Here is a 60,948-nt window from a genome sequence, read left to right on the forward strand (position 1 = left end):
TAGAACTACAGCAGTGTTTCTGACGGCCCATTCAAAGATTCCTCAGCAACATCAAGCTCATTCCAAACTGCCGAGAGCTTATTGAAGTAAATGGTAGCAGTTGAGTTTTGTTATTTAATATCTGCAAGTTGTTGCCAGAGGGTAAAGAGCCTGGCAACATCTAATTTCCCATACATTTCTTTTATATTTGACTACATCTCGGCGACATTTTTTGTAAGTGGGAGACCGGCAACCACATCGGGTGATAAACAGTTGCTAATCCAAGTGCGAACTAGCATGTTGCAACGGTTCCAATGGCGGATGAGATGTGGTTCAATGGGTGTGGGAACATTGCCGTCGAGAAACCCTTCTTTGTCTTTTGCTATCGTTGCTCGCTAGAAATCTAGTGCCAATGTGGCATAGTTTTCTGAGTCGGTGAGCGTTTGTTTGACGATAACGCGTTCTAGGCAATCGGAAGCCAGCGTGTATAACACATCATCAGGTTTCGGTCGATGATGGGTGGCTGGGATGAATTGGAAGGTGTATGAGTAAGATTGACCCGGATTCTGACCCGGGAAAACAAATGGGTAAGGATTTGGACCCGTTTGTTGATTTGGATAGGTTTGACCCGGATTGTAACCCGGGAAATGAAATGGGTATGTGTTTGGATTTGGGCCAGTTTGTTTGTTGGGGCTTCGTGTTGTTGAGGGCTGGGTTAGGCCTGATGAGGCTGAGGCTTGGGCTGGATTTTCTGTGGGCTGATCTTGGTCTTCTGGTTGTGTGTTGGTCAAGCCTGGTTCAAATTCTGGAGTGGTCATGTGTGGTAGTGTTTGGTTATTCTAATGTGATTTTTTGTGATTGCAGAAAAGGAGAAAGAAGCGGAAGCTGACTTAGAAGAGATGCTCTGATACCATGTCAGAGTTTGAGCTAGCAAGAGAGGCAGAGAGGATCAGAGAGAGAGAGATAATTGAGATTGTCGGAGTATGCTAGGAGAAGAAGAGAAATTCTGTGTATATTGTATTGTCATTCTGTAAGGAAATACAATATTGTGTCATAATGTTGTGATCACAGTAAATTAGGAAATAATGAAAGGGAACATTTGATATAATGATCAAATATTAGCATTCCATATTTCATCATTTTCTTCTCACTGATATTTCCTAGTATTAATTTGACATTGTTGAATATCAGTTCACATTATCAATGGAAAAAATTGAAGTTCATTAAACTATGTAAAATCTGGTATAAAACAATGGTATATTCCTTAAGGGTCTGCTTGGGAGTTTTTTTTTCACTGGTTTTGGAGGGTTTTTAATTAGACTGGTTTTGAGGTGTTTAAAAACCATTACTTGCCAGATTTTTTATGGACTGGTTTTGACTGATTTAAAAACCCCCCAAAACCAGTGTAGTGTATTTTTGAGGGGTTTATAAAACACCCCAAATCGGTGTGTTTTGGCTGGTTTAAAAATTTTATCCCAAAAAAACTCCTTTCCACTATTATTCATAAATAATAATCCCTTTGCTGGTTTTAAAATTTCTTCAAACCCCATTCAATCTTCAACTTTTAGATGACTGTTACAATGCTTTTGAATCTTGACGAAATCATCTTTTTGGCTTTTCCTTTCCTAAAGTAGGGCTAATCTTCTGCATTTCCCTTTAATTAATAAATATTTCTTTTCTTGCTGGCAAGTTGGGGCTTACCCAAATATACAGAACCTGTTCGGAGAACTTGGTATCAATGATCGATTGCAGTGGAAGGAGCACTTAATGATATTTGCAATACCGAACAAGCCAGGAGAATTCAGCTGATTTGATTTTCCTGAAGTTCTGCCAGCTCCTGTAAATGGTTAGATACTTGTACCCACCACTAAAGAAAAAAGGAAACCCCTAGACCATTTTTAATTGAAGTTATATTCTGCTTCTTAAAAAAAAAACAGTATGTGCTCTTTACATAGATCTGGAAATGCATGTTGAAGAACCAAGGTTGGAAACAAAAAGTAAATTGGCTTGTTGGTTTATGTAGTTATTACTTGATAAATATTTGAACACAAGTTCAATTCTTCCTACCATGTCTATGACATAGTGGCCCCGTAATCAATACATGTATTATAAGAAACAAAACATGTTACTAATTCATTAAAATGTTTTTAGTAAAGGTGGACTAGAAGTTTAACTTATGAACAAAGATTTTAAAGTTAAACCTTCTCATTAAACAGGGAAAAGAAGAATAATCTACGCAATAAAGCTGACCAAATCTCATGAATAAGAGAAAGAAGAATGCTGAATTGAAGGGTTCATCACTTATCTTTGTAGATGTAAAACTTCAATGCTAACTATTGGTTGTTAATATCATTTATAATTTTTTAGAAATTATTTAATTGCATTTCTTTACCGGTAGTTTTATAAAATTATGTGGTTTTTCCTCTATTTGATTCTTTCTATTTGCGTTTAGGTGATTGATTGAATCCTTGTCTGTTTGTTAAATAAAGATCGTTTTTGATGGCTTTGCTTCACTGATTGAAGAAAAGAACAAAAAACTGTTTTTTAGAAATGTTGTTGCGGCTGTTGTATTGATAATTTGCGAAGTCCAACATTGTGGCAGCATATTTATTCTCTTAAAATGACAGATTTCGAATGATTGTGTGATGAATTAAATAATATACAATGAGAAAACTTACAAATAAATTAAACTTGGAAGGAACTTTGATACTAAGTATTGGTAATTGAAACAAAAAAACTCTCAAATATTGGTTGAAGTTGGGGTATTTTTATGGGTATATATGTAAATTTATCATTTTAAAAAACTGTCAGAACCGCTGGAAAATAAACTCCCAAGCATAGGTTGGGTGTTTTAAAAACCGCTACTAAAAACCCCTCAAAACTGCTACGGTGGTTTACCCTCAAAACCGCTACGATGGTTTACCCTCATAACCGCTACCATAAAACTCCCAAGCAGACCCTAAAGACTTTGATTCTGCTGTATGCGTCAAAAACATGTTTTTACTTGTGTAGGCAGGTGTACGTAAATTGTCAAACATCAACCTTTGTGAGTAAAGTTATTGTTGTCCGTCTCACCAACTTAAGTGTGCATGCAGGTGGTTAATTTTATTAATCAAAATAACTACCATTTCCTCTTATATTATGCTGTACTAGATTATGCCGCACTAGCCTTGCACATGCTAGTACTTTCATTATACCAATTTAGGAATTCATAATATCCTTTTCATTCGTTTATTAGAAGTCTTAAGAGAACTAAAGATCTAATTGCTCATTGATTAATATTTTATGTAAGAATATAACATGAATGTTTCTCTCTTTTCCTCGTCTTAATTAAATTATAAAGTGCTCAAATTGACCGTCGTATGTTTCTCTTTCTCTCTGGATTATGTTTTAGATATTGATTTACCTTTTATATGTTAAAAAAAGCTTTGTATTTCAATTGTGGTCCTTATAACATCGGAACGAATATTCTAATATTTAAAATATAAATATATTTAACTCTATTTATAATATTGCCTATTGAGAATATTAATGTTATTTATTTTTGAATAGTTTATAGTCCTAGATTAGAGCAGCATTATCAATAGATTACCTAGTTTAATGTTGGTGGGTATCGCGGTAGGGTTAGATATTTGCATTAATTGTATTTGTATACATGTAACTGATCAATTATTGCAGTTTATACTATGATTGATGTTGATAAACTACAAATGTACCTTTTTAATATTGTTTTGCCGGCTTAGTAATGTCAATGATCTAACATTATATATACATAATAAAAGTATCCCTATACCAAGCATGTTTCACTAATTTGTTCTCATTTAAACACATAAATATGTATCCTAGTATTTGACAACTAGCTCCAACATTATTATCATTAAATGGTACAAATTTAAACTCTCATCTATCAATACTCTTCCATAAATCTAATCAAATTAAAATACAACATAATATTGATGGGTGAGTTTAGTTTATTATTTTGGATAAGATTTTGGAAATAATATTGGGTAGCTAGATAGGGGATTATTACGAGGTAAAATTTAAAAATTTATGAAAAAGCCCCTAGGTTTGCTAATTTAATTAAACACCGTAATGTATAAAATGACAAAAACACCCCCACCACCTGCAGTGCCAGATTCCGACCATCACTGTCGGAATCTCGTCAGAAAATCCCGTTACGACACAGACCAGTCAGATCTGTGTCGTAACGCTTTGTTATGGTCTTTTCCAGCCAGATCCACGACCTGCCGTGGCCGCGACGGCCGGAAAAGGCCAAAACGAAAGCCATCTTTGGCGGTCGATGGCCATATCTTTGGCCGTCGTTACGGCCAAATCTGGCCTTTTGCGGCCAGATCCATGGTGGATCTGGCCGGAAATGGCCATATCGGTGAACTTCCGGCCATTTCTGGTCAGCATGTAAGCCATTGTACAGATTCCAGCTACCACCGACGGTAGTTGCCGAAATCTGGCAAGTATGGGTCACGGGGGTGTTTTTGCTAATTTTTAAACTTTTTTTTAGGGGGTATTTAATGAAATTAATAACCTTATGGGGTCTAAAAATAATTAAAAAAATAGGGTAATATTTCTGGAATAATGTGCCAAACATTATTTGGAGAATAGGATTGGAAATATGTGTAACAACTGCTGAAAACTAGCACAATGCATGCATAATAACAATAGAAAATTTGGCCCAAAGTTTTCTTTTTCATTACAATTCATATGTCTTTTATACACAAAGAGTACTGTTTACAAAAATTCATTTTAAAAGACAAAACAGGGGAAACAGTGTAGCTATTGCTCCTCGCTTGCCGACGCCCCTCCGACTGCATCAACACCTAGATCCTGCATCCATAAAGGAAAATAACGGGGTGAGCACAAAATAATGCTCAGTAAGTAAAACCCTCTATCTGTCTATCCCCGTATGAATCACACGTAATTCTTTCCTTATACTATTTCTGTTTCTATATCGGTTTCTACTAAACATCATGGCCTCATCTTACCGGAGGTACGGCCGGATGGCGTTCACACAGCACCATCTCACTCTTCATGACTATCGGGTGGAATTCACACAGTACCAACCAGTTCTCAATGACTATCGAGTGGGGATCACAAAGCACCTACTCGGTTTTCCTAACTATCGGGTGGAGACCACTTAGCACCTACCCGTTTCTCATGACCTTTGGGTAACGATCACCAAGCATTCACCCGTCTCTAGTCGCTGTCGGGTGATGATCACAAAGCATCAACCCACTTCTACTAAATGTTGGATGATGATCACAAAGCATCAACCCACTTATCTAACAACTAACCGGGTAGTGGTCACAAAGCATCTACCCATTTCTACTACTCATCGGGTGACGATCACAAAGCATCGACCCATCTCTAAGGGCTATTCGGGTGGTGATCACAAAGCATCAACCCGATTCCCATAACTGTCGGGTGATGATCACAAAGCATCAACCCATCTCTACTACTCTTCTAATTCACTCTATTCTAGCATTTTTCATTCTCTCTACCCTTAGAGTAGTTGCATCCACCAAGTTCTCTACTCATAGAGTAATTGCATACACAAAGTTTCCTACTCTTTCTTAGGTCACTTCTCAATGCACAATTAGTGCCTATGGATGGTTCATCTCCACTAATGCACTTATGAAATGCCAACATGCAATGTTGCAAGAATTAAGGTTCACTACTCATACTCAAACCTCTATTAGGCATTTCATCAAACAACTCAAGTGCATAATAAAACTCTACTATAACAATAATTCTAAATCTTTCTCTAACCATCCAAAATGGGGAGAAACCCCCTCACATAGCCACATATCCTGCCAAAGAAAGACACTTCCAAAAGGATTCCTCAATACCCTTCAATTCCATCTCAAACTACCTTTCCAACCCACATCTCACTTCTTATATTTGCAATGTATAAACAATCACAAAGCACTAGAAATCTCTATTTAAGCCTCAATAACATGGCATATAACATGTATATAACATACATACATAAGTGCTATCAAAACCCTAATCAAGAAAATTCCCAAATCTCAACTTGGGTTGGGGTTTACTTACCTTGTTATGGAGAGATTTCACTAACTCTTCCTTTCACTTGGTTTGCTTGACTTTTTCTCTACTCTTAAACAAAAGAACAAAAACCCTCAATATTCAATATATACTAAAACTCACAAAGCTTCACAACCAAAGCAAGAATCCTTACCTTAGGATGCCTTAGGTTGATTTTCTACCCCAAATCACTCCAAAAGCCCTTTAAAACTCCTTGATCAAAAGAAAGAGAAATTGAGAGGAAGCAAGAGAGGAGAGTGGCGTTGGAGAAGAAGAATGAAGGGTTTGCAATGTCTTAATTCCTTTTAATGAAATTTATACACAACCATTCCCATTTTGCCCTTACTCTTCTTTGGGAATTCCATCTATATCCTTTGATTCATTACAAACTCACCCCCATATCAACATATTCTCCATGAAAAATCCTTACAATTAACTCCCCACTTTTCCTGCTAATTAGGGGTAGAATGGTCAAATTGCCCTTAGGGAAGAAAATATCTAAAACTTAACAAACATTTTAACCGGCCTGTCGCCGCGGTGAAACTGTCCAGAGAGTTTCCCCGTGGTTTCAACACATCTTCGCCGCGCGAAGATTCTCCTTCGCCCCGGCGAAGTTTGGCACACTAAACTTCTTCTATTTTCAACCAATTTCAGGGTAAGCATTCAACACAACACTCAATCAAACAATATTACCAAAACCCAACTCAAATAAGAGCGAAAGAGGAAACAATAATGACGTACCTCATGTGAGGCGTTACAATATGGGTAAAAATAATAAGCCAAACATGCCCGATAGTGTTATGCCTAAAAAATCGGGGCTAACGTAACCTTATATTAGCAAGCACCAATCAGAGTTCAAGAAAAAAGTTTTGCACCGTCTAAGAGCTGTCACGTCACCCCAAGACAAAGATGATACGATTGTCATCAACCCAGCAGATTCAAGTTTTGTCTATAAATGAATGGGGACTGCGACCTGTCCAAGCCTCAAATAATTTGAGGATATTTTCTAAGTTATCAGCCAATAAGAGACAAGAAAATACTTGCACGACATCTACCCACTTGCAGATTTGTAATCATTATCTTGAATTCAGCAATTATAAATAGAGGATTCCCCCTCTCAAATTTGGGATCGATCGATCTCTGATTTTCATAACAATCAATAGCAAAGACAACCCACGGGAAAGAGACTGACTTATTATTCTCTCTTAATACATAGTCATTGTACCTCTGTTCGTTATTCGCTGCACGCGACCTCTTGTAACACATTTATATAAAAGAAACAGTGGATGTAAGAATCGCTTTAAGCATCTGAACCACTATAAAATTATCATTGTCTTATTTATCATTAAGTCTTTGCTCTTTTTTATAACCTTGTCCTAACTCACAAATTAATCTCGTGTAATTTCTAAGATCTGCTTAGCATTTTGCACGTGCAAGGTCGTTGGTGTCAAAATCAAGCATCAACAGATAGTGGTATGTTTATATTCCTTAATGATGATTTCATGAAAAATTAATTATAATAAAGGGTGTATTTCTTGTTGTTCAACTAACAAGCTCTAGGTTAAACAGCAAACATCCTAAGTCATATGTATGTTATAATTCTCTGACCAACAATTAATTGGACATGGATTATATAAACATGAGAGCTAAAACAATGTAATGAGCATCGACTTTTCTAGAACAAATTTGAGCTGGGGAATTCAGACTTTCCTTTCTGGACTTTCCCGTGGAGGCGTCAACGTCCATAGTGTGAGGTTTCCGCAGCCAATTTAGAGAGATTTCAACACTCAACTCAAGTTGCCAACTTGTATTTTAAAGGGGGAAAAAGATTGATTAATTAATTAATTAGGAACTGAAACACGAAAAAAACGGGGGAGTTTCTAGTTAGGCTGAGTAGATAGATATATATGATTTATGATAGGATTTCAAACATCCTTTCCGGTTTCTTTTCTGACCGAAGTATGCTACAATATCCCCTCCCTTTTACATTTAAAATAAGATACTACTTTGTTTGATTGAAAAAGTCTTGTTTTAGTTTAGTTTGTATGAAGTGAATTATATTATATTATATTATATTATATTATATTATATATAGATCTAGAGTTGCAGTTGCATTTGATGAATTTACGTCAAACAAAATTAATGTGGATTGAGTTTTAGTTTTACGTACGAGGAAGCCAGCTATCAGCATGATATAAGAATTATATAACTCATTTTCTATTGTATAATCTTAAGTTGATCAATAATTGTTCAACGCAACTTGTTATCCCACCTAACAAACCAAGTACTTTTTTAATTAAGTTTCAGCTCTCTTCATACTTGGAATTTGGAGTTCTTTGCCCAACCCCTCCAAGTGTTAAGATGTGGATTCCCCATATCCTTTTACATTTTGGGTTAAAATTTACATATTTTAATTGGGTTAAATCAATATTAGATTTAATTAACTATAATTATAAGGGACATAGATTGTAATCTATATCAAATTGATATTCATATTTCCAAAAGAAAATGACATTAACAGACAAACGTGTGAAGATTTGATTTACTTTCTCATATAATTGTCTCACCTTTAACTCACATTGTCATTGTCCCTGTTCATTAGACAAACATTAAGGTCCTACTTTATTTTATTCTCATATTTTGATTGCTCAATTCTCTTGAATATGTACAAATATTAAACATAGGATTTCCATCCCCAATAAATAAAATATACAAGGGTGGATTCACATTCCACATCTAACCTGATTTAGATTAGAATGTAAAAAACAATTAAACGAGATTCCTTGGCAAGCTCTCAAAATGGTCAAATTGTTTTCAATGATTAAGTTATTGTGGGAGTGTGCATGTAAATAACCGGCTTCAAAAACCCATCTTTTCCCTTCGGATTAAATTAATAGATTTGGAAATAAATTTCTTAACAAAATCAACATAAATATTTAAGGAATTGAGTAAATTAGGTAAGAGGAGAATTTCCAATTTCCTATGGAGCACAAGTGGGCAGCCCAGATTTTTAATTGCCGGAAATTAGACGTGGTTAATGATAAACAGTAGTCCACCTACACCGATTCTCATACCTATTGGAGTGGCCCAAGCTTATAATCTAGCTCTTTATCAAGTTTCGTAATTAAGAATCCTTGGCCCATTACAATGCCGCCTTCATCTACTTGCTAAACCCTCTTCATCCATCATCCATTGAAGTTTTACCAGTATCGATATTCAAACTCTAATGGATAAGCTCAGATTCTCACTACTTTACACATTTTAACTGAGTTTGATAGCTGAAACATTTATTCTTAGATACTGAACTTTGGGATACAAATGTTCAAGATATATACTAGGCCAAATTTAAATCCTGTGAGTCGATGAGGCTCGCAATGGGCATGGAATGATTGCCTCTTCCATCTCTCTGTTTCAAAGTCCAAATCCTTATAAATCACCCAATTGGCAACGCAGTGTTAAGGAATTAAAGTGTTCGAGGCAGGAAAACCAGACGTACATCAACGCAGTGTATTTTTATCTCATTTAAATCAGAAATCAAGGTTGAATGTACATAATAAGATTCACATATGTAGTGTTTTATTTAATGGAAAATGTCGGGTCAATTCCGATCATAAAAATATCAATGTGTTGTGCTTGCATCTTAAAAGGTTCTAGAGCCAATTTAGTGTCCCCAGCAATGGAAATGTAATACATAAGGAAATCCTTGTATTCAGGAGATCTGTATAGTGGAGGATCAGTCAAAGCTTTTGCAGGCTCTATAGCACTATTTTGAGCAGGAGTTATAAAGAAAGCTGCACTTGTCCTGGCATCCTTAGAGTTCGTCACAGCTCTATGTTCAGCACTCTTCAGTTTGTTGTTGCTGATAATCTAAACCCCAAAATTCAAATACACTTTCTCACATTGATTCAACCAAGAAGTATTTTAGTGTTACGATAGTACAGTTATTTGTTTTGTTAGAGAATGTACTGTAATGCATAGCCGATGTTCACTACAAATACATTCGGAAGAGGCTCACCCCTAATCCATTCCCCATCCTTGAAGACCTGAAGCCCACTAACATCCCCTTGAAGTAGTATTGGTTATGAGATTAGGGTCACAATGTTTTGGAATTCCCAAGGTCAAGCTTGGATCTGGACAAGGTGGATAATAGTTGACTGATAATAATGACGCTTCACTGAGTCATGTCCGAAGTAACCAGTTTCTAGTCCCAGTCCTTCGCTAATTAGCTCCAGGATCATTGAATCCAATTTCTTTAATTCAATTGAATATGCCCCTACAACCTCACTAACAGAAATAAGATATGAAATAAATCATCCATCACACAGAATTTCCCCTTCATAAAGGTTATAAAACAGTAGGATTTACAGGTATCTAGTTGGCCTGAAAGGCCATTGTTGTAGGCATTCGTCTAAAGGATGACGTGTGAACCTGGAAAAATCCAAACTCTTTGCTGGCCTTCAATATTTGTTGAATTGTATCAGTTCGATTATGACCAACTGCTTGACTTAAATCAATGACAGGAATGGTATTGTATAAAGGAACAATGGACCTTCCAGGTCTTGTTTCAGGTGGAAATATGTAATTCTCAGGCAAGGATTCATCTTTATACCACATTGAAACGGGCTTCTCCATGGCTCCAGTATAGAGACTGAATCTTCTAAGAGATTTTCTTCCGAATATAGTGTGGCCTTATGTAAATCTATGAAACATAATTGTTTATTATTACAATAGTACAAATAATAAAGTTAAAACATTGGCTTTGGAATTGCTTGCAAACTGAGATATATAAATGGTATATTCCTGTGCAATAGGTCAATTCTTTTATTAAGTTTTGCCGGCTAATCTAAAATTATTAATGTTTAACAGAGTTTACTTTGTAATCAGCAACATTGTCAATCACAAGTTGCTACCATGACTATGACTGCTGAACTATATCGAATTATCTCTAATTTCAAAACTAATAATTCGAGTAATATAAATTTATCTAACTTTTATATGTACATTTGGATGTTTTGTGTTAGCTTCTTTTTCACTTCATTTTTCATTTTCATTTTATAGGAACCAAATTTGGTTTGTGTTTTGGATATGTACTTTGCAGTAATCGGCTTAAGTAAAAGGAGTGCAGGCCCAAACCCGGAAATGGAAAAACAATTAGCGAAAAAAGGAGAAACCTAAAATCAAGAGTAGTCTGGGTAAAAGAGTCATTTGCCCCTTTTCCCCCTTCTGAGGCATATTAGTTGCCTGTACAAGGGGGAGTGGTCCATGTAATTAGACACAACTTGGAGGGGAAAAGGACAAAGAAACAAGAATTTCTCTCATTGTACTTCTTGAACCTTTTCTCATTTTCCTCCCTTTCTCTCCAACCAAACACCATCTATATTAACAATCTCAAGATGTTTACTATTATAAATAAGAGTTAATTACACTGACATTCCTTGAGGTTTCAACATTTCACAGGTGCATAAAAAAAGATGATTAGGTTAACATAGACACTCCACTTTCTTAGTTTCCATTAGGGTTCCATTAACTGAAAAGTTTCCTTACACCTGGAAAACATAAAACTTGACAGTTTCCACCACTAACTAGCTAAATATCTTTAGTGATACCTCCATCGTCTATAATTACATATATACCCATAAATATTTCTTTAAAAAATTCATAAAAAAATTTGAACAATTTATTGAAAACACTTGTATTTCTTTCAACATTTTATTAGTGAACTAAACAATTTTAAAGTTTTTAAAATGTTGAAACCAGTGATTAGGAACCTGACCCGGCCCGGCCGGTTGAACCAGTTCAACCATGACCTGCCACGTTCACTGGGCCGAGTTACAAAATTTCCTATGCATTCAAAACCCTAGAAATGGGGACATCAATCTGTGAATAATTGAAGACTGGAATGTTATGGCTTTTGAGGAGGAATGGCCGATGAGTGCGTCAATTTCGGTGAGTGAATCGACTGAAAACCGCAAAACAATGTCACCAAAAAAAGCCTGCTATCATCTGCAATTGGGGAGGCGAACGGGGGAGGGATAAGATCGGTTTTGGTCAGGAGATTGAGGAGAGTGTTTTTGTGGTGATGGGCATTGGGGAGTGTTGCCGTCGTTGGAAACAGACCCTATTTGCCATGTAAATACATTTCTATTCCAATATTCATATATAAAAGTTCATAATATAATCAATTATAAACATCTAAATACTTATGGAATATAAGCAAAAATAATTTACAAACCTCCAGCCATAGCAATTGTTGTTTAGTCTTCTTGCTTCTTCAGAATACAGAGTCTTCCACTGACTGCAAATTGAAAGCGATGGTTTTGGGAATCAAAAAAGGAAAAATTGCATCAAATGGGGACCTATAAAATCTCCTTTATGAATGTAGTTGTCTTTCCATCAAAGACAACTGCCCAAGAGACACAACCGTATGTATTTATTTATTATAATCCACATCAGCATAAAAGTGTAGGACCATAATATAATTAAAAGTCTAACATTCTCCCACTTGGTCCAAACTTTTATGATATAATCCAAAACATAGGAGATGTATATGCTGTATGTTTAATCAGAAAAAGAAAAATTACATGAATCATAGTTGTAAGTCCCTTTTAAACAAGTATTACCTTCTATGTATTACTATGCAATTTTTCTCTTTCTAAATAAAAGCTTAAATGTAGAATATTACTTTATGAACAAACCTCAAATGTTTGTTCCAGGTCCTCCAGAATGTTTGTTTGTCTCCAACCAAAATGTATACAACTTAAAAGAGAAAACAAACTAAATTACAAAGTTTCAGAGAATGAAAATATTACCTCTCATAGTGACAAAACGGGACATAGTCCCATTTGAACTATATGATCCTTGAACATCTTTGGTGGCATGCCTTTTGTTAGAGGATCAGCAATCATCTGCTCGGTATGTATGTGTTCAATGGGCACTTCTTTGGCTTTCATGTGCTCCCTTATTGCTAAGTACTTAATGTCGATGTGTTTACTTTAACTTCCACTCTTATTATCCTTAGCAAAGAACACAGCAGCTGAATTGTCACAATACAACTTTATTGGCCTAGAGATAGACTCAACAACTCCAAGCCTAGAAATGAAACTTCTCAACTAAATACCCTGTGTAGTGGCCTTAAAACAGGAAACAAACTCGGCTTTCATGGTAGAAGTGGCAACCAAAGATTGTTTTGGCACTTCTCCAAGATACAACACCTCCGACGAGCATAAAAACATATCCGGATGTTGATTTCCAAGAATCAACACAACCAGCAAAGTTTGAGTCTGAATATTCGACGACTTCTAAAATGTCAGACTGTCTATAAGTAAGCATGAAACCTTTAGTTCCTTGAAGATAGCTCATGACCTTCTTTGCAGCTCTCTAATGATCCAAACCTGGATTACTTTGATATCTTCCAAACATGCAAACTGCAAAAGCAATGTCAGATATAGTACAGACCTGAGCATACATTAGGCTTCCAACAGCTAAAGCATAAGGAATAATTTTCATTTGTTCATTTTCAATCTCAAGTGTAGGACATTGGTTCAAATTGAACCTGTCACCCTTAACAAAGGATGCAACACTGGGTGAACAATCCTTCATCCTAAATCTCTCAAGAATTTTATTAATATAGGCTTCCTAAGATAGTCCCAAAACATGTTGAGACATATCCCTATGAATCTTAATGTCAATGACATAAGACATCTCACCCATATCCTTCATACTCAAATGTTGAGAGAGAAATTGTTTCACCTCATGCAGCAAACTCAAATCATTGGTTGTAAGTAGAATATCATCTACATATAACACAAGAAAGATGATTTTACTCTCACTGACCTTGTGGTATATATATTGATCCATGACATTCTCTACAAAACCAAATGAAGAAATAATAGTGTGAAATCTTAAATACCACTGTCGGGAGGTTTGTTTAAGTCCATAAATGGACTTCTTAAGCTTGCAAAACAAATGCTCACCATCACTTGAAATGAACCCATCAAGTTGTTTCATATAAACGTCTTCCTCCAAATCTCCATTGAAGAAAGTTGTTTTCACATCCATTTAATGTAAATCTAAATCGAAATGGGCAACTAATGCCATTATGATAGAAAAGGAATCCTTTTTAGAAACTGGAGAAAATGATTCTTTATAATCTATCTCTTCCTTTTGCTTGACCCCTTGGCAACAAGCCTAGCCTTGTATCTCTCAATGTTGCCTAATGAATCCCTTTTGGTTTTAAATACCCATTTACAACCAAAAGGTTTCTTTCCAGTAAGCAACTCAACAAGGTCCCAAACTTTATTATCCGCCATAGAATTCATCTCGTCAATCATGGCATTATACCACAACTCAGATTTACTACTGTCCATAGCTTGTAAAAACATATCTGGATCTTCCTCAATACCTATTTCACAGTCAGATTCTTGCATGTCCACTTCATAATCAGTAGGAATTGTTGATTTCTTTGTTCTAGTAGATCTCCTTAATGTTGTATCAATAATCTCTTGTTGAGACTGTTGCATAACTGGTTGTTCCTCCTATAGCGGAGGTTGTTCAAAATGATCTTCTAAAACAATTTCATCAGAATGTGGACTTTGACTAAGTGGTTCCTCATTATTCACTCTGTTTGGATGAACAACCAATCTTTTACTTGATGTAGGAGTATTGTCTGAAACATCAATTTTCTTAGGGACTAAGTCTCTGATTTGATCACTCCCACTGACCACATCATTTTCAAGAAATTTTGCATTTCTTGATTCAACAATTCTATTGGAATGGTTCGAACAATAAAACTTATATCCCTTGGATTTTTCTGCATATCCAATAAAATATGCACTAATAGTCCTAGGATCTAACTTCCGTTCTTATGGATTATAAACTCTAACTTCAACTAGGCAACCCCAAATGCGTAAATGACTTAAACTTGGTTTCCAACCTTTCCATAATTTGAATGGCGTTTTGGGAACCGCCTTAGTTGGAACTCGGTTTAATATATACGCTGCAGTTTTGAGAGCTTCAATCCACAAAGAATGAGGAAGTTTGGAGTTACTCAGTATACTCTGTACCATATCCATTAATGTTCTATTTCTCCGTTCTGCTACACCATTTTGAGATGGTGTGCCAGGCAATGTGTATTGAACCACAATACCTTGCTCTTAAAGAAATTTATCAAATGGAACAAGTGCTTGTCTTGTACTAGTGTATCTACCATAATATTCACCATCTCTATCAGACCTCACGATCTTAATTTGTTTTCCACATTGTTTCTCTACTTCTATTTTATATATTTTAAAAGCGTCCAACGTTTCATCTTTGTGATAAAGCAAATAGAGATACATATATAGTGAGTGATCATCAATAAAGATGATGAAATATTTCTGACCACTAGAGCTCATGTCAGGGCAACAATATCTGTGTTTATGATTTCTAAACATCTTTAATGATACCTCCATCTCTATAATTACATATATACCCATAAATATTTCTTTAAAAAATTCATAAAAAAATTTAAACAATTTATTGAAAACACTTGTATTTCTTTCAACATTTTATTAGTAAACTAAACAATTTTAAAGTTTTTAAAATGTTGAAACCAGTGATTAGGAACCTATCCAGGCCCGGCCGGTTGAACCGGTTCAACCATGACCTGTCGCATTCATCGGGCTGGGTTACAAAATTTCCCATTCATTCAAAGCCCTGGAAATGAGGACATTAATCTGTGAATAATTGAAGACTGGAATGTTATGGCTTTTGAGGAGGAATGGCCAATGAGTAGATTGGTGGCAACGGCGTCAATTTCGATGAGTAAATCAACTAGAAATCGCAAAACAATGTCGCTGGAAAAAGTCTGCTATCATCGGCGATTGGGGAGGCGAACGGGGGAGGGATGAGATTGGTTTTGGTCAGGAGGTTGAGGGGAGTGTTTTTGTGGTGATGGGGATTTCGGAGTGTTGCCGTCATTGGAAACATGCCCTATTTGTCGATGCCGATGGTGGTGTTTAAGGTTTTTTTTTTTTTTTTTTTTTGCAAGATTTCAAACCTATTGGGATTTCCATAATTTTCAGAGGTGTTTTTGTTAGATTTCAAACATTTGGACAACGGTTTGACTCGTCAGTCAAACCACTCGACCCGTGACCCGATGGCTTGGCTGGGTCACTGCACGGGCCAGGTTTCTAATCACCGGTTGAAACTTGATTTTAATTTTTTTAATTAATAAATACAAAATTAAAAATTAAAATATTTTGTAAAGTAAAAATATAAAAAACTTTTAAAAAAAATTTAAAATACTTTTTAAAATATATTTTTCTTGTAAATTGAAATATAAAAAAAAAATTATTACATCTACACCTCCTATCGACAATTTTTGGTATTATAGTTAATTAATAGCAGGGCAAAATAAAAATTTTATGATATAATAAAAAATTATAAATTAAATATTTCAAAATAATAAAAAAAAATTTTTAAAATTAAAATAGATTTAACATTTAATAGAGATTGCCGAAACCAGCATTCTTAGATCAGTAGAATCAACAATCTCCTTTTTAATTTTTGAAACTTCAAATAACAAAAAGAAATATATTAATAAGTATATTTTAATTTTTTTTAGTTTTTATATTTTTTACTTTACACCAGCAATTTCTAGTCTTCATCTATGTGGTGTTTCATCCATTTTAGGTTCTATCAAATTTATAACAACTATCTCCAACATGCGTGGACCTTGAACGATTATGCATAGATCACCTCTATTTGTATGGTACGTTCTAGTGACAACATTCCCACTTTTATTATCACTTCCGGTACTGGCAGTAAAGCCAGTGGTGGGCTGTGTCGGCCTACGACATGGCACAACATGAAAAAAGCACGGCACAACACGACACGAAAATATGTGGACTGTGTTGTGGGCCTTAAAAAAGGCACATGGGCTAGCACCCAAAAAAAAAAAAAAATTATAAGAATTTAGAAATGAATGAAAATGAAGATGTATAATAATTCTTAATCCTAATTTCTAAGTTTGTATTTGTAACTTATAATTATAACTTATAAGTAATAAAAAGTGTTGAAATTCAATTAATATTTCAATGTCTCATTATTTTATTATATTTTATAGTGATTATATATTATTTTAATTAATATAAATACAAAATGTCACTAAATATAACATATAAAATATTTTTATAATAATTATTAATAATAAATCAAAATTACCATAATTTATAAATATTAAGATTAAATGTTTTTCCTGACCCACGACACGATATATAGCGCGTCGTGCCGTGGGCCTTCAAATTTGATGGGTCGGCACGACACGACAAGGCACGAATTTTTGCGGGCCTTGGCACGACATGATAGGCCTTGAATTTTTAGGCATGACATGACACAGCCCACCGCTACCTCTAACTGGCAGGGGCACTTACCATGTTATTAACCGATCAAAACTTTAATACAAGCATTTCTGATCCTGTTGGAGGGGGAGACCCCATATTATACCAGCATCTCTTTTGGTTCTTCGGTCATCTAGAGGTGTATATTCCCATTCTGTCTGGATCTGGTATCATATATTTATTAATTTACAAAAAAAAATATTTAAAATTATTTATTTAAAAAATAAAAAAAAAAACAAAAAAATGTCTGGATCTGGTATCATATATTTATTAATTTACAAAAAAAAATATTTAAAATTATATTCCAATTATTTAAATTAAAAAAAAATAGTTTACACATAAAATTTTCAAAAGAAATACAAGTGAGTGGTGGGTAATTGCAGATTGTTATGTTTGAGGGGATGTAAGGGAGATTTTTAGTTAATGGAGCCCTAACAAAAGCTAACGGAATGGTGTGTCTGTGTGAACCTAATCATCAATTTTATGTACTTGTGAAATGTTGAAACCTCAGAGGAGGTGAGTGTGATTAACTCCATAAATAATTCTTTTAGTAGAGCATTATTAGATTACAAAAGTCTCCTACACCACACAATCTTCCTTCCAATTAAATTTTAATGAACTACAAGGGACTTTTACACTGTTAGGCACATGTTTGCTAAAGCAAACAAACCACAAACGAAATTCTCAAGCCTTATTAAAGGATAAAATAGTAAATTTAAATGTTAATAAGAAATGGAAATTCAGAATAGATCACTGCTTATTTATTGGGTAATTCTAGGATGTTGATGTTAATATTGATCTGTATATATACTATTTCATATCATAAATACATATAATTAGTAACCATCCAATCCATAAAAAAAAATCAGTTATCAAGGCTATCAATTTGTCTTTCTCGAAAACCGAAAATCTATCACTAATTATCCAGGATACTCAAACTATTCTGCAGACAAAAATATCAGATCATTATTGGGCAACTATGGTCATGTTATTGTCTTTCTCTGTCTCACGCTGACTTAGAAACATAACCACATAGGTCCATTAAGCAGTCAACGGTTGAACAATGGCCTGTTGGCCCTCTCATGAGAAGTTTGATATTTATGCACTTTCGCCTCCACTATAACTAACATGAGACAATCCACAACTTTTAAAGCTGCGTTTGTCTTTTTCACAACCCATCAGCACCAGCACGAGGATTCGAGGAGTTTCTGGGAACCCACGTTCCAAGTGCTCCCTCCCGAGTCTTCTCTGCTCTTGTCAATAAAGGAGAAGAAGAGAAGATAGAACTTCATTCTGCATTTATGGAAAAATGCTGGTCGCCTATATTGAATTTACTTTAAATTTTCACTATGCTGCCCACTAAACCAGAAGTGGGGAGACACTACACGTTGAAGAGTTTCAAAGCAGCAGTCATGACCATGATCTACAAGATTTTTCTAACATTAAGAACTATCATTGATTCAAGGTGGAGAATTAACAATCAAGAAAATGCTACTTTTTTTTCAGTAATGGTGGGCTTAATTTGCTCTATGGATGAATAATAAAATATCAGGTGTCTGTCGACTCAATTCTCATGCTTCTTTCTCTGTTTCTCAAGAGATGGAAAGTTTTAGCACTAAAAATGAGACAATCCATAACTTCTAAAGATAAATTCTGGGCATCTCTCTTTCACAGTACTCCATTTATTGAGCCACATTACATGGAATTAGGGAGTTTGAGGGAACCATTTCAATATGCAGTTGAATTTAAGTTAAAAAGTTTTCACTGTGCTTCCCCCTCATCCAAAAGTGGGAAGCTATAAATAATTGTTTTAGTGAGAGCTACACAACCTAAAGATGTAATCCCAGAAAAGTGAACTAATTTTTTTTTTTGCCATTATAGGGATGTACAAGGGACTTTTATACTGGTAGCCTGGTAGGCACAGGTTTGCTAAAGCAAACAAACCACATACGAAATTCTCAAGCCTTATTAAAGGATAAAATAGTAAATTTAAATGTTAATAAGAAAATGGAACAGGGATTCTGATAGAAACCCCAAGCTTCTCCTGCAAAAGATCACTCACAAACAACCACCCAGATCACCCTGAAACTCCAATAGTCAACAACCCAAAAATTCCAATCACACCATAACAGTTTAATCACTTCAAAACAATTGAAGAACACAAGCAATACCGAATAACCTCAATTTATATATCAGTAATGCTACGGACACTGAATTTGTGCACCGAAATTTTTTACAGAACGACGTGGCATCCACTAAGACGCGGTCATGTTGGAAAGAAAATACTGATTTCGTGAATGGACGATCGTCCATCTTACACGGACGGCCGTCCATACGTTATGGACGACTGTTCATCACGAATGGACGATCATCCACGACAATATCAATGGACTCCTGTCCATATAATATGGACAGGTGTCCATTTACAATGGACAATGGACGCTCGTCCAAAAAAGTTTTAAAACAAATAATGGACATACATCCATCTTATATGGACGGGCGTCCATATACAATGGACGGCTGTCCGTGTAAGATGGATAGCCGTCCATACCCAAATTTTAGTTTAATGAAAAGAATTATTTAAAATTTTCAATTAGAATGTTTAAAAATTTAGGCCTCCCAAAACATGTTTCATTTCTCTCTTACTTTGCATTTTGTTTATAAATGAAAAAAAAAATTAATTTAAAAAAAAATTATTTGAGAATGGATGCCAGTCCACTCATTTGGATGGCCGTCCATTGTAAATGGACGGCCATCCTCATTAGATGGACTGGTGACCATACTTTTACTTAAAATAAAAAAAAAAGTTTATTTTATTTCATCTAAAAATTTTGTGCTTTAAAAATGAATATTTCATCTAAAATTATATGGACAGCTGTCCATATAATATGGATGACCGTCCATATAATATGGACGGGAGTCCATTGATATTTTTTGGACTCTCGTCCATTCGTGATGAATAGTTATCTATAAGATATAGACGAACGTCCATAATTGTTAGACAACTGTTCATTCACTAAATACCTATATTGTGTACTACGTGACATATCAGAGTCAGATGCCACATAGGTCGGTGCAAAATTTCGACACCAGCATTAGGTGTCTGTAGCATTTTTCTTTATATATTGAATAGCAATTACGTGACAACACTACTCCCCATTCTCTTTATCACTTGCCACTTGTCACTCTCTCATAAACCTAATACCACCCACACACTCACGCATACAGCCGACAATTAGTCTCTCATCCCTTTTTTACACCTTTATTTTTCCTCCCAAACACTAATGTGTTGTTGGTCTTGTCAGATTCCACTCACAATAAATCACTACTTATTGGGTCATTCTAGGATGTTGATGTTAATATACTGTATATATACTATACTATTTGATATCATGAATACATATAATTAGTAACCATCCAATCTAGAAAAAAAATCAGTTATCAAGGCTATCAATTTGTCTCTGTCAAAAACCGAAAATCTATCACTAATTATCCAGGATAGTTTAATGGGGAAGCTATTCTGCAGGCAACTATTGTCTGTCATGCTAAACATAACTACATAGGTCCATTAAGCAGTTAACAGTTGAACAATGGCCTATTGGGCCTCTCAGTCCCATGAGAAGTTTGATATTTATGCACTTTCGCCCCCACTATTACTAACAAGAGACAATACACAACTTTTAAAGCTGCATTTGTCTTTTTCACAACTCATCAGCGCCAGCACGAGGATTTGAGGAGTTTCTGGGAACCCACGTTCCAAGTGCTCACTCCTGAGTCTTCTCTGCTCTTGTCAATAAAGGAGAAGAAGAGAAGATAGAACTTCATTCTGCATTTATGGAAAAATGCTGGTCGCCTATATTGAATTGACTTTAAATTTTTACTATGCTGCCCACTAAACCAAAAGTGAGGAGACACTACACGTTGAAGAGTTTCAAAGCAGCAGTCATGATCATGATCTACAAGATTTTTTTAACATTAAGAACTATCATTGATTCAAGGTGGAGAATTAACAATCAAGAAAATGCTACTTTTCTTTTTGCTAATGGTGGGCTTAATTTGTTCTATGGATGAATAATAAAATACCAGGTGTCTGTCGACACAATTCTCATGCTTCTTTCTCTCTTTCTCATGAGATGGAAGTTTTAGCACTAGAAATGAGACAATCCATAACTAAGATAAATTCTGGGCATCTCTCTTTCACAGTACTCCATTTATTGAGCCACGTTACACAGAATTAGGGAGTTTGAGGGATACCATTTCAATATGCAGTTGAATTTAAGTTAAAAAGTTTTTACTGTGCTTCCCACTAATCCAAAAGTGGGGAGACAGATAGAACAAATTAAAGAATTCTCAAGCTGCAGTAGTCATGAGCATGATCGAATAAGATTTTTGTGACAACTTTTTTTCACAGCCATAGTTATTGATTGGAGATGTACATCAACGGTGAAAAAAGCTCCAGGAAATTCTACTTTAAACCTTGGCCCTTGAGAATGGACATTAATATATTAAAATCACATGGTTGCAAACATCATAGGGTTGGCTGAAAGTTTGAAGATTTTTATTCATCTTTACAACAAAAAATTATAATCTCCATACCACTCCGTCAAGCAATTATTTTCCCTCAACTCTCTACTTTTAATTAATAGTTGATCACCAACTTCGTTGTATTTATTCACAATGGGCATATCATGATTCTTATAAATATAGTTTAAAGTAACGTACATGAATTTTCAACAATTAAATTAATCTAATTTGACTTTTATTTTGTAATTTTCAATTGTTGGCTCATCTAAACCATGGAAAGTGGCGTTTTGGCAAACTATGATTGCTCCTGTATTTTAAAATTAGAGTAAACGACTTTTTTCCCACCTAAGGTTTGCCTTAATTACACTTTTCCATAAAAAAAATTTTCAAAATATCACTTTTTTATCTAAAGTTAATATTTCGATACTAACTAAAGGCTAAAACCGATTCCGGTGGTAAAAATTCTCTCTGTCATCATTATTTGAACCTCCGGTCTCCTTTTTACAAAATTCCTCTTACTCTAGCACTTAATTTCTCATTAATTACCGGTCACCGTAAAACTAGAGCTTCTTATTCTTAGTTGATTTTTGGCTAATTTCGATAACGAATATTCAATTGGTCACTATCATTCGACCCACCAATCTTCACGCTTCAAAAAACCTTTTATCCTAGCTCTTGGTGACTAACTGATTGTCAGTTAAGAAAGTAAGGTGTATTTTGAATATCAACAGAATATAAATTTTGGGTTGAGAAGTGGTGTTTTAAAACTTTTTGGATGAGAAAGTTTCATTTAAGACAAACCGTTGGGGGGGAAAAAGCCGTTTACTCTTTAAATATAGATCAGCTTAAATTCTTTTCTCTTCCGCAATGATGTAACCCTGGCTCTGCAAAATTAATCAGAGTCATAAATTGAAATTTGAACATTAACTCAATTTTTAAGGTAATTTTGTTGTTGAATTTTGAGTCAGCGTTTACTCACAGCTGTTTCGTTTTTCAAGGGGTTGTAATTAAATACTTATAATAATCAAACTGTAAACTAAATACTGTAAATGAAAATTGAAGGCATTTGCAGTTGGGATAAAACTTACACTTGACGGTGACGTATATATTTATATTAATTAATCAGGAAGATTTTTTATTTTTTAATCCCCTTCCCCCCTATTATTGAAGTGATCCACATCCAAAGTCATAGCGTTTTGGGTAAGTTGGAAAATATGAACGGAATACCAATATTCGCGGACTTCAAAGTCAATGATTTGAAAACCCAATCAATGATAGACACGTGTATATGATTAAATCAGGTGTGATGGGTCTTTCCCAACAACAATACAAGTGGGTCAATGAAAATGAAATTATATAAGATTGAATATTCAATATGAGTGTTAAGTTTTAATTATATAGGAAGACCATGTGCAGGAGGAGACTTGGAATTTTCAACTTTGTTACAAGACCCACATCCTCATATAATTTTTGGAGCAGTTGAGAAACTTGCTTGTGTAAATCATACAGAGGAACTTCACCATCTAAGAAATTTCATACTTATTGTCTGCATTCATATGGATTTATTTATTTCACACGCTATGCCAGTTTACCTTTGACTTAAATATAGAAAATGACAGATGTTGACGTTTTTGACGCCTATTATTTTATGTAATTAAATAACGGCAAAAGCCCCTAAAGTGAAAAGGCAAGGTGTGAAGCAAAAGAGGCTTCCCGAGGGTTGGCGCGAAAAAGAAGGGGAATATACCGGTCGAATATTTGAGTTGGTTGAATTGCCTCTCCACTATAAATTACTAACAAATCTGCCAGTTTTATTTCGCATAATTATTCTCTTCCTTTCTGTAACATTACTCTCTCTGTTCCTCCATTAAACGACCGAATTTACAGGTTAGGCTACTTCTTCTCTTTTTCATGCATGCAAGATCCCCTTTTAACTTTGCATCGCATTCCTTTTTCCAGTTTTGCATGTTTCTTGGATTAATGTTTTAACTATGAAACGTTTTTCTTCTATGCATCATGTCAATAAGGGGCTTACTCCATATTAGAATTGTTTAGAAACGAGCATTAAAACCATAGAGTTGCTTCATCCAATATTATTTTCATGATGGTGGATTATATGCTGGCCATTATTACTGGATCTATGTATCACATCTTATTATTAAATTATTTCAACAATCCAATACTGTTATATACAAATGAAAGTGGAATCTGTTTTGTAATCTTACATTAATGAATTTAGTTTTGCTCAACTTTTTCCCCTTCTATAATAAGCCGATATTTTCTTTTTCTTTTTTTGAGGATATTTTTATATGACACTGTTTATCTGAATATTTAATTATTTTTTTGCGCAGAGTTTCCCTGAACCTTCATGTTACTGTGTTCGTGTTGTAAATTTCTCTCTGTGGGTGTGGTGTGGGGTAGAGTGTGTTGTTCTAGTGGTTATGTCTAGAAAGAGAGACAAAGAGTGTTTATTCCAAAGAAAAGACAGAGTTATCCTTTTAGGGGTTTCACTTTTTTGCTTTTTCCCATTCTCATGGAAATTTTGCCCTTCTAGAATAAGAATGCAACTTTTTTGACAAATATCTTATCATTTTTAGTGTACAAAAATTGGTAAGATAATCGTTCAAGATTATGAGATCTATTGTGTTGTTTATCTCTGTATTCACTTTTATTTAAATTACTAGGCTAATCAACTCAATATCAATAGCCGTGAAGTTTTCTAAAGAGGGTAGGAAAAAATGGAGCAGTTGGAACTGTCCATTTTCTTAAGGAGATCAAACTACTTTTCTCTTTTAATTTTTCGTCTTAGTGAGATCCATGTAATACTTAAATTTAATTGCCTATCGTCATTCTTTGTTGTGTGTTTGACCTTTTTGCTCCAAGAAATGCATTTCTACTTTCCCCGCACTGATTAAGGATGACTTTGGCTCCTTTTTCTTTTTCCCTTTTGTATTCTTCTGGTTGTCATAGAATTAAATATGTTATTCAAGATGGCCGGCCATTATGGGAGCCATCCTATTGCCATCAGTGTAGACTTGTCAACTTGGTTTAGTCAACTCAACCAATAGAAACTTTTTTGAATTTCAGTCAGTTCTTGTGCATTCTCTCACTGTGATTCAATTCTTGTATAGGAAAAGAGAGCAGAGAAATAACTCTGGTGGATTGCAACCCTAGCTAATCATGGCCGGGGAACAATTAGGGGTGCTTAATGCACTTGATGTAGCCAAAACACAATGGTATCATTTCACTGCTATCATTATTGCTGGAATGGGCTTCTTCACCGATGCATATGATCTATTTTGCATATCCCTTGTGACTAAATTGCTCGGCCGCATATACTACCATGTGGATGGTGCAGAAAAGCCTGGAACATTGCCTCCTAATGTATCAGCTGCTGTTAATGGTGTAGCATTCTGTGGAACTCTTGCAGGACAACTGTTCTTTGGGTGGCTTGGTGACAAGATGGGCAGGAAGAAAGTTTATGGCATGACTCTTATGCTTATGGTTATTTGCTCAGTTGCCTCAGGTCTTTCCTTTGGCCATAGTGCAAACGGTGTCATGGCAACTCTTTGCTTCTTCAGGTTCTGGCTTGGGTTTGGCATTGGTGGTGACTACCCACTTTCTGCCACTATCATGTCGGAATATGCGAACAAGAAGACTCGAGGTGCCTTCATTGCTGCTGTATTTGCAATGCAGGGCTTTGGAATTCTAGCCGGTGGTATGTTTGCGCTTATTATTTCTTCAGCATTCATGGCTAGGTTTGATGCCCCAGCTTATGAGGTCAATGCAGTTGCTTCAACTGTCCCGCAAGCAGACTATGTCTGGCGTATTATTCTAATGGTTGGAGCACTTCCAGCTGCACTTACCTACTACTGGAGGATGAAGATGCCAGAGACCGCTCGTTACACTGCCCTTGTTGCAAAGAATGCAAAGCAGGCTGCATCAGATATGTCAAAGGTTTTGCAGGTGGATCTTGAAGCAGAGGAACAGAAGGTTCAGAAAATGTCTGAGGCTACAACCAATTCATTTGGTTTGTTCACTAAAGCGTTTCTTCGTCGACATGGACTTCACTTGCTTGGAACAACAACCACATGGTTCTTGCTTGACATTGCATTTTACAGCCAAAATCTGTTCCAAAAGGATATTTTCAGTGCAATTGGGTGGATTCCTGCTGCAAAGACTATGAATGCCATTCAAGAAGTGTTCAAAATTGCAAGGGCGCAAACTCTTATCGCTCTTTTCAGCACTGTTCCAGGCTACTGGTTCACTGTGTTACTCATTGACAGGATAGGCAGATTTGCTATCCAATTGATGGGTTTCTTCTTCATGACAGTCTTTATGTTTGCCTTGGCCATTCCGTATGACCACTGGACTCATAAGGACAACAGAATTGGATTTGTGATAATGTATTCCCTAACCTTTTTCTTTGCAAACTTTGGACCTAATGCCACAACATTCGTTGTCCCAGCTGAGATTTTCCCAGCCAGATTGAGGTCTACTTGTCATGGCATATCAGCAGCATCTGGGAAACTTGGTGCTATGGTGGGTGCGTTTGGATTCTTATATTTGGCTCAGAACCAGGACAAGACCAAGACAGATGCAGGGTACCCTGCTGGTATTGGTGTAAGGAATTCACTCATTGTACTGGGTGTGGTTAACTTTTTGGGTATGTTATTCACTTTCTTGGTACCAGAATCTAAAGGAAAATCTTTGGAAGAGATGTCTGGAGAGAATGAGGATGCTGATGCCGAAGAAGATCAGCCTGCTGCTCATAATAATAGGACAGTTCCAGTTTAGGTTGAGTCTCTACCAGATTTTCTAGTATGATGTTGTAAAACTAAAGTGTTTATGGTGTGGATCGTAAGACTGTTTCTTGTAAGTCTTTAGTTTAATTGAATAACTTCCTCAGCTTTGTAAATCTTTTGCAGCATATCATTATCTTCTTTTTTACGATTTGAAGTCAAAATTGTTTGGTTTGGAAATCTCCACTGCGCTTTGTTCTTAAATCAAAGTTCAGGCCCACTTGTTGAACCTTATATTAGCATTTAGTGTCACATTAAGTAATTCCAAAAAATGTTAGCTGTCAAGGATTCCTCCAAAGATGGAAGTTTAGATTTTTGTCAACCAAGAAGTATATATATATATAAAGAACTCTCAACCATTCGTATGATATAATCCAAAGGTTATCACTCAAAGTTGAAAACCAATGCTGCACATTTTTTCTTATATTTTCGACCTAATTGATATTCAGGATTTGCTTTGCTGCATAGCTGAACCTTTTTCTTATAATATCGACCTAATTGTCAGCAGAAATTTGTTGTGCCAGCCGAGATAATGGTGGATAGATTTTTAGGTTTATTGTTTCTAGCCCAAGACCAGGATGAGGCAAAGGCCAGATGCAGGGCACCCTGCAGCTATTGGGTGGAGAACTTTACTCATAATTTTGGTTAAAGTCAACTTTTTGGGCTCGATGTTCACCTTCGTGGTCATATTTAATGGGAAATCGTGGGAGACAAAAGAAGAGAGCAATTAAAATGAAAACGGGGGGCAGTGCCGCAAGGGTAACGTAAGAGATCCATAACAAGAAACCTTCTTTTTGTTTGTTAATGTCGTTTAATTTTCAGCTGTGAAAATTCTTGTTGCCAAGCAAGCAAGTAGTTTAGATTCTTAGCTGTGTGTAGATGGGGTGAAATAATTGATAGCAACAAAACCACAGAAAAGAAATTGAAAAGAGAACATCAGTTGGAGATAAATCTATATATATGATAATATGTTCTGAGAGCAGCAAACAGCAAGGAACCAAATTTCACCAGCAGATGCCAGTTATTCAACGACCACTCATATACTATTTTTCTTTAGAGAATTTTGAATATAGCTCATTTGAAGCAAGGGCCAAAAGTTCATTTGTTGCTAACCAGTAGCAGATTTTTTTCTGCCAAGGAAGGAACAGCAAACTGCAAATTTTTTCAATTAGCACGGTCTCTGATCACTTCAAGATCCATTTCTGTAGGGTCAGTAGCCTGAATCTCGTAGTGGATACCTTCCAGCTCCCGTCTAAACCTATCCTTAGATGTGGCATAAAGCATCTTGGCTCGGATTTTTGAGGTTGAAGGAGACCTGTTTCATTAATCATGAATACAACTAAGAATGAGATCCTAACGAGAAAACTTTTGAAGGAGATGAATAAATGCCAGAATAATGCTGTTGAGAAAATGCTTAAATAATGATGGATCACCAATAAGAAATATGAAATCCTTTAGTTTATCCCAGCATTGTTATTGTCATCATGAACAAGCTCAAATAATTACATTTGTCGTAAATGAAGATGGTAATGGAAGTTTAGTTTAGTCTAGAGTGAACATAACAACAAATAGCCAATTATCAACATGAAAGGACACAAACAATAGCAAGAAATTCTTTTGAGGTTTAACTCATGGAACTAACAAAGCAAAACTACACCTTCGATTACTTAACAATATGTGATTACGTTTAAGTCAAGTTATCAAAAAGAAAGGAAACAGATGTGATCAACAAGGCATTAACACAAGCACCATACCAAACAGGTATCAATTTTGTGCTTGGAAAAGAAAATTAATAAATCAGATCCCAAATTTCCTGATGTCAGATTGTCACATTGAACAAGGATATTTCATTTTTCAACACAGAGCAACAATCAAATTGAAAAACCTTTAGAAACTAAAAGGAAAAGAAAACTAACCATGCAATGAAGAATATCTTGCTCTTTTGACAATTATCAGAAGTCACGAAGTCGTAGTCATATACTGCATATCGGCAATCATTCTCTGGCAAAGATGCAGTGAAATCATCATAAGTCTCAGCTGGGCCACCAGTCTTATCAACCAAAACCTCCTTTTTCTTCTCATCAATCTTAAATGTCACATAACGGTGAGCCTTCTTCCTCTGCAATTCCATATATGTTTTCTTGCTGTGGTCGGACACGCCCATGCCAGACGTGGCATTTGGCTGAAAGAAAAGAGCCAATTCAATAAATAGTTCAATTGAACAGATTAAAACTTTATACAAGTGTGTATTCACAGATAAATTAGCACCAGCTGTTTGGTCCTCTTTTCACCCTCTCCTTTTATAATAAATTATTGAATCATGGCACGATCAATATGAAAAATGATAAGATTCAAAAGAAGTAGAAACTTGATTGAAAAATAAAACTAAGTACTCTACCCTGCAGGGTGCTGAAAATATGAGGTTTGTGTCTGTCAACTACGAAGTTTCTAACTAGGTAGGTTGTTTCAATAAATTAGCAAGTAAAAGATCGCCACCCAGATCTACCCAGATTACGTTTATTGAAAAGAAATATAATTAACTCAGCTCCATCCTAGCTTTAAAGCAGGAATATTTGTTTCAACAAAATTAAAGAACCCATTAACTACCTATTAAGCTCTATATCTCAGTTCCCATACAAACATGCATAGTTGTGCACAAAAACCATAACTTGAAAACAAGGAAACGAACAACAACCATAGAGAAGAAGGAAAAAAAGACTTACTCGACTTAGTCCTCTGAAAGACATGGCAGCAAGACTGAAAGAGCAGCAATAGTATACCCTCTAGTTTAAATTTAACGAACAAGAACACAGCAGAATATAGAAACTAGAAAAAGATAGCCAAGTTTAATACGACTAAACTAAATAAGAAAAAGAAAAAAAAAAACTAAAAATCGAGCAGTGGGAAGAGAGAGAAATTTGTAAAGGTGGAATGGGAAGCTTCGGATTGTGAGGAGCGTAGTGAATAAAGTTAAGAGATAGGTTGATGTTACAGAATACAAAGAATCTGTGTACTTTTTCGTTTTTGCAATAAAGATTATGAAATGCAGATAGGACAAATGAATAAAGGAAATAGGTTATTAAAAAATAAGAAAAAGCATTATCTAATGCCACTCAGAAGGGGAAAAGCAAATGATATTTGTATTGATGCTGGGGGCGGTGCGTAGTATCAACGCTTCTAATTTCTATGCTTGCCGACGGGACCACATCGAATTTTGTGAAAATTATTTCTATTTTCATGAACACAAGTAAAGATAAAAAGAGATTATTGAAAGGGATGTTGACTAGCTAAGCAAACAACATCTCATCCGTCAACACACTGGGACCCTCAGATTCATCTGCTTTGCACGTGGTGGAGACAAGTGGACGTGTGACAACATTCACTAGTCGCCGCGTATTTTGTTACGGAAGGCCCAGCTTACTTTTACGTTATTATTATTGCTCTGTCACACTCTTATCTCATGCCACGTTAAATCCGTTCGGCAATCAAAAGTAAAGCGCAGGTTTAAAGTACTTTAACAACAAAGTTATGACACCGAACAATTTGTATCGAAAATATATATCGGTCTACACGTATACGTAACTTAATTTTTTTATCAATTTTTTTTAATAAACAGTTGTTCATCAAATAAGAACAATCATTCATTCATCAAATAAGAACAATCATTCATTCATATAGACGATCACTCATATAGATTTTCATTTATATTATATAGACGGTCACTCATATAGACTTTCGTCTATATTATATAGACGGGATTCATATATTAGAGATGGACATCCTCATTTAAAATACGTCTGTCTATAATTAAAATATAATAAAAAAATTTATAAATATTAAGAACGGTCGTTTATTCGTTATGGACAATAATCCCTTTATTTTGGACAGATATCCATAAATAAAAGACATCAATCTTTAACTAAAATATAAAAATAAAAAAAATAAAAACTTTGGAGATGGCCACTCATAAATTTTGGACGATCGTCCCTTACGTTTAGACTGAAATGGACGTCAGCCCCTTACGTTTAGACGGTCCGTCCATACTTTTAAAAAAAAAATATATATTCTAAACCTCTTCTTCTTCGTCTTCATTCCCCATCTCCTCTCTTTTTCTTCATCTTCATTCCCCATCTCCTCTCTATCTCCTCTCTTCTTCTGTGCCTGGTAGATTGATTCACTAAAAGAGATCCCTCAATCCTCTCTGAGGAGCATGGTTTTTATCTGGTTGATTAAATATCATTGGTATCATCATAATGAGCTTACTGTATATCCTGATCATCACTTTGGTTTTTGTTCTGACCTGACAGCATCTTCTGGATGTACCTGCAGACCATGCATATTCTAGCATGAACATGCATTAACTAGAAACTTTTGACAAATCATTACATTACCCAACAAGAAGGAGATTAATTGGCTTTTCTGGAAGAACCTTTCTTCTTTATAACTTCTATGCTTTAGTTCACCTCTGCTTGTTGTCATCTCATCCAATAGCTCAGCATCATAGAATTCATTTTCATTGTCTATTATTCCACTGTCAGGTGTTTCATTATCTCACACACTTTACCATGCCTATGAGTGGAAAGATCTGCAAAGAACAAGCAAATAATAGAAGAATAAATGACAAGAACACCGAAAGGATTTTCAATAAAGCAATATAAACAGCCCATTAATTGAAATTGGAAAACTTCATAGTCATCTTGGATAATGACCCTAGAACCCAACATTCATCTATAGAGAAAGGTAAGGAAACGTACCTTGGGTGAGAGACCGGTGAAGCTTTGGAGCTCCAGCAATTTCTTCATATTCAGCAGCATCCAGTTCCCGAAGATGACTAGGGTGGAAAACTTTGGAAGGATGTGCTGTCTTATGCTGATGAGAAGGAGAATGGAGGGGGAACAATATTCCAGCTATAGGTATCCATGTTATCCCGAAACAAACCAGAAATACAATTTGGAAGAGTGTAAACAAAGCAATAATTTGAATGGTACCACCTCCACAAATGAAGCAGAACACCCTCCAGAACTCTGCCAAATTCCAAGCCAGCAGAAAATAATCAAAATTAGGAGGGAAATATTGAATTTTGGCATATTAAATGAATAGCGAAAAATTTTGAGACACCATGTATCTACTGTTATTCTTAGGTGCATGACTTACTTGTAACGTCGATCAGGGGTGATGAAGACATCATACCTTTCCCAGAACTGATTACCTGGTGACTGTCGATGGCCATGTAGGCAAGTAACCCCAAAGAACTGAGGTAGGTATCATATTGATTATGGGCATAGCAAACACTGATAGACCTACAAGTAATGACTGTAACTGTTGCTACTTACCTTTGCTCATTAACTCTAACAGGCAAGTATGCATCAATGTGTTTCTCTGGATCAAATTTTCCTTTTTCATTTGCTCCATCATCACCTTTCATCACAGCCTCCTTTAAGTGCTCCAATTCTTTAGCTACTGAAGAAGTTTGCTGCAACTCTGATTGAGTTGGAGAGGCATCCATTTCTATAAAGATAGCCTGCATCCTTCCATAAATTTCTAAGTTGTTTTCTTCTCGTTTTATGCACTCCTTGGCACTCTTCACCATTTTCTTCCGTATTTGCTGAAAATCACAAGCATCTGGTCTAAGAGTTTAAACAGATTTACAGATGTATTTATTATTTGGATTATTATAACCCTTATGTATTTAAAAACTTAGCAAAAACAACGACATAATAAAAGTTTGGAAAATCAACAAAGCACCCTCACTAATCCAGTCACTGTCGGTTGTTGGTAGCCGGCAACCTAACGGTGCATGGAAGGCAAGAAATGGCTAGACATGACAGATTTGGTTATCGATGGCCATTGACGACTATAGACGTGACCATTAACGGCCAGATCTAACACAATCTAGCCATTTTCGACCATATATCTGGCTGGAAATTGTCATATCGATGAATGACGACCATTTTCGGCCTTCCGTGCGCCGTTTCGATAGCGACGACGGCTGGCCGCGACAGTGGTTGCTAGTGGCAGGTGGGTGGGGCTGGTGGCTTGGGTGGGTTGTAATTTGTTTTGAATTTAAGGGTAATTTTGTCCAAAAAGTTAATTAATTGGGGTGAAATAGTAAAAACCATGTTCATGTAAATAAATTTAAAAATAAGGGCATTATTGTCCTAAAATTTTATTAATAAAGGATAGAGTTGTAATAAAAAAATTTACCCTGATAATCTTAGAATACTTAAGAAAATGGAGATTATCAGATTACCTCAAATATTACTAACAGTAACTACTATTGTTATTTGAAGATTACCGAAATCTTATATTACTTGAGAATCAAATGCGGTAATCAAATAATATAAGATGACATAACTCCAGTAATCCCACATTACCCCCAGCCAAACGCCCCCTAAGTCTTTTTAAACAAATTAAATTTGTAATTATCCATTTGTCTCAAATGTTCACATTTTAAATTTCCTTGAAAAAAAAAAATCAATGCTCCGTTTGGCTTATTATTTCTACCCATATTTCCAATCTTATTCCCCAAATATTGTTTGGCACATTATTTGAGAAATATTAGTCTATTTTTAATTACTTTTAGACCCCTTAAGTTTATTAATTTTATTAAATACCCCCTAAAAAAAGTTTAAAAATTAACAAAAACACCCCCATCCACCAATACTTGCCAGATTCTGGCAACCACCGCCGGTGGTAGCCGGAATCTGGCACAACGGTCTACACCACCACCAGAAATGGCTAGTAATTCAATGATATGGCCATCGTTGACAGACAACGACGACCATATCTTTGGCCGTCGCTGACGACCAAAGATGGACATTTGCGGCCGTCGACGGCCAGATCCATGGTGGATCTGGCCGAAAAAGGCCATATCAACGCCGTACCTGTCAGATCCGATCGGTCTGTGGTGTCACGCAATTTTCCGGTCAGATTCCGACGGTGGTGGCCGGAATCTGGCACTGCAGGTGCTATGTGTGTTTTTGTCATTTTACAAAATTTTTATTTATTGGGGTGTTTAGTTAAATTAGCAAACCTAGGGGGTTTTTTTTTATAAATTTTTAAATTTTACCTCGTAATACTCTCCTGTTCAACTATCTAATATTATTCTTAAAATTCTATTCAAAATAATAAAATAAACAGACCCCAAAATTTTATTTGATCCAAAAAATAATTGGGCCTATTTTTGAAACATTTTGTTGATGTGGGGAAGAACTATCCTTTGTCGAGTATCTATCCGTCAGTGTCCATTGGATTAGCCCCAGTACCCACCGGCCCATAAAGCCCATCTTTATTCATCAGATTTTGGCATAACGTGACGCAATTAAATCTCATCATAGAGGACCTAATGGTCTTAATCCGTAAAACCCAAAATTTAATTTTAACCTTGATTAATTTAGAAACAACGTATAAAAGGGGTTTCCTTTCGAAACAAAGATTCGTGGTCCTAATCCTAATTAGGGTTTATAAGTTTAAAACCTTTCATCACTGATCGTTAAAATTTTCCCGCGAAAGATGGATCCTGATGGTGTCCTCTTACTCCCTTTCCTCGATCTCTTTGCAATAAGGAGAAATATGTTTATTCAATACTTATTTTAGTTGCTTTTTTGTTGGGTTAAATTCAGGACAACGAACCCCAGCCAGCGCATCGGCAGTGATGGCTTCACTTCTAAGCAAGAGAGCCAAGCTTCTCGAAGAGCTACGTAACATTGAACGACAGGTGAATCCATTATTTTCTCTTGTGGTTTTCTACATGTATTTGAGTTGGGTATTTCTGTATTAAGTTTTTCGAGACTGCCTTATAGATTATGGGGTTTTAAAATGAGATTGTGGGTTTACTCAAGTTGGAGAAGTGTTGCATTGTAGAAGTATAAAAAGAAAAGGGTTGTTAAAGTGATTGGCTAACCTCTAAGACTGTTCGGTTCCTTCTTGAATGCTATTGGTCCTGTTGGCAAACTAAGGTAGGCTTGATTTAATCTTGGAAGTCCAATTGTGATGCTAAATTTTATGGCATATAGATACCGTGTATGAGGTAAAAGTTCTATTGAAAAAAATCATTACTCAATGCTGATCTCTTCCTTGAAGCTGATCTTAAGAAGGATATTTGGTTATAATTTAACACAAGTGCTTTCACTTATCAGTTCAAGAGTTTTACCTTGCTCTAGAAAATAGACCTTTGAAAGTTCTACTAATCATAATATCCCTGACTGGCAACTTGATACATGTTACTAGCAATAGCTTTTTCTAGCATTAGGTTCTAGACACATAAGTAGTTCACTAGTAATGTTTTATTAATTTATGAATCATCAGCTATGCTGAAAACCTCATGCTTAAGGCGTGTTCTGAGTATGTACACAAGTCTTTTGAAGGGCTCCTATTCTTATCTAAGAATTTTCCTTGATGATACTGATTTTGGTTTTCTCACCACCCTACTGAGTTTGATATATATTTTTTTTTTCTTTTCAGGTCTATGATATGGAGACAAGTTATTTACAAGATCCAAGCCAATGTGGCAATGTATTGAAAGGTTTTGAAGGGTTCTTATCTTCATCTAAGAACACTGCACTGTATGGAGTGGCCATTATATACTTTCTCTTTCATTTCTTCTACTTGAAAAGAATAAATTGTCCTGCCTTATCTTCTGTATCTAAAATTATAATCCTAACTAATTTCATTGATGAATCAGTTGTATTTTGTTGACTTCCTGTTTTTTTTAAGAGTTGTTACGTCTTTATAAGTTTGCGTGGTTACTTTCCAATTAAAGAGAATGAAATATGAATAATATATACATAAATTCATAGAGAAAGAGAAAAGAATGATAATTCATTGTCTTTTGAAGTTTCCATTCACAAGTCATGTCATACTGAGAGACCTTAAAATCACTACATGTTAATAGGCATAGATTTAGGATGACTGGTTCTAGATATATTATGAAATAGAATAGCTTGATATATGCTGCATTATGAACTTATTTGAACATAACTATCAATGCTTGTGGCTGCAGCTTGAAGCGGTCAAGGAAGTTCCAGCCTGAAGATAGGCTCTTCTCTTTATCTTCAGTCACCTCACCAGCAGTATGTATTCTGAATTGTAAATGTTTAGTAATATAGAAAATCCCCAAGCACTACTTATGCAGTTTTCTTTTAAAAATAAATTAGGAGGTTGTACTGAATACTTCTTTATGGGGTTTCTCTTCAATTTTTCTTTCCTTTTGTCAGGCTGAAGAGCAAGCAATTGGACGAGATGGTGAGCCCATATATGCAGGCTTTTGAATCTTTTCTGTCTTGTCTTGTTATTATTTTTTCTTCCTTTGTATTAACTGTAGATGGGAGATCAGACTGTGGTCCAGGTCGGTCTAAGGGTGGAGGTATCTTTGGGAATGGGCAGTAAGTACTTTACTGTTTTATTCTCAGTAAAAGTATTATGGTATTATTGAGGCTCAAAATGATTGATAACTATGATTAATATATAGCACCATGATGTCTAAAATTATATCATCAGTGATGTGAAACATGTGTACTTAAACTGTTTTCAGAGGTAAACCAAAGAAGGGAAGAGGCGCTTCAAGAGACGCAAAAAGAATCAGGCATTCAAGTGAAGATTTTGACTATGATGATGATCCTGATGTGACTTTGTAAAATTGGCATGTTCATTGCCCCTTTTGTGCGAGATCTGCTGCAGCTGGAGCCTGAGGCAGATTGTTTTTCACTTATAAGATCCTGTTAATGGCAGAAATTACAATTGCTCGGGCAAGGAAAAACTTCACTTGACTGATGCAAAAAGGAATCATGAACTAACTATAATGATCTGAGAGGCTGTTCCTTCGGCAGATACTATGTTAATGGTAATATGGTATATTTCATGGCTTCAGTTGCCTGACTTGATTCTTATTTGTTTAATTTATAGAGAAAGATTGAAGGATGAAGTTCCCTTATAATTTGTGTTAGGTTGGAGCTTTATGAACATTGTCTGTAGCAGCAAGGACTATTAATGTTTGTTCCCGCTCTGAAAGCCAGGTTGAAGTGCACTCAAATTTTAACCAAGCAATAGAATCACCTGAACTTTTGTCTGATATTGAACCAGGGACGGGGTCACATCACAGATGCTTGGCACCTTTCACTTGGTAGTAAAGTGAATTGAAACTATCTTCAACGAACTGTTTACATTTAGATTGAACTAGGCGATTGATCTGCATGTAACTAGTTGAAGTTATAAATAATTAAACTTGCATATTATAGAACTATATTAGTATTGATGCCGCGAATCTAATAGATAAGAAACACTTGAAACTCTATTAGCTCAAAATGTTAAAAGCTTAATGGGCTTTTGTTGATTAGCCTAATAAGCCGATCCATGAGATCCACCAAGCACTAGCACTATATCGTTTCGCATTTGCCTCTTAACAAAAAATAATAATTAGAAAATTATTTAAAAAACAAATTCTTATATCGGAAACTCCGAGGCGACCGTGAAGGCGTGAAACCCTCTTATCCTACGCTACACTCTTCGCACTGGTTCCAGTGTCCATGAACCTACTGGTATTTATTAATATTTATTAATTGGCGCACTTACAAATATTGAATAATAACTGAAACTAAAACTAAGTCTAATTCCCTTTATTCCGTGTTTTTAAGGAGAAAATCAACTTATTAAAGAAGAAGAAGGAACCAGATAAAACTATGGCGATGGAAGACATCCCAGTTGACTGGTTTGAGACTTCCAATTCCATCACGCGCCACTACCAGTTTAAACCCGATGGCTATCTCTCTGTCAGTTTCTCTTCCCATTTAACAATACCCATGTTGCAATTCCTTCTTTTTCTTTAGAAAAAAAAAAAAAATCATTTTTATTTCTTGTAGGTGAAGGTTTTGGATGACTCCAGACCAGTGTACCATAGGGCTGTTGAATCTTTCTTAAATAAATTTTTCCCATCCGGTTATCCGTACAGGTAACTCATTTTGTGCAGAGGGGCACTAGTTAGAATAACTTGTTTTTAATTTTTTTTTTCTGCTGCGGTTATATTTTGTGGGTGTTTTATATTTGTAGTGTGAATGAAGGGTATCTTAGATACACACAATTTCGGGCTCTGCAACACTTAACCAGTGCTGCATTATCAGTGTTGTCCACTCAGGTCTTTATCTCATACTTTCAATGTTGCCAGTAATTATTAATTGTGCTTCTAATTGTTCTTGTTCGGTATGTACATGCAAGAATTGCTTTGATATGGGACGTCGTTTCTTGGTATTCTTACTCTTTTGCAGTCACTGCTATTTGCTGCAGGCTTGAGACCCACTCCTGCACAGGCGACTGTTGTGAGTTGGGTAAGTTAAGTTGTTATTGCTTGAATTAATGATTGATGTCTAGCTGTAATTGCATTTTCGTTTAAGAATTTTTTTTTTGTGTTGTTGATGAGCAGATACTGAAGGATGGAATGCAGCACGTAGGGAAGCTTATATGTAGTAATCTTGGTGCTAGAATGGATTCAGAGCCAAAGCGTTGGAGGATCGTAGGTTTGCATCCTGACTCTAGACATTGTTACTTTCTCCTCTTTTTATACTTGCTTTTCATGCCTTAACATAATCTTAATGGCATGGAGTTAGCTCTGTGCTATCTAATATCTATGATATTATGACTTTTATAAATGTCTAACAAGAAAAAGATTCTACCTTGCAGCTGATGTCCTCTATGACTTGGGCTCTGGCTTGGAAGTCCTTTCTCCTTTATGCCCAGGTCTTTTTCTTGAAATGGCAGGCCTTGGCAATTTTGCGAAGGTATGTGCTTTTTTCTTTAATTTGGTTTTCTCAAGACCCAGCTTTATATTTTTCCCTCAAAAGTTTTAGTAGTATGTTGAATTATTATATGATTTTCGTGGTTAGCACCATTAAATCAGAACGAAAATGAGAGCGAAGTTTGCTGCACAACTTGTTTTGATTTCCCTCCTTTTTCTTTTCTGTTCTTTTCTTTCAAGTTCATGGCCACTGAATAAATTCTTACCCTTCAGTTTTGCAGTTATTGATATCTCTATGTTGAAATTTACTTTAATTTTCTATTTGATAGGGCATCGCGGTGGTTGCAGCAAGAGCAACCAGATTGCCCATATATTCATCATTTGCCAAAGAGGGGAATCTCAGTGACCTATTTGCAAAAGGGGAGGCCATCTCAACTCTTTTTAATGTTGTTGGCATAGGAGCTGGGATTCAGATGGCAGCTACTGTTTGTTCATCAATGCAAGGAAAGGTATTCACTTTTTGATGAAAATCTATTTTCTTTTGTTAATAATGTACTTTTTTGATCTCTTTTGTTAATAATATACTGTGCATGAAGTTAGTTTTATATTGATGCACTGGACTTCAAATATTATCAGTGATTTACTGTCCTATTGTTTCTTTACATACGACATGTATGTTATCAGTGTTGTTTATGACTTCTTCTGACCTGAAAATTGAAATATAAGTACCAGACGGTGAGAACATAAAATCAAAACTTCATATTTTTAAGATGAACTGTGTTTTCTGTGGTATTATATGCATTTATTTTCCTTGAAATACTGCATGAGTCTGATTGTTGGGGCGTTCTGATGTGTATCAGATTGCCTATTATATCCTATCCATATGGTGTAAATTCCTGTTGTATAGCTCTTCTTAACTTGTTTAGGTTAATGTAGCCCAAAAGTTGTTTCTGGCAAACAACTTTTTTTCTCCTATTTGAAAAGCCTTTAGGAAACCTAAGAATAATGATTTACCGGTCCTTATTCTCAAATGAAATTCTGGGAAGAGAAACTATTACCTATTACTATATGCTATTAAATTTATTTCACAGTCTCATCTTTGTATAGGAATTATGTTTCTCATTTGAAGGAAGAACACTGTTGAGATTTTGGTTCATGTCTTTATTTGACATTATCTACAGTTAAGAGGATTTCTTCTATTTTTTGCGTAAATTTACCCATTTTAGCAGCTACTGGAGTTTTTTTTTTTTTTTTTTTAATTGGCATGCTGCCTATTATCAGCATTTTACTGGAGGAATGGCACAAACAAAAAAATTGGTCGACAAAATTTTAGATGAGTGGTTCGCATTCCAAACTTGTGACCATGAATATATTCTTGCAGTTGGTAGTTGGGCCCCTTCTTTCGATCGTACATGTGTATTGTGTCGTTGAAGAAATGCATGCTGTTCCTGTCAACACATTGAATCCACAGAGGACTGCAATGATTGTGGCTGATTTTGTAAAGGTATGTTGAATGAAAACTGTGCTCATTGGTGATTTTTTTTCATCTCTCTGATTCTTGATTGGAACTCAATTCAGACTGGCAGAATATCTAGCCCTGCTGATCTAAGATATCGAGAAGATCTCTTATTTCCTGGTCGACTTATAGAAGATGCTGGCAATGTAAAGGTGGGCAGGGCTCTGCACAAGGTTATCAAGCCTTCAAAACTTGAGGAATTAAAAGAGATATTTGGCGAGGAGAAGTTTGTTTTAAATCGTGGAAATAAATGGACTGACATGGCATTAGAGCACAATGCTACAGGTGAAGATGCATTGAGGGGTTGGTTAGTTGCAGCATTCGCTGCCACCATGGACAAGTCTTTCCATGATCCAAGTACTACTGTGTTGGTAGACGCTTATGAGAAGATGAATAGCGTGTTCACCCCATTTGTGACTGAACTGCAGAGCAAAGGATGGCATACTGATCGTTTCCTTGATGGAACAGGTAGCCGCTTTGCATGGTAGTATTTTGGGATTCATGGGATATATATGTTGTTCAAGGTAAGAGATTTTAATATTTAAATTGAGTAGAGTAAATGCTGAGATGGTTTTGGCCTTTTAGATATTGTAACTTCCATTTGGTTGATTATATTGATCCAATGTAGGTCAATGTAATGAGCCTTAATTGGCCTGATGTGGATTAATTGAAGTAGAATGATGAATGAAGTTAGTGAGATTAGGAAGTTGATGGTTATAGAAGTCAAACCATACAAAAGAAGAGAAAGTTTAGCATTTGATGAAGAGTATATTACAGAGACATGAAAATTTGAGCTTACTTATGATCGGAAGAAGGCCAAAGATTTATGATGTATTGAGGACTAGGACTAGGTCTAGGTCTTTATTTTTATTTGTCTTGGTCTACCAACATGGTCTTGTCTTGTGAAAGATTAAATTGATGATTAACATTCATCTAATTGATCATAGTCGTTATAATAACATCAGCATTGATATTTATAGCTTGTCAGCTTATGTGAAAATTTCAAGTATTGGGCTCCACTTATCAATTTAATTCTGCATTTTGAACCGACTATGTATGAATATAAAGCTTATGTCAATGTGGTGAAGTGAAGTTCCAAACGAAGAAAAAAAAAAAAAAAAAAAAAAGGTCAGAATGAGCTAATGCTTCATCATTGTTGGACCTTTAACAAACAAAAACCATAACTAATTATTGTTTATTGAACAATTGTTGAATTAAAAGAGCTCCACTCTTGTTATATTTTATTGGTATTGGCTTCATTCAACCATATTAAAAGTATAGTAAATCTTCAAAAATTAAAATTACCATTAGTCAAACAGAGTGTGCCGTTGCACGCAGCAGCCTTTTCACCTTTTGAGCAGCCACTTTATTATAAAATCAAAAGTAAATCCACCCTGAAATTTTGGTGATCATGATGCTAAACTTTAATCACATTCTTTTTATTACGGCAGATGACTTCGTAGGTTTATCAGGAATAAGAAGATATGGCAATTTGAATGGGTTTTGGTTTTGAATGAATTGGTCTGTCTGAGGTGGGAAAACGAGAGAAAATCAAACCAAAAATTACTAAAGATTTGGAGCGTATAACATTATTTTATTCATTATATATAAAATAATAATTGAGAGGAAGAAAAGTTTTATGGATAACAAATTTGACTTTTATTCATTCTATTAAATACTTTTAAAAATTGAATATTATTTGCTTCAAGTGCTGTGCTGTTATCAATCATTAACGTTACTATCAAAGTATTTAGGTCACAGACTATAGAGTACAGTACTTTGACCATTCACATTCATTAATTTAAATTCTAACTTTACTAATTTCCGGTTTAAAATAATTAAAATTTAATTTAACAATCATTTTCATCAGGTAACAGTCAATTATACTATATGTGTTATCAAAATTCAAATTGATTTCCTATTACAAATATAACAATTGAATTGAACATCTATGTTGCATCGTACCAATATTTAAAACAAACTGAACAATAATGTTATTGAAAATCGAAATTTAATTGTGTTTAATTTCATTAATTAATAAATATTATTTATTTTGCAGATATTTTAATTTATGTTTCCAAGTTGATTAAAAGTTTGGTCAGCAATAATTTAATAAAATATTTTGTTTTGAGGGCAGTGGCGGATCCAGAAATTTCACTCGATGGGGGCAAAAAATAAACAAAAAAAAATTTGTGGGGGCAAAATGTCAAAGTCTTATAGGGGGTAAAATGTAACTAAATATAAATATTTATACCATCGAAGTTTTTTAAAGTTTGAGTGGGGGCCCTGGTCCCCACTCCTCATTAAGTAAATCCCCCACTGTTTGAGGGGGCAGTGCATGATGACATAATATTGTAGTGGAACTACAAATATACTCTTTTAAGATCTTGTTCACATACTTAGATTTTAATAAGCAAATGTACTTTGCGAAAAGAAAACTTTAGAATAAAAGATACCATTTCCAGTGTCGGAAAGCTCAAGGATGCAATACAACCAGAGTGTTACTGTCTGAGTAAGGTAAGAGTCAATATTTTGTTTACGATGGCTCCCCACAAGTCATAATAAGTTGGCTTAATTGCATTTCATTCTTCACTAAAAAGATGGCCGACTCTTTGGATTCAAGTAAAAGTTTCTCTTCATTATTATCACGAAATGGGACCATCTGCTTCAACTTCAACCTCCCAAAAACGAAGAATTCTGCAAATGAATTTCAATACCCATGTTTAAGACTTAAAGTTGATATTTGTACCCACATTCACATCTTAAAGTTGATATTTGTACCCACATTCACATCTTTTCAATGATTTTACAGCATTCCTTTCTTTCTTTCATCACCATTGATTTGGATATCTATTCATCCCTTCACATTCCACACCAATTACATACATATTCTCATTGTAATTTTCAAGTCTTTTAACTCAAACATTTTCTTATTTCAAACTTCAAACTATGATATACTTCTTTTTAACTTGAATTGACCACTTCTGCGACAAAACAATGCGACTTTATACCTAAATTTTTTCACCACTAGTTGGTAATATCCACTCCTTCTCACTTTCTTCTCTCATTTCAATATATATTCATCATTTTTTACTTTGACATATACCAAAGTTCCCATTTCCCAGCCCCTTCTTCTCAATCTTGACAAAAAAAGAAAAAATGTCATAACGATGATTAAATGGTAGTTGAAAATTTTGATATATTAGTCAAATAATATGATTTAAACTTTTAAAGAACATTATCTTTGAATTCTATTAATTGATTACAAAAGGCGGAGATGAAACAAACCAGAAGTGAGCTTGGCAGCCTTTTCGTCTGAGATAGTTCATCTGCTTCGTTGAAATTCTGCTCAGTGAATTTGCAAAATCAAACCAAAGAGTTTGCTGGCTCCGTAATTTTACATTCATTTGATTAATTTAAGTTGACCCTGCATATGACATTTATTTTCTGTCCCTAGTGATTTAGCAGAGGACCTCATCACTTGCCAGACAATATATTTGGCAGGCGAATTTGCTCAGCTCTTTAGGCCTACCAACGGCCAAGCTCTCCACTAGTCTCTTTCTTTGACCCCCCATTAACACTATTACTATTGCCAAATAACAAAATACTATAAATTATGAGAAAAAAAATTATATCTTCAAACAGTGCTCATCTTCAATTATTTATCTATTGCACGCTTGTGTCTCACATGTGTAAATGTACTCTAACCTAATTTCAATTTCATGACAAATCTTAGTACTTAATTGAAATCGTTATCATGAATTTAATTCTTTGTAAAATCCATGACCGTTGATTTCAAAGACTCAAAGGATTAATTGAAGTGCGTGCAAACTGACCTAAACACCCTCGAAAACCAAAATAAAAAAAAAAAAAAAATTACACATCAATTCATGGCACCCTTCTTCTTTGTTGACCATATAACCCAAGTTTCAACATCATTTTCAATAATAGAGTCCTTTTAGGCTTCAACATTGTGCTCATTAGGAAGATTTCTCTTATCTTTGAAAAGAAAGAGCACACTTTTTACGAATACCTGTAAGAAAAATATACTGGTCAGATTATGACCAAGTAAACATAAATTTCATTTGATTTGACAATTGAATCCAAATTGCATGAATTTAAAGTTGATGCATATGTACATCCATATGCCAATATTTTAAGCATATCCCACGTGTTGATTGATCATCCGACAAATTACATCACTACACCCCACGAGAGAGAGAAAAAAAAGCCGAGTTCCTCGAAATTGTAGGTAGAAATAGAATTGATTATGTGCCTTTTGAACATCAAGTTATTTACTTTTTTATATGCAATTTCAATGGTATGTTTTGGACTTTTTTGTACCACTGCACTATTACTTGGTGGCTCTTGCTTCTTTTATATATATATGGAGTTTCATGGCCAAACATTCATTGTGTTTTGCTTTGAGTTTCTGGGTTCATCGTTCAAGAGTGAATACTAATCAACAAAAGGTTACTTTTCCTCTCCAGTAAAGAGTTAGAAGCTCCAGAATGGTGAGAGCTCCGTGCTGTGAGAAGATGGGATTGAAGAAAGGTCCTTGGACTCCGGAAGAAGATCAGATACTCATCAATTACATTCAACTTTATGGCCATGGAAACTGGCGAGCGCTTCCCAAACAAGCCGGTAATTTCATATAACCTCAATTTCGTCAAACCCTTGAACATGTTAATGCTACTTTTCAGAAAACTTTCTGTAAAAGTTTCTTTATATGATCGAGTTTGTGATTTCTCTTTCCTGGGAATTTCACAAAATGCTTACTTCTTGATATCATTTCCTGGAAATTTTTTCAGAAAGATGTTGATTGTTGGTTTTAACATACTACTTCAATCTTTTTCAGGTTTGTTAAGGTGTGGAAAGAGTTGCAGGCTGCGGTGGACAAATTACTTAAGACCAGACATTAAACGAGGAAACTTTAGCAGCGAAGAAGAGGAAACCATCATCAAGCTACATGAAATGTTAGGAAATAGGTATGTAATCTCATCTCCTGACTATAGTTTTCTTGAGAATACACAAATAAGAATCTGTGATTGAATTGTCAGAAAAAAAAAAATATTAATTTACCTTGATTTAAATTGAAAAAAATAAGAGCATATGTGTTTGTTTTTATTATCAGAGTACAATAATGGTTCAACAGTAGAAGTAGACAAATAATATAGGTTTAGAAACATGTGGGACTGAGAAGATTCCTTGATGCGAAGTGTTGATATAATTATAAAAATTAAATCACGTTTTCCATAGCACTCAACTACTGCTAGACAAGATTAGCACTTTGAATGGTGCAGAAAAAAATCTTTTCATGTGACACAACAGAGAGTAAAGAACAAAGGTTTTACATCATTTAAAAATTCTGAAAGAACAGGATCATCCCATTGTTTAATTCAAATCCTAATGTGATTCTTTCCATGATTTCAGATGGTCGGCAATTGCAGCAAGATTACCGGGAAGAACAGACAATGAAATAAAAAATGTATGGCACACCCACTTGAAAAAGAGACTCAAACAAAACAAAAACCATTCCACCACCATGTCCATGAGCGATGTTTCCAAGCATAATTATAACCAAGACGCCAAAAAGGAACAAGAACACGTGAATATAAGTATCCATGGGAGATCCGAGAGCACAGAACATATTAATCACNGCTAGACAAGATTAGCACTTTGAATGGTGCAGAAAAAAAATCTTTTCATGTGACACAACAGAGACTAAAGAACAAAGGTTTTACATCATTAAAAAATTCTGAAAGAACAGGATCATCCGATTGTTTAATTCAAATCCTAATGTGATTCTTTCCATGATTTCAGATGGTCGGCAATTGCAGCAAGATTACCGGGAAGAACGGACAATGAAATAAAAAATGTATGGCACACCCACTTGAAAAAGAGACTCAAACAAAACAAAAACCATTCCACCACCATGTCCATGAGCGATGTTTCCAAGCATAATATTAACCAAGACGCCAAAAAGGAACAAGAACAAGTGAATATTAGTATCCATGGGAGATCCGAGAGCACAGAACATATTAATCACCATGGACCAGTCTCTTCTTCACAAGAGTGTTCGAGTGAAGTTTCGTCCGGGCCTAGTGTTGATCATAACATGAGCAATAATATTAACAACAAATGCATGAAGATGGAGTCGTCTTCATCAGATCAAAGTTTGCTTGAAATAATAGATGAGAATTTCTGGTCTGAAGTGTTGTCAGCTGATAGTTCAGTGATGAACGCAGAACTACAATTTTCATCGACTCCGGTTGCGGCGGCTACGATTGAACCACTCAATAACGGTTGTAATATGTATGATAACATGGACTTTTGGTACAATCTTTTTACTAGAGCTGGGGAGATACCTGAATTACCAGGGATTTGAGCAATGACTGTTGGTTGTAATTTTTTTTTAATATAATTTTTTGGGTGAGAAATAGAAAATTTATCTTCGAAAGTATAAAAGAGCATCAATTTGTAATTAACAAAATCTTGGTGATTGATCAAAATCCATTATAACCTTCAACAGAGGCATGCTCCCATAATACTAAACAATTATATAATTCATTAATGATTTGATTTGATTTGAAATGATATATTTTCCATAGCTTTATTTAACTTTGACATAATGAGGCAAGCGATTGGCCTTATACCAGGCTGTTTAATTAGTAGGGATGAATTTCGTATAAGATTTGGATGTTTACATTATTATAATCCCTTAATTAATTAAATGAGAATGTGGGGATTCCATTTCTTTTGAAGAAGTGATGTTTAATAAAAGTTTCACGTGGTGCATTCCTATATATTTTTAAGGATAAAATCTTAAAAGATTTGGATGATAGTTACATCCTTTGTATCCATGTGGACTACTTTTGCAAAAGCATTCACAATACTTACTTTAAAAATGATTTATTCTTGTTCTAAATTAAGGATATATAAAAATGATGAACATGTGGTTATTTCTTAAACACATTATCAATTTAATTTGTGTGTTTTATGACAGTTGTTGAATCGGTGGTAGTTTTATCTTCCCTAATTCTTTGACATGAGGGTTATCGACTGGACTGGGCCTTTCTATCAAGTCTTTGAGGAACGGCTCGCACCCAAATCGAATAGGGTTCTAAAACCCTCTTATTCATCTACTTTCATTTATTATCATTCCTTCTTCCAATCACTATTTTTACGCCATTAATTTTAATCTTACCCATATAATTATATTAAAACTTATCTATTTTTATGCTATTAATCTTACCCATATATTTGTATTAAAACTTTGTACAGTATATGTTATTCAAACTCATCAAGATTCTGAATAGATATTAATTAAAAGTTTTAGAATTTGGGTAATTACTTACCATGCTTGAAATTGTAATTCCCTCAACTCTAAAATTTGTTTATTTTGATTGATCAAACTTTTACTTTTCATAGTAAAGATATAAAATTTTATTATAAATGTTGGTATTTTCTTTCACTTAAGAGTTAAATAGTTAACTGCCTCAAAAGTCCGAATACTATAATAAATGGAAGTAACAAGTAAAATCAAAATCAAATAACATTATACAATAGAGTAATGCTACATTTACACCACTCATTACATCATTTTCATTACACTATCACCATTTTACTAATAATTATTTTATTATAATATTAAAATTTTAAAATAATTAAAAATTTATGTGGATATGAAATATGCCACATCATGGTATAATAAAAATGATATAATAGATGGTGTAAATATAGCATTACTCTTATACAATATAATAAATAGCTAGCCCAATTTCTGAAACTATGTCGTTTCCATTTAACTGAGCTGTAAGTGTTTTTATTTTAATAAAAGTATAAAACATCTCAACATACTAGCCGCCTTAAATGTCCTACTACTAATACGATAAGGAAAATAACGAAACATGTGTAAACCGACTCATACCCTACTGTTTACGCTATCACATCTGCCAAACCATTACCTTTTTTTCCCAATTTCTAGGGTTTCTCTGCTTTCATTACCAAATCGATTCAATTTTGAGATCGATAAAGATCGTCTTCTAATTGACTCGACGAAATATGGCGACAGCATCTGGTACGTGTTTTTCACCCTTTTTGATTATCTTTCTTTACCGTCTATTTTTCTTTTATTAGTTAGTAGTGGTGATATTTGGTATCAGTTTCGAATTTTAAATTTATCGGAATCTCTTGGGGTTTTGTCATCGATAAGTTTGTAGGGCAAACCTTCTCAATTGGAAATGTTAATCATTAAGAGGATTTTAATTACTGGTGTATGAATTTTAAAAATTATTCTATTGACCTCTAGGTATTAGCCATTTAAACGTAATTTTATTTACCTAGAATTTGTGTTGATTTCAAATTATTGTTTTTTTTCTTCACATTTATGCCTTGTATTTAATGTGCTTGGCTTGGATTTGCAGTGGCATTTAAGTCTAGGGAGGATCACCGGAAGCAAATTGAATTAGAAGAAGCGCGTAAAGCTGGGCTTGCTCCTGCCGAGGTTGATGAGGATGGAAAAGAAATCAATCCTCATATACCTCAGTACATGTCCTCGGCACCATGGTATCTCAATTCTGAAAAGCCGGTAAGTTACTTTCATTCTTTTTTGCATTGGTTTGATCCTCATACCCAGCAATCTTAAGACACTTTACTGAAACAGTTCTTTCTTTATGGCTTATTAGAGTTTAAAACATCAAAGAAAGTGGAAGTCCGACCCCAATTACACAAAGTCATGGTATGACAGAGGCGCGAAAATTTTCCATGCTGAAAAATACCGCAAAGGTGCATGCGCTAAGTAAGTTACATAATATTTCTCTCCATTCTTTCACTTCAGTTTCCTAGAGTTATTCTTTGGCGTGATGATGAGATCCTTTTTAATCCAACAAAATGAACATTTCTTATGGTTTTAAGGGAAGCTCAGCCTTAAATTTAATCCTAGGGCTAGAATGGCATAAGCATCTCTTGAGTTGGCCCTCTAACATGTAGTTCCTTGTTGGACGTATATGCTTAAGACGTTTCCCTGTGCATTTATTTTTTCTTAAGAAGTATATAGGTTTTTTGCTATAGTACATTTTCTTTTTCCCCTTGAGGGTTTGGGTTAAAAATATATTATTTATTTAAATATTTTCTTTTTTCAATTATTTACACAAGGAAGTAGTGTTCTAAAGCTATTTTATGTTTGTTATAGCTGTGGAGCAATGACACATGATGCCAAGTCATGCATGGAACGTCCTCGAAAAATGGGAGCAAGGTGGACAAACATAAACATTGCACCTGATGAAAAAATTGAGACCTTTGAGCTTGATTACGATGGGAAGAGAGACCGTTGGAATGGCTATGATACATCAACCTATGCCCGAATTGTTGAAAGATATGAAGCCAGGGATGAAGCACGGAGGAAATTTTTGAAGGAGCAGCAATTTAAGAAATTAGAGGAGAAAAATAATAACCAGAGTAGTGAGGATGGGCTCAGTGATGGGGACGATGATGACGATGATTTAAGGGTAGATGAAGCCAAAGTTGATGAGAGCAAGCAAATGGATTTTGCAAAGGTTGAAAAACGTGTACGTACAACAGGTGGTGGGAGCACAGGAACTGTAAGGTGAGTCTCTTTTTGAAATGCATCCTCGTTGACTGCTTCCTCAGCTTGTACTTGATGGACTTGTATGTTATGACGTGTTATCTTTTTCAAGCATTTTAATTGGAGTTGCAGTTACTGAAATATCTTTTCTCTTAGGAATTTGCGAATTCGGGAGGATACAGCAAAGTACCTCTTAAATCTGGATGTTAATTCGGCACACTATGATCCTAAAACTCGATCCATGCGTGAAGATCCACTTCCTGATGCAGATCCAAATGAGAAATTTTATGAAGTAAGTGACTTGGAAAAATTGGGTCCCAGCATTTAAACTACTGTTGTAGTTCCATTGCAAAGCTTTATATATTTGTTGAACATGATTTACCTTTTCCTGACATTCTATTTGATATCATAGGGGGATAACCAATACAGAAATAGTGGTCAAGCTTTGGAGTTTAAGGAGCTCAACATCCATTCTTGGGAAGCATTTGATAAGGGACAAGACATTCACATGCAAGCTGCTCCTTCCCAAGCTGAATTGCTGTATAAGAATTATAAGGTCATAAAGGAGAAGTTGAAGTCTAAAACAAAGGACACAATTATGGAAAAATATGGCAATGCAGCTGCTGAGGAAGAACTTCCAAGAGAGCTGCTTTTGGGACAAAGTGAAAGAGAAGTTGAATATGATCGTACTGGCCGGATAATAAAGGGACAGGTAAATATTATATTAATGATATATTAATATGTCAATTAGATCTTTAGGTTTGTTTGGTTACATACTCTATGAACATATGTTTTCTGGGTGTTTGAGTTTCTTTAGTACAATGAACACAGTAACAGATTACCCAACCAAGAATTAAGTAATTTCCTAGGGGGTCAATTATGTTTTCAAGTTAAAGATTGGCATCTGGGTCTGTTTTTTATTTTTTTCTCTGTTTTTTACGAGGTCCCCTTGGAATTTCTAGGAGACAAATTGTCATGACCTGATATCAAGTTTGGGTCCTAATATGCCTGTCGCCTTATTGTAGATTCTTTTTGGTAGATTAACAATGTTTCCTGTATTCCTGGTATTTCTGTGTTTAAAACATGTAACACTTTCTTTAGAAGGATTGTAACTGACTAAGTAGTTCTGTTTTGGTTTTTAAATGAAAGGCTTTTTGAAAACATTTTGAAAGAGCTTCAAAACTTATTTGTACTTTGCTCTAGTACACTGTGCTAGGGATCTAATTGTTCAATCTGATGTTATTACAGGAGACAGCACTTCCGAAGAGCAAATATGAAGAGGACGTTTATATTAATAATCACACTAGTGTTTGGGGTTCGTGGTGGAAGGATCATCAGTGGGGGTATAAATGCTGCAAGCAAGTGATACGTAACAGCTATTGCACAGGTGCAGCTGGAATTGAGGCTGCAGAGGCTGCAACAGACCTCATGAAGGCCAATATTGCCCGTAAAGAGGCCAATGAAGGTTACTATGCTAGCTTGCTTTTAAGTTTTGTGACCCTGTTATAATTTTATGCTGAAATGCTCAAAGTAGTTTTGCATTGGGTTTGCTTTTATTCAAAGTGATACTCAAGTGATGTAAATTGATATATTAACTTCTATTTTCTCTGGTTCTTCTACTATCTTTATATTCATGTTGGTCTTATAAGATATTTATTTTCTTGTCAATAATCTTGTAATTCCTCATTTTACCTATAACAGAGCATGTACCAGTGGAGGAGAAAAGGCATGTCACTTGGGGGACTGATGTTCCAGAGGATTTGGTTTTGGATGAGAAATTACTTGCTGATGCACTCAAGAAGGTGCGTATATTTTCTAACCTTTTTATGTCTTGTTTTTTATTCATTCGTTTGGTTATTTGTTATCATGTTTTTTTCTGGGAGAGAAGAGAGGGAGTGGAATCTTCTGAATTTCTCACTGAGATGTGAGCTGACGACTTTTATTGTTACTCTAGAAAGTTGCTTGTTCAAAAGGAGAAGAGAGAGTGGCTTAGCAGGGATTTAGTTTTTATCAGGAGATTTAACTGGATCAGGAGTAAAATTGACAGTTGTCATTCAACTGTCAATTTACTTGGGCCAAGTGTCTGTGCTGTGTTTCTGTTTTTCAGTTGGAATTGTATTATAGGCTTCGATTCCAGATGTTTATTATTGTTGGTTTATGGTTACTGAATATGCTTGGTTTGGGCAGGAGGACGAAAGGAGGAGAGAGGAGAAAGATGAGAGAAAGAGGAAATACAATGTCAGATGGAATGATGAGGTATGACCACTTCACCCTATATTAGTCAGATTGAGTATTGCGTCCGGTTTGTGGTTATTCTCACCATTTTTGTATGAACTGCAGGTTACTCCCGAGGATATGGAGGCATATAGGATGAAGAAAGTGCATCATGATGATCCCATGAGGGATTTCCTGCACTAAGTTGACATGTGCAAACAGAATTCCGTATGGAGTCCATCTCTGAACTGGAAAGCTCTGGGGCTATAAAAATACTATGGAGCCTTGATGATCTGGATTGAAAAGCTTGGAGTGTTTCCATTTGCTGTTGTAAGGATTCGATGGTAGTATATTTTTAGGATCTTGCTGGTTGTATCATGAAATGTTGGAGAATTTCTCTCTTTCTAAATGTCAGCAAACAATGATATGCTACTCTAAATTACTTCCAATGTATCTTATATAGGCGAAATCCATGCAGTTGTGCTTAAATATTTTCCAACTTTTTAACATGGACGATGACCTAGGATTTTAGTAGTCCTGTAAAGTTTCTGGGTGGTGAACTCATCCTTTTTTTAATTTGTTTTTGTACATGTAAATGTGACTCATCTGTCAAATTCGGGTTCACCGTTAATTGCACCGATCTAAACTAGAATTTTAGTATATTTTTCTTAAGAATAATATTTAAGTGAAATTACCTGAAAAGGGATATTCTAATTGAAAACGAGAACGCAATGTTGATTTATTACATAATTATATATCAAGTGCGAGCATAAATACTTTGATTTTGGGTTTTGAAATGAGATAAGATCTCATATATCCTTAATCCAGGCAGTAGTATAAATTTACATTTAGAAATAATACCATAATGTTAATTATCAATTCTCAAATAATTCTAGAGAATATTAATGTGAGAAATGATACATAATTAATAGATATCATCCAAACAAACTGAAGCCTCTCTCAAGCATGCAGAGAAACTTTTTCATTCATGTTTTTCTGAGTAATTTAACTGATACCATTGATGCATACGAGATGGATCGATATTCCCCATAAATACGAATAGGAAATGTACTCTTCCAAAGCTTTACTTTAGAATCTCGTTTACACTAAAAGAAAAAAAAAAGGGATATATATATATAAAACTGTCCATGCATGAACAAATGCTACAAACGACGTGCCATCATCTCCTGAAACTGCATTTCAGCCCGGAACCTTTTAATGAACTCCTCTGCTCTTTGGTCTATCCCATTCATTTGTGGCGATGCTAATGCCAACGATTCCCACATATCATCTGCTGCACCACCACTAGCCTTTTCTTCCTTACTGCTTGTCCCTGTCCCTGACCCTGAAGCTCTACCTTCTACCTGATGGAGGAGTTTCACATCCTTTGTATTTGGGTATGGTCGTGGATACTTTACAAAAAGCTCAGCAGCGATTGGTTCTTTAAACAGTCTGTCTATGTACACAGGTGCAGCTTTCTTTTTGAAGAGATAACGCCGATGGCTACGAGAACGAATACCCTGGCGGGATATTGAAGGAAGATTTTTTTTACGTTGAATTCGTTGCTCAATGAAGGGAGATGGGTTTGTTGCAGGCAGTTGAGTTTTAGGTTTTTTGATAGCTTTGGACCTGTTGAGCTTATGCAACTTGCTTTGTAATTTTGATTTGAAGGTCTTCCATGCCTTCTTGGGAGGTGGTACTTGTAGGTTAAAACAAGACATGGAATTGTGGGCTCGTTGGACTCAGGTTTGCAGTGTCCTGGAGAGAGTGTTATAATGGTTCTTTATAACAATTAACAAGGGGAGTTGTTCTGTTTTTTTTTTTTTTTTTAATTGCTGGATTCGTATTCTCTTGGTCCAATTTTTGGACTGGCTTAGTTCCGACGCTACGCGTTTGCCGCACGAAACTTGATGAAATTGTGGATGAATATGAACTAGCTTAGTTATGACGCTAGTTGTTAGATACAAATAAAACTTTAAAATTAAGCAGTCAGTATGTAAAGGGTGAAAAGTTTTCTAGGATAACATTAATTATTCATATGCTTAATCATCTAATTGCCATTACAATAATATATGTTACTAAAAGGTTTCGGCATTTTCAGTTCTTTATGCTTTCTTGTGTCACTACTCTACCTGGGAAATCAAAGCAAAGAACCTGAACCTGTCCCTTTGAAGATTGCTAAGGATAGAGGACTAATTACCAAGAATGATTGAAAAGAGAAAGAATGGCATATTGAATACGCTTCAATTAATAGTATCAGTTATAATAGCTGCCGTAAATTTACAGGCTCAAATCATTTTGATTTTTTTACTTCCTGGCTCCAACCTTCAGTGCGGGTTTAAGTGAGTATCAGTATTAGTATTACCATCCAATCATATTCTGATGCAATTTTAGGATCTTTTTCCATCTCTAGAATATTTATCGTATCTTAGAAAAGGATCTTCTTTATGTAACAGAATCCCTCTGTATGTGTTAAGCTAAGCTTTTTACGCTGAGATACCATACCATCATTTTCATAAGATGGATGGACAGTGATACCCACTTTTCTTTTTGCTGTTTTTCTTCCTCCAGTACAACATTATCTAACTCGTAAAACAGAAAAATATTCTGTGGTCGCTTCAGTAATGGCAAGTATACAAAAAGTATTCCTTTCATAATATCCATATCCATATCCATAGAAGAGTTTTCAAGTTGAACGAATTCGATAGTCGATACCAACAATGACGCTATGTGAGATACATAAATGAGTGAGTAACTTGATAAACTAAATATCAGCAAGGAGCCCAGCCTGAATGAAGGGGCTCTATGTACAAATAATTGAACCTTCCCCTTCCCCAGTATTTGCATCATTGCATGGTAAATTGTCAACACATATCACTACTTTACGGTAAAAATACGTCCAAATTAAAGGAGAGAGAGAAAGAGAGAGTAACATCAATGGGCAGCACGTTTTCATTTGTGAACAGATGAAAGTTTCACAACCAATTCAAAAGGGACTTACTTCCCAAAAAAAAAAAAATGGAGATGAATTTGCCTGGTACCCAATTTCTTTATTTGGTTCTTATAATTTTAAAAATAATCTCACAATATAATTTCCCTGGCCGTGAAAAGACAAAAACCCAGAGAAATTCAGAAAAAAAAAAAAAAATCCAATCTTACAACCATCATCAGCAAGATGGAGTTTCCAGAAAACTAGATGAGGGATTGGACACCAAGTTGTTGCATTTCTCTAAGCTTCCATATTGGGTAGAGAGCATCTTCCCCAAGTTCTTCTGCATCTACTTGCTGCATTGCCCACGCATAGTACACAGTATGTATCGTATCCTGAAACATGAAAATTTACACAAGTCACACCTCCAACTTTCAGTTTTTCTTCAATTGGCAAGAAAAAAGGTTAATGAGTTCCTTGGCTTGTTGTCAAATGGTTAATGGTATATCCCATTATATTAAAAAGTAGCATATTATAATTCTAGCATAACATCAATGTGTCTCTATAAAAATAGCACACATCCAGGGGAAAAACTGAATAAGATATTGTTCATTACTTACCTTTCCTCCTCCTGTTATTGCACCCTGTCTATCACGTACACAATAGATTTGCTGTGTTTGAAACTGTGAAATTTAAGAAAAATGTTCTTCAGATCAGCCTTTCCCAACTAAGAACTTTCAAATGCATGCAATCAAACTCCCAAGTAGAAAAGAATTTTGCATACCGCTACAATGATTATAGGGGAAGCTCCCATCATTTTAGTCTCTCTTACTTCCACGTCTGATATATGCAGAATCTACGCAAAAGAAAAGGTCATATATTAGTGTAATCACCTGTAATCCTTTAATCAGAACGAACATAAATATAATGTTCACAATTCTTATTTAATACCAGTGTTAAGTCAATTGATATTATAAACTGCATATTGCAGACATAATTTCAGTAATACAAACTATAATCTTAATAATCACATCACTCAGTAATTTATTCAATCAAATAGAAAATAGATTGAATACACTAACCCACATAATAAGTCCATATAACTTGTTACAAGTATGGAGGAAAATTTTGATTTTTACCGATAAGGACAACTCAACGAGAAAAGGAAAGAGCTTATTCCAGAGCATGTACTATCTAATTTAGAGATCATTTATAATGATCTACGTGAATCAAATATTTCTAGGCATAAACAAAAACACATGAAAATTACTTTATGCCAAATGTTTAATGACATATTATAGAAAATATATTTTAAATGTTTTTTACAAATTTAAAATTCTATCCTTCCAACATTTCTCACTTATTTTGTTAAAACCAACTCCATTAGACCATGGCATCAGTTTGAGAGCACCATCTTCTAAACAATGTAAGCATACACAACTATGATAGGAATAAAAAACATAAAACTTATAAATCCCTATACCCTGTTATCAAAAAATATGCCATGGCTCTGATAAGCAGTATGCTCTGCTTTACATCGTTCAATCACTTCAGAGCTACAATACTTCTTCAAAGATTCAATATCTCCCTGCCCATACAAAACATTTGTTAATGAGCACCAATGCCACTCACCTTGCTATCATTCATAAGGATATCTCAAAATATAGCAGAGGAAAATAAAGAAAAATCAATATAAAAATTAGAACATATGGACATCAAAATTTCAGCATTGGTAAATAAGCTAAAACTTGCCTTCATGTAGGCATTAAGGACTGGTCTGATAGCTTCCTGAACTTCAGCCACAAAATCTGGTAATGAGAATGATCTAATCCATGCAAATAAAACAAGTAAATAGATTGTTAAGTACTGGAACATCAAATTGTGACACAAAACACCAAAGGAAACACGATCTTACGGATCTCGACGCCGTATTTCCTTGATTGATGCTGCAGCATCTGTTTCTTGGAAGATACTCTCATTGATACTGCCAAAGACAGATTCACAAAATTAACTCAAATTCCAATCTACTTTATGAACCATGAGAAGAGAGGTAATCGAAGATGAGAAGCATACTCCTGGATTTTGTGAACAATGGGACTATCGCTAGTCTCCCATCTTTCCCGCACGTCCTCAGCAATCTGCAAAGCCCAGCCAAGAAGAAAATCACAACACATATTCAGCAGGCAAGTATGGTGAGATGATAAAAAATGAGAAGAATTAGTTAAAACCAGTAGACAGTCAGTTTATTTATTGAAAGAAAAAAAAAAATGTAAAAAAATCAATAACTAAATGAAAATATCAACCCACTGAAACATCACTCCAATTGAATTACTTAATAACAAACCTAGAATGTGGTCAAATGGCATCTGATATTTAATGTTAATAAGCACCCTTCAATAAACAAAAATTGGACAGATTAAAGTAAAAAGTGATAGATAGGAGCATACCTCTTGGCCTTTGGTCACAACAGGTTCACTTAGCCCACTTATGCGCTTGAATACAGGATAGCTTTGCATCTACGAAAGAGAGAATTTATTTCATAATACTTAAAAGAAACATAAGAAAGGCAACGAACTTCCTGAGATATCCTCGAAATATGGCCCCGAGGATATATTTACCTTCTCTTTGACTTTACTCCATATAGATTGCCTCGTAGGTGCAATAGCCAGATCAGTTCTAGTGCTTCTTTCACCTGACCATGAGGGAGGAGCAGTATATTCCAGATGTTTTCTCTTACTTGGATTACCACTTAACTCATCCTTTACAATGTCATATCCCTTCTTCGCTAAATCAACTACTTTTGCTTCCTTCAATTTTTGGAAGGCCATCGTAACTTTTGGGGAAGAGAAACTCAACTTAAATTTCCCATTAAATGTTTTTGCATTATTACCAGACCCTGAATTGTCATGTTTTTCTTCCCCAGATGCAGCCTTAAATTCATCTTTTACATCATCACTGGGTTTAGATGAAGTGTCCGTGGATCCCTTCCGAAAAGTCTCTTTGACCTACATCACACAATGGTTAAGCTATTATTATGTGGTCATCAGATCAAGATATGAGCAGTATCACTGACAAGCAGACAATCTAAACAGAAAGCATACCTCCTCCGTTGCAGCTGAAATCTTCTCCTTCATGTTGGCAGAAACCTGCAACATAAAACCAAATCAAACCATATTTTTTCTTTGGATACCACACAACCGCCTCAGCAAATGCAAGCATTAACACTTATAACATGAAAAGGCTACCATACTATCTTCAAATACAATTTATCTTTCACAACAGTGGAGAAAAACTCAAAAACAAGATGAAAGAGTGTACTCATGCATATGTGTGTGGGGAGTTGGGGGAATCAGAATACACCAAGTCTAGGGCCTTTCTTCCGCTCATCTGTCTTAAATGAACTTGTGGTATTGTATTACACTAAGAATACAAGTACATCATTTAAACAGAGGTGAGCACGATGTCATAAATTTGAAAGCAAAAGTTTATAATTATTTGGCCAAACTCCTTCCTATGTCATGGACTAGAACTGAATTGAGCACCCTTTCCTACAGATTTTTTGGATGAAAAAATTATATAATTTAATGATACCTTTTTGACAGTAGATTCAGCCTCCGTCCACGCACCATCCACATGTTTGTAGAGCTGCTCAGTCGTCTGCTTTGTTCTGCATTCGCCATTTCACCATCTCAGGCCCTCCCTTGACATACAAAGGTATGTCTCAGCCTATTAACTAACAAAACTACTAATGCTAACAATTAACGTACTAATGCAGATATTACCTAACTTTCAGCTCATCTTTCACCCCTTTTAGTTCCTCTGCTTTCTCCTTCAGCTCCTTCACTGACTGATGAAATTCTGGGTTTCTGCAACCAAAATAATTACCATAAATAATAAAAATGAATAATGACTCATACAAGGGGAAAAAAAAGGAATGAATATAGAGAGCGTGAAGAATCCAGTACCTCTCAGCTTCGCCTTTAACTTTCTTTGAAAACTCGTTAAACACACTGAATCGACGATTACTCGAATAACTATTTGAAGATAGCAACCACTGTCTCGTACTCGAACCCTAAAACACCAAATCCCACCCCAGAAAACCCAACAAAAATCAAAACTTTTCACCATTACCATACGGAGAATCACAACTTTAGAGTGAAACGAACCTGTTTAGACGTTAACTGACAAAACAGAGGATGTCTAGAGAGAAGCAAGTCTCGAACCAACTTTCTACTCGCCATTATCAGCAACAACACAATTTTTTATCGAGAAAATTAGAATGATTTAGAGTTATTATAGGAATTTTATAATTCGTTTCCTTCCAAAGAGGGAAGGAAAAAGGAGAGGAGGAGATGCTATAGTTTTCTTGAAAAACAAACAATGGAGACTGAATAAACGTAGCCGAAAGCTAGGGTTTGTTTGGGCATGAGGATAAGTTTATAACAGAGCTGGGGCAGTTGAGATATTTGTGGTCGGTCTGATTGTTTGGTAACCAGACAAACGGAGTTATGGACAAAAGTCAGTTATTGGAATAACAAAACCCGGTTTAACTTGGTAAATCGTCTGTAACCAAACGACATTCTAGGGTTTTACACTTTGGGTTCCGATTCGCTTCTCAACTTCGTATTACCATAAGCGCAGCATCAGAATGTTTAGAAGGTGCCCTAAGTTAATTTTATGAAGATAAATAATATTGAATTTGTCTTGATATTGGTCCTATCAAAAATTATGATATTTCATTAAATTTAATTTAATGGATTTAATTATAAAAAGGTGAAGACCTGACAATAGTCACAACATTTAGAGTTAGTGAGTGCACTCTCAATTAGGTTTATAATTTAGGAAGGAAGTAATTTTTTTTATAACCTCTGGGTGATTCGATAAAAACTCTTGTATGTATTATTTCAAAAGCTCTCGAGTTCGAATCCTTTATTGATTGCTAATAGAGGTAGTTACAGTAGCTTTACTAGTGTCTTGAGAGATTAGTTGGGATACATGTCCAAACAAGACAAAAAAAAAAAAAAAAAAAAAAGGTAATGTTATACATTAGAAATTTTATTAGTTAACACATGAATGAGGTTGAAAATTTTGAAATAAAAATTGAGAGGTATAAGATTACTTAAGATATGCTTTTGCTTTTCATTAGTTTGAGAGCCTCAAAGTCCAGAATTCTTTATATGATATACTGGGAAGTCTTTTGGAAATTTTGGCACGAATAAAAACACTAGTAAATCCATAACATAAACTTAAGTATTTCATATAGTTTACATTTTGATATAAAAACTGAAGGGCACTAATTAATTACAAGCCTGATTGGCCATTGAAAACTTGTGAGCCAGTTGAGTTGCAGCCTCCTCTGAAACTAAAGCCTGAATAACCAAAGTCTTCACTTCCCAACCAGAATAAGGATACCCTTCTCTCGCATACGAGTTAAGCAACGCTGCACTCGCCTCCTTCACCAACCCACCAAACGCATTTTCATCATCGTTCCTACTCGTAGCTTCCAAAAGAGTCAGATCAGATCTGTACCGTTCGTAAACTCTTGATCCAAATACCTTCGATAAGGTTGATGTGTGTGGGACCATCCTCGGCCACGACTCTCTCCTACTACTCCAGTACCTGTATATATAAAAGATCAAGAGAATCCTGGTTAAATCGGCTGAATAATAGAATTGACGTTGTTAAAGAGATGTTAGTCTTACTGGGGAGTGCATCTTCCTCTGGTTCTTGTGTAGAGAAAGCCAGGCCTTGACGTTGTGGAGGGGGTTGCCGCAAAGCAAATAAGAAAGATAAGGAAAATGATGAAGAGTTGAGACCTTTCCATTGTTTTTAGGTTGCTTCTGGAACTAAACTATCATTTTCTGGGTGGGGTTAGTGATATCTGATTCTGAGATCTGAGTTGCCTTATGTCGGTTTTAAAATATAGCTGCTTCACTCTGAGTAGAGCAATGTCCTTTTTCTCTTCTTGACCTGGTTTAGATTTTCGAGCCAAGTGTTTTTGAATTGGAAGTATTTTAATTGGACATTATTACCCTTTAGTCAAAAATATTTTCAGAAAGATAATACTAATTATGATGTACCTAAATCTAGTATAATTTAAGTTGTAAAAGATTATATATAGATATAAGGTAGTCAGGATTCTGAGTCAGTGGTTTAAAATATCAAAATTTATAAATTTATAATACAATATATATAGTACTTATATTTAACCAATACAATTAAAATGAAACTTAAA

General features: G+C 35.1%; 8 protein-coding genes and 1 pseudogene across 10 annotated transcripts; 5 read left to right on the forward strand and 4 right to left on the reverse strand.

The window, feature by feature from the left end:
• Window positions 1–9,615: 9,615 nt before the first annotated feature.
• LOC116109543 lies at window positions 9,616–10,671 on the reverse strand (annotated as a pseudogene).
• Window positions 10,672–23,617: 12,946 nt separating this feature from the next.
• Window positions 23,618–26,900, forward strand: LOC116109485 (inorganic phosphate transporter 1-4). 2 transcript variants are annotated; one of them, XM_031395698.1, is made up of 3 exons: window positions 23,618–23,828; window positions 24,293–24,551; window positions 25,073–26,900. In XM_031395698.1, the coding sequence occupies exon 3, from the start codon at window positions 25,122–25,124 to the stop codon at window positions 26,736–26,738; it is 1,617 nt and encodes a 538-aa protein (XP_031251558.1). In that variant the 5' UTR covers window positions 23,618–23,828; window positions 24,293–24,551; window positions 25,073–25,121; the 3' UTR covers window positions 26,739–26,900. The 2 variants fall into 2 exon arrangements, with proteins under 2 accessions (XP_031251558.1, XP_031251557.1); XM_031395697.1 differs by lacking the exon at window positions 24,293–24,551.
• Window positions 26,901–27,679: 779 nt separating this feature from the next.
• Window positions 27,680–29,750, reverse strand: LOC116109501 (actin-depolymerizing factor). The gene is made up of 3 exons (XM_031395716.1): window positions 29,467–29,750; window positions 28,660–28,925; window positions 27,680–28,058 (listed from the first exon to the last, which is right to left on the reverse strand). The coding sequence occupies exons 1-3, from the start codon at window positions 29,488–29,490 to the stop codon at window positions 27,908–27,910; spliced, it is 441 nt and encodes a 146-aa protein (XP_031251576.1). The 5' UTR covers window positions 29,491–29,750; the 3' UTR covers window positions 27,680–27,907.
• Window positions 29,751–34,160: 4,410 nt separating this feature from the next.
• On the forward strand, window positions 34,161–36,783 carry LOC116109492 (chromatin modification-related protein MEAF6-like). Of its 2 annotated transcripts, none has more exons than XM_031395707.1 (7): window positions 34,161–34,268; window positions 34,366–34,460; window positions 35,207–35,307; window positions 35,745–35,814; window positions 35,959–35,986; window positions 36,066–36,126; window positions 36,276–36,783. In XM_031395707.1, the coding sequence occupies exons 1-7, from the start codon at window positions 34,256–34,258 to the stop codon at window positions 36,376–36,378; spliced, it is 471 nt and encodes a 156-aa protein (XP_031251567.1). In that variant the 5' UTR covers window positions 34,161–34,255; the 3' UTR covers window positions 36,379–36,783. The 2 variants fall into 2 exon arrangements, with proteins under 2 accessions (XP_031251567.1, XP_031251568.1); XM_031395708.1 differs by having other exon boundaries at window positions 36,078–36,126.
• A 144-nt stretch (window positions 36,784–36,927) lies between these two features.
• On the forward strand, window positions 36,928–40,957 carry LOC116109491 (protein root UVB sensitive 2, chloroplastic). The gene is made up of 10 exons (XM_031395706.1): window positions 36,928–37,278; window positions 37,375–37,509; window positions 37,600–37,688; window positions 37,787–37,871; window positions 38,002–38,061; window positions 38,157–38,250; window positions 38,414–38,511; window positions 38,798–38,977; window positions 39,850–39,972; window positions 40,047–40,957. The coding sequence occupies exons 1-10, from the start codon at window positions 37,267–37,269 to the stop codon at window positions 40,470–40,472; spliced, it is 1,302 nt and encodes a 433-aa protein (XP_031251566.1). The 5' UTR covers window positions 36,928–37,266; the 3' UTR covers window positions 40,473–40,957.
• A 3,340-nt stretch (window positions 40,958–44,297) lies between these two features.
• Window positions 44,298–46,578, forward strand: LOC116109493 (transcription factor MYB4). Its single transcript, XM_031395709.1, has 3 exons — window positions 44,298–44,628; window positions 44,843–44,972; window positions 45,808–46,578. Exons 1-3 carry the CDS (start codon window positions 44,496–44,498, stop codon window positions 46,370–46,372), a joined length of 828 nt encoding a protein of 275 aa, XP_031251569.1. The 5' UTR covers window positions 44,298–44,495; the 3' UTR covers window positions 46,373–46,578.
• A 1,359-nt stretch (window positions 46,579–47,937) lies between these two features.
• Window positions 47,938–52,275, forward strand: LOC116109499 (pre-mRNA-splicing factor SLU7-A). Its single transcript, XM_031395714.1, has 10 exons — window positions 47,938–48,064; window positions 48,411–48,574; window positions 48,672–48,784; window positions 49,178–49,591; window positions 49,727–49,862; window positions 49,983–50,282; window positions 50,819–51,035; window positions 51,272–51,372; window positions 51,758–51,826; window positions 51,911–52,275. The coding sequence occupies exons 1-10, from the start codon at window positions 48,049–48,051 to the stop codon at window positions 51,986–51,988; spliced, it is 1,608 nt and encodes a 535-aa protein (XP_031251574.1). The 5' UTR covers window positions 47,938–48,048; the 3' UTR covers window positions 51,989–52,275.
• A 2,538-nt stretch (window positions 52,276–54,813) lies between these two features.
• Window positions 54,814–59,168, reverse strand: LOC116109489 (mitochondrial import inner membrane translocase subunit TIM44-2-like). Its single transcript, XM_031395700.1, has 14 exons — window positions 58,880–59,168; window positions 58,679–58,785; window positions 58,496–58,579; window positions 58,305–58,380; window positions 57,815–57,859; window positions 57,332–57,718; window positions 57,161–57,229; window positions 56,787–56,851; window positions 56,629–56,697; window positions 56,466–56,538; window positions 56,197–56,301; window positions 55,498–55,569; window positions 55,334–55,396; window positions 54,814–55,108 (listed from the first exon to the last, which is right to left on the reverse strand). Exons 1-14 carry the CDS (start codon window positions 58,952–58,954, stop codon window positions 54,977–54,979), a joined length of 1,422 nt encoding a protein of 473 aa, XP_031251560.1. The 5' UTR covers window positions 58,955–59,168; the 3' UTR covers window positions 54,814–54,976.
• A 759-nt stretch (window positions 59,169–59,927) lies between these two features.
• Window positions 59,928–60,667, reverse strand: LOC116109481. Its single transcript, XM_031395693.1, has 2 exons — window positions 60,416–60,667; window positions 59,928–60,332 (listed from the first exon to the last, which is right to left on the reverse strand). Exons 1-2 carry the CDS (start codon window positions 60,535–60,537, stop codon window positions 60,011–60,013), a joined length of 444 nt encoding a protein of 147 aa, XP_031251553.1. The 5' UTR covers window positions 60,538–60,667; the 3' UTR covers window positions 59,928–60,010.
• Between the last annotated feature and the right edge of the window lie 281 nt (window positions 60,668–60,948).

Source organism: Pistacia vera, unplaced genomic scaffold (assembly GCF_008641045.1).
Source record: "Pistacia vera cultivar Batoury unplaced genomic scaffold, PisVer_v2 Contig581, whole genome shotgun sequence".
Classification (NCBI taxonomy): Eukaryota; Viridiplantae; Streptophyta; class Magnoliopsida; order Sapindales; family Anacardiaceae; genus Pistacia; species Pistacia vera.

Excerpts from the sequence above, each read along its gene's own strand:
- LOC116109485 (XM_031395698.1), top strand. The coding sequence starts at position 25,122 with ATGGCCGGGGAACAATTAGGGGTGCTTAATGCACTTGATGTAGCCAAA.
- LOC116109501 (XM_031395716.1), bottom strand. The coding sequence starts at position 29,490 with ATGTCTTTCAGAGGACTAAGTCGA. Across the intron at positions 28,926-29,466 it reads CTTTCAGAGGACTAAGTCGA|CCAAATGCCACGTCTGGCAT; the intron begins GTAAGTCTTTTT and ends CTTTTCTTTCAG. Across the intron at positions 28,059-28,659 it reads AAGATATTCTTCATTGCATG|GTCTCCTTCAACCTCAAAAA; the intron begins GTTAGTTTTCTT and ends TTAATGAAACAG.
- LOC116109493 (XM_031395709.1), top strand. The coding sequence starts at position 44,496 with ATGGTGAGAGCTCCGTGCTGTGAGAAGATGGGATTGAAGAAAGGTCCT. Across the intron at positions 44,629-44,842 it reads AGCGCTTCCCAAACAAGCCG|GTTTGTTAAGGTGTGGAAAG; the intron begins GTAATTTCATAT and ends AATCTTTTTCAG. Across the intron at positions 44,973-45,807 it reads CATGAAATGTTAGGAAATAG|ATGGTCGGCAATTGCAGCAA; the intron begins GTATGTAATCTC and ends CCATGATTTCAG.
- LOC116109491 (XM_031395706.1), top strand. Across the intron at positions 37,510-37,599 it reads AACCCGATGGCTATCTCTCT|GTGAAGGTTTTGGATGACTC; the intron begins GTCAGTTTCTCT and ends TATTTCTTGTAG. Across the intron at positions 38,512-38,797 it reads GCCTTGGCAATTTTGCGAAG|GGCATCGCGGTGGTTGCAGC; the intron begins GTATGTGCTTTT and ends TCTATTTGATAG.
- LOC116109492 (XM_031395707.1), top strand. Across the intron at positions 34,461-35,206 it reads TACGTAACATTGAACGACAG|GTCTATGATATGGAGACAAG; the intron begins GTGAATCCATTA and ends TTTTCTTTTCAG. Across the intron at positions 35,815-35,958 it reads CTTCAGTCACCTCACCAGCA|GCTGAAGAGCAAGCAATTGG; the intron begins GTATGTATTCTG and ends TCCTTTTGTCAG.
- LOC116109481 (XM_031395693.1), bottom strand. The coding sequence starts at position 60,537 with ATGGAAAGGTCTCAACTCTTCATCATTTTCCTTATCTTTCTTATTTGC. Across the intron at positions 60,333-60,415 it reads AGAGGAAGATGCACTCCCCA|GTACTGGAGTAGTAGGAGAG; the intron begins GTAAGACTAACA and ends TTATATATACAG.
- LOC116109499 (XM_031395714.1), top strand. Across the intron at positions 48,575-48,671 it reads ATCTCAATTCTGAAAAGCCG|AGTTTAAAACATCAAAGAAA; the intron begins GTAAGTTACTTT and ends ATGGCTTATTAG. Across the intron at positions 51,373-51,757 it reads TTGCTGATGCACTCAAGAAG|GAGGACGAAAGGAGGAGAGA; the intron begins GTGCGTATATTT and ends TGGTTTGGGCAG.
- LOC116109489 (XM_031395700.1), bottom strand. The coding sequence starts at position 58,954 with ATGGCGAGTAGAAAGTTGGTTCGAGACTTGCTTCTCTCTAGACATCCT. Across the intron at positions 57,860-58,304 it reads CTGAATCTACTGTCAAAAAG|GTTTCTGCCAACATGAAGGA; the intron begins GTATCATTAAAT and ends TTTATGTTGCAG. Across the intron at positions 55,570-56,196 it reads GCATATTTTTTGATAACAGG|ATTCTGCATATATCAGACGT; the intron begins GTATAGGGATTT and ends TCTTTTGCGTAG.